Source organism: Lepisma saccharinum, chromosome 16 (genome assembly GCF_977018435.1).
Source record: "Lepisma saccharinum chromosome 16, izLepSacc3.1, whole genome shotgun sequence".
NCBI lineage: Eukaryota > Metazoa > Arthropoda > Insecta > Zygentoma > Lepismatidae > Lepisma > Lepisma saccharinum.
The window spans coordinates 60499953-60572041 of NC_139244.1; the positions used below are offsets into that span (position 1 = coordinate 60499953).

General features: G+C 39.2%; 1 protein-coding gene across 1 annotated transcript; it reads right to left on the reverse strand.

Annotated features, from left to right (window-relative positions):
* Window positions 1-15441: 15441 nt before the first annotated feature.
* On the reverse strand, window positions 15442-50110 carry LOC146000501 (cytochrome P450 9e2-like). Its single transcript, XM_083138232.1, has 5 exons — window positions 49993-50110; window positions 35729-36633; window positions 26563-26784; window positions 24178-24429; window positions 15442-18326 (listed from the first exon to the last, which is right to left on the reverse strand). The coding sequence occupies exons 2-5, from the start codon at window positions 36597-36599 to the stop codon at window positions 18142-18144; spliced, it is 1530 nt and encodes a 509-aa protein (XP_082994358.1). The 5' UTR covers window positions 36600-36633; window positions 49993-50110; the 3' UTR covers window positions 15442-18141.
* Window positions 50111-72089: the final 21979 nt, after the last annotated feature.

Below are 72089 nucleotides of genomic sequence, written 5' to 3' on the forward strand. Positions count from 1 at the left end.
TGAGATGCGTGGACGGAGGAAAATCACATGTTGCAAGTGGGTATTGTTGCGGAAATTGAATTGAATGGGGGTGTGGCCATCATGGCAGCCATCTTGGATTCCGCCATATTGGATATCACACAATATTTTCAAATAGAAAGGGATATGTATGACACATCAATTTAGGCTACAATCGTCCCGCAAACGACCTATCGTGGAAGAGATAGGGTGTGCTACGTTTGACTGCAAAAAATGAGATTTGTTTGAAAGAATTGTTCACTGTATTCCTGTGGGTAACTGTACACTGCAAATTACAGAGAGCATGAACAAGAAAACATGACATTGACTTACAGAATGCCTCAAAGCAAGTGCTCAAACTGCTTCCCGTCGACTGTCTGACAATACTATGCCAATCGATCGTAAAAACTGCTAAGTGCACGTTGTAGCATATCCCGAGAGAGTCCTCTTGTTTCGTCTTGATAGTTTGTTGAAAACAACATAATATCGAAAATTACAGAATTAAAGAATGCCAGTCTAAACAATCCTTCCTTACAGCAGAGTAGCATGCTCTTTTGTAGCTAACAATCCTATTCGACGAATTAAGAGCATCAGGTAGGTATTTGTTTTTCTTTCCCTTCCACGGACAGCAATAACAGTATTCGTCTGGATATGGACTCTACCTGTACACATCCCTTGTAGATTGTAGTCAACTTCCTCGAAGGTCAGTTGCATTTGTTATCGTCCTTGCGAACGTTCTGCATGTCGCTCATGTTGGTGAGTGTTGTGCCAAAGGAAGGAGATTTGTGTCACTGTCAGTGGTCAAAATGGAGCTCAGTGAACGAGAACGTATTACGTTATTAATGATGCGTGGCTATGGAGATAGCAAGCGATCGTATACCGAGGTGCGACAGTTATTTAATGCTACATTTCCTGAACGTAACCCAATTTCGAAGTCAACCGTTGAAAGAAGCAATCGACGTTTTGCAGCAAGTGGAAATGTTAAAGAACGTATGCGATCAGGAAGGCCGAAATCGTGTAGCAACGAGGCAGTTTCTTTGGATGTGTTACAATCTTTTGTGGAAAATCCGCATACATCGACAACCAGCATTGCCAACACGTTGGACATTTCCTAGAGTTCAGTGCATCGAATTTTATTGCGCAGTAAGTTTAAACCCTACAAAGTGGATTTAGTGCACGAACTCACGTATTGAATTTTGCTAAGTAATGATGCGAAATATCGATAACGATAGTATTCACCTCAATGACATTGTATTTTCTGATGAAGCGACATTTATGTTCAACGGGCAGGTAAACCGACATAACTGTCACTATTGGAGCGATGAAAACCCGCATCGGATGAGGAACATCATACCCAGTATCCATAGAAACTGAATGTTTGGGTAGGAATGATGGGAGGCATCATTCTTGACCATTTCTTCATTGACGGCAATCTGACAGGTGAGCAGTATTTGACAATGATTCGTGAACAGATTGTCCCTGCCATCCAAGTGTCCACACAGGACTTTAATAGTGTTTGGTTCCAACAGGATGGAGTGCCGCCACACTATGGATGGGATGTTCGACAATACTTACATGAAACCTCTCTACAACGATGGATTCGAAGACGAGGTATGATCGAATGGCCTGCAAGATCTCCCGACCTATCACCCTTGGATTACTTTCTATGGATACACATGAAGGACAAAGTGTATTGCACCAAACCACACTACCTGAATGATCTACGGAATCGCATTGTGGACGAAACAAGAGGACTCTCTCGGGATATGCTACAACGTGCACTTAGCAGTTTTTACGATCGATTGGCATAGTATTGTCAGACAGTCGACGGGAAGCAGTTTGGGCACTTGCTTTGAGGCATTCTGTAAGTCAATGTCATGTTTTCTTGTTCATGCTCTCTGTAATTTGCAGTGTACAGTTACCCACAGGAATACAGTGAACAATTCTTCCAAACAAATCTCATTTTTTGCAGTCAAACGTAGTACACCCTATCTCTTCCACGATAGGTCCAAAATGAGTTCGGATTGTCGTTTGCGGGACAATTGTAGCCTAAATTGATGTGTCATACATATCCCTTTCTATTTGAAAATATTGTGTGATATCCAATATGGCGGAATCCAAGATGGCTGCCATGATGGCCACACCCCCATTCAATGCAGTTTCCGCACCAATACCCACATGCAACATGTGATTTTCCTCCGTCCACGCATCTCGTTATTACTGGCCTGTCCCTATACTTTTGACTAACCCTGATATATATATATATATATATATATATATATATATATATATATATATATATATACAGGGTGACTGGTAATTAGATGTATTGCCTGAAAGGGGTTAAAGTAGAGACAATTTGCAATAAATGTGACCATATGATACCCCGTCCGAAAATTAGTAGTTTTCGAGATAATCGAATTTCAATTGTCTTTTTAAAAAATTACAATTTTCCACATAAAAAGATGAATTGAGAAAAAACTGATCATTGTATGGAACTTATTTCAGCGTTTTCGTTGAAAAAAAGTTTTTCCCAAATAACAATCACATGTAAGTACCGAGTGGGTCTAAACTTACAAGTGATGATAAAAAAATCCAATCTTAGTTTACTTGGCAACGTATTAATAACTAAAATGGTATGACACGAAGCGTACAAATTACTTAAATTACTTCCTTGTGACATCTGCTATCCAACAAGGTACAAATGTTGCTAACATACACATTTGTGTACAAGAAATAATACTTCATTCATCTTCATGTGAATGGAATCAATGAACAATACACGTCTTGTTCAAAATTGGCACCTCCGTTACGAATGCAGGCACGCAGGTTTTAACGGACATTTGGTCTCTTAACTCGTGATGTGATGGTGTCCTTGATGTGTTGACCAGCTGTTAAGATCCTCTCCCTGAGCTCTTCTTGCGAGTTTACCGGTGTCTTGTCATGTGGCTCCAAATGTAAAAGTCGCAAGGCGTCAAATCCATCGGGGGATCGAGCTGGGCAGTCAATGCTGATAAATCACGTCACGTCTTGTAGCTAGAGGCACATCCTCCAACAACATTGCCATCCCGTTCCTCAAAAAATGTTCATAAGTGATGCCATTTAAGATTTGGGGCAGGAAAAATGGCTCGATCAAATGATTGTTGATTACGCCCATCCATACTTCTGCCTGGGCGTGCGACAGTGGCTGGATGAAAATTACCCAAAGAAATGGATTTACCGAGGCGGCCCGATTTAATTAATTCGATTTTTCTTGCGTAACGCAACACAATGGTGGTGTTGGATTCTCGTTAGATTCCTTTGTGCGTAAAAATCTTGCATACTGGAAACTAGAGTACTACATTATGAAGCACGATTTATAAAGGACTTCCTTGATCAGTTCTGCAGAGAAGCCCAAAACTGTTGGTACATATTAATCGTCTATTAACCTTTTCGACCTGTAAATATAAAGTCGATACGGTCGCTATTTATGTTAAACTTTATCTTTGTATTCTGTGGTATTCCGAAGAGTCATATTTTTGTTCATTAGAGTTTAAAGATATCATCTCTTTCCTGTTACATATCACTTTTGGAGGAGGGGGACAAGTGCCCCTCTGTACCCTGCTATATCTGCCAATGCAACACAATATATTAAAAATTTGCCCCACCTAGGATTGAATTTGCCCCCCTAATAAGAATTCCTAGCTACGGGCCTGCTTGTAACACAAGTAACAGTTACTTTTAGAACAAATTGGACAAACGAGTAAAATTTCGAGGAATGAAGCAGGAGCGAATCATGTGTCATGTAATGTAACTATGTAAAGTTGTTTAATTTTCTGTAATTATTTTGTCAATAATAAGTAAATACATCAATTACACACATGTTAGAACATCACTAAGATTTCATGCTATTTTTTCGTACGGAAGGTTTGCTACACTGCCTTGCTACGTTACCACATCGTGCAGGTTTGAACTTTCAAATTTACAAGGGTGGGTGTTCTATTTTCGCTCAAGGCTGTACATTTAAAAAAGAAGGCTGTATTTTCGAACTTATGTGGATGAAGTTATGCAACATCGCGTACGGTACAAGATCACCAAATAATAATACATGCTGTACTAGACAAAAAAAATAGCGCTATTTGTAGACAAATTTTCTCATATCAATATACTTTAGGCTACTTTTCTTCCAGATTGTACATCTGTAGGTTTTGCGTTTTGTAATTCTGCTTACATTTGTACTTTCTTGCAGTAAATACAACTTGGTAAGCAGTTAGCCATGATTTTTCTTCTAGCAATTATCATTGTGATACTGAGCGTCATCTATACTTACTTAACTTGGAACTTCGACTACTAGAAGAAATCTGATGTGCCACACGAGAAACCAACGGTCCTAGTGGGCAATTTGACAGATGTGGTTCTGGTGAGGAAGCACGTGTACGCTCACCATATGCAGATTTACAAACAGTTCGAAGATGATCCGTTCTGCAGGATGTACCTGTTCAGGCAGCCAGCCCTGTTGGTCAAGGATCCGCAGTTGTTGAAGGCCGTCCTGGTGAAAGATTTCGACCATTTTGTTGACCGGAACTTCCATCCTGATGAAGAAACGGACCCGATCGCTGGAAACAGCCTGTTCAACATTAGAGGGAACTGAGAACGAAACTGACACCTACATTCACAAGATGAAGAGAATGTTCCAACCAGGGTTGGCATGTTTAAAACAAAAGTGTTTAAAACACTTTCTTTTAAACGTTTAAAACACACGGCTTTGTTTTTTTTTACAAATGTTTTAAACGTTTAAAACAATGTGTTTCAAACATGTTTTTCTTACAAGTGTTTAAAACACATTTTGGTGGTAGATATTTTATAGTCTGTGATAATTTTTTTGTTTGGCAACCCTGTTCTTTAATTGAATCTGTGTCAATTAATCCGTGCTTAACAGGTCTCACTTATCGCACAACACTTGTGCAACCTTATGTTCTGACGTCACGGGAGAAAGCTTTTTAATTTTAGGCTAAATGCCTATGTTGTTTGGTTAGGCAGGCTAGATATGTATGCACAAGGTAGCAAAATTGTTGTGCTACAAGAAATACCCGTGCTTTACTGTAGAAATCGAAACTTCTCAGTTAATTGCTTCGTATCGTCCTGTAAGTTTGAGACTGGTGGAAGCTGGAAATGGAAACTAAATACACAATGCGTGATTTTGATCATGACGTGATTTTTATTTCTCTTGCGATACGATTCATTGGTTTGTATAACTGAATGAAGCGCAGACGCTTACTTTTGGTAACATAATTTTTAGTGTTGCCCACGAGACGATACTTTGGCCTGTCTCGTCTCGTGGAGTCTCGTGGAAATGCTGTCTCGTCTCGAAAATATTCGTTTGTCTTATGGCACATGGTCAATCTCGTCTCGTCTCGAATTTTTAAAAGCCTGTCCCGTCTCGTCCCGTGGGCAACACTAATAATTTTGTACTTTGAAAGATAAATTGATCTGGAGAATCTATTATGACACTGCAGGTTGTTTTCTGCTATATAAACTGTTCAGGTAGCAGGAAATATTTCACCCGGATTTTTCCAGGACGAGGATAGTAATTCTATAATATTTAGTTTCTTGAAATTTAGATGAACATAAATCCTAACCTACTTCAGTAGTGGCGAAAAAGGGGGGGGGGGGGTTACCCACAACTTTTGTCCCTGCAGTAGAGGTGTGCGGGATCCCGAAAAGTCGGGACCGGGATCGGGAAAGAAAGTTTCCGTCCCGATCCCGACTTCCGGAAATCACTTCCGACTTTTCGGGATCCCAAGCAGTCTGGAAATTCCGAATGGTCATTTTAAAATGTCGTCAATTCTAGACGTTCTCTGCATTGTAAATATCTGGAACTTATCGGAAATTGTTAGGTTTTGTACCAGAAGTGCAAAAACAAGCACTTAAGATGGAAATTACGTGTAGAATTCGAGATTTCAAGAGCTTTGGGAAATTTCGAACACATCCCGTCCCGAAAATTTTCCGACTTTTTCGGGAAATTGAGAATTTTCCCCGTCCCGAATGTCGGGATTTAAGGAATTTTCCGTCCCGACCCAAAAATTTCTATCCCGCAGACCCCTACCCTGCAGTATGGTAAACCTTATCTCCAAAGGGAAATAAACTGTCCTTGTCGCCACTCTACTCATAAAAATGAGTATTTTTTTTTCTTTAACGACTTTAACTATAACTTACTGGGAAAAGATTGACTTTGTTTTGTTTAAAACATGTTTAAAACATGTCTTTTTAACTCATGTTTAAAACTATGTTTAAAACAAAAAAAAAACATGTTTTAAACAAAAAAAAACAGTTTGTTTTGTTCTTTTTTTTTTAAAAAAAAACACAAATTTTGCCAACCCTGATTCCAACTAGTCGCAGAGCGTGGTGATGAGCTTGGGAGTATAGTATAGTTGCAGACAGCGCCAAAGCTGGTATGCGGTGGAGGTGAAAGATTTGTGTGCCAGGTTCACAACTGATGTGATCTCTTCATGCGCTTTCGGATTAGTCTGCCACAGCTTACAGAATCCAGATGCCCAGTTTAGGCAGATGGAGGGAAGTTGATCGAGCTTAACTTGAGAAATATGTTATTAGGGACAGGACTGTTCTTTTTTCCTGAGCTCATATGGTCTCTACGGTTGACATAGCTTCCACAGTATCTTTTCGACTTTTTCCTTTTTTGCCACGTTCGACAGTGTGGAGTTTCGGGTCAGGAACAAGATAAATCGCTCATAAATCGCTCAGATGCTTCTTGACTTGAAGAACAAAGGCTCGGTGGAGGAAGATGAAGATGATGTCAAAGATGAGGAAAGAAGTGAGAACGGATTTCACAATACAAGTTCTGGTAAGCTCATATCATAATAGTGGTTAATTTGCTGACTTTCCCTTAAACATCTAAATGTCAACCTCTTTTCTACGTACCATTTCTATGAACCACTGGCGTAGCAGGGAGGAGTTGATGGGGCTACAGCCTCCTTTGAAATTGTGAGAAAGCAAGACTTTTCAAATGAAAGTAATAAATTGATTGATTTATTTTACTTTGCTTTTCTGCCACTTTTGGCTAATCCCGAAGATGAGGATGATAAGATTAAATTAATGAAAGACAATACTAACATATATGGACGACACAACACGAGCCCCACGGAGGAATATATTGGCCGTGGTTCCAGACGCCAGAGCCTCGCTAGTCTTCAAAATACAGTCCAGGGTGTACTACATGGCAGTGAAGTTGACATTTGGGTCTCCTCAGAAAGAGTCACACTTTACACTCCGAAGCAGTAAAGAGATAGGGAAAAGCTGAAGTTGTGAATGAAAATTCCCTTAAAATGACTCCTTATTGTCATTTTTGTATTTGAACAACTTTTAAAATGAAGGTTAAATATGGAAATTACTAAATATTTTACTATGAAACCCCCCTGAAAGTAGCTATGTAATATCCACCTTAACGATTCCAGTCCTCTCCAAAAAAAGAGCCTCTGACGTCTGTACTCAAAACCAGTATAATCCTCTGTGAGGCTTGTGTCCCTTCATCAATTTCATCTTATGGGAAATTGGCCTAAAATGACATACTTCTTGTAGAGCACCTAAATAATAGGACAAGAGTACAGGTTAGAAAGCTGATTTTATTGTAACCCATTGTTACATTCTTTAGCTACAATATAAAAATAATTAGAATGATGTATGCCCAAAGAATAACTAGCAATAATCGTTTGAAGTGCAAGATGCAATTTTTCAAGTACTGAAATAATACGCCTAAAATGACATAGTAAGTGATGGTGAAATGAAATTATGTGTAATTTTGATTGAATTGTTGTTTTAAGTTCACTTTATGCACAGAAAGGCTAATCGGGACTGGACCTACAGTTTAAAGAGGGATCCGAACCACTATCTGCCTTCACCGGGTATGGAACCCGGGACACCTTGATTTCAAGGCGACAACGGTAAGTATAAGATAAATGTTTCCACATTTTCACTATTAGGATAAAATGACATAATGTAATTTTAGACTGATCAGTAGTGTCGTTTTACCCAACATGAAAAGAAGTTATGAAGTGTGTTTCTCAGACGCAAATAGAACATTCCACGCGACAGTCACAACACGCCATTGAACACTATGCACAGAAATCCCTATTGTTAATCCGATAGTGTAAAGTTTAAGATGTGCAAATACATTTCCCGTTACTTGCAAGAGAAAACTTCACCACCTACTTTTTCACAAAATCACTTGCCAACAACAACACATTCGTCGTACACATTGACCATTTCACAGGTTCCAGTTTTTTTACACTGTGAATCGGAACTGAATTACCCTCGCCTGTAGACCTTCACATCCGAGAATCATGCATAATGTCATTTTACCTGAGTGTGTCATTATTGGCCACATTCCCCCATAACTTCTCATCCCTATCTTCGCGATTGGCCAAGAGTGGCACAAAAGTTAAAATAGCCGCATAAATAGGCAACACACATAATACCATACAGAGAAGCGAGTTCTCAGGATATACTGGGTGGTATGAATATCTTGTTACCCCCTGCAGTTACCAATCCAGAGGGTCAATATGACTACCACCATTTTCTTGACGCAAATAATTTCTCTGCATGTTCTGTGTGAGATTATTGTCTGTCTCAGTTGGGCCCCTTTTTTAAATCTTGCAGTGAATTCATATTGCACTTCACTTATTGTTTTACTGGTCTGTTTACGTTCTCAGGCCCATACCCAGGATTTTTTGAGGGAGGGGCCAGATCCGAATGTGTTATATACCGGGTGGCCAGAATTAAAGTTATCCAACTCGGAGCCCTCTGTAGCCTGTTTGAGTCATCGTAGAATTCTGAAATTTTATGAATCCACTATGCAGACCATGGGGAAGATAGAGGATGGCGATAAAAAAAATAGTTCAATTTTACACCACCAGGTTGTAGTAATAATTTAAAGAAAAGGAATAATTAAAATTGTTCCGTCTTGTCTTGGATTGTCAGGTTGACGTAACCTGCTCCAATTGGTTATGGATTTGCCTTTACCTTGCAATAAATGAGCTATTATCAAGGATTACCTATTACAGGATGGGACACTGAGCATATTCTCTATTGACATGTGCGAACACTTTTCTAAGGCCTTATAAACCACAGACTATACATACCCAGTACACGCAGAACCATCTGGCGGGGGAAGACGACGAACTCGAACAGTGAGGAACTATCCATTAATACGCATATCGATGTTTGAGCTCGATAGCAAAAGCAAATCGACTTTTTTCATTGCAATGTAGTAATAATTTAAAGAAAAGGAATAATTAAAATTGTTCCGTCTTGTCCTGGATTGTGCAAAGGAAATACCTGGAAAATATTCTATTTTATTATATATTTACTAAATATATATGATACTGGCTCATTTTTTGGTTTTCGTAAAATTCAAGACAAGAAACATTTCAATTCTAACACTAAAAATCTTACTTAATACTTCATTATTGTGAAAAACTCAATATGCTGACCAAGGCAGAAAATTTATTTTATTTTGAAACATAAACTAAACGTAACGTTTCAACTTTCTAGCAAGATCTTCTTCAGACTCTGTACCACAGAAATCACTCCCCTCCAGACACAAGATTATTAGAAAATTGTTTTCTCTAGAATATTCCAGCAGGTGGCCTTCCCTTGTCAACTGTACTACCACGCTCCGCTCCGGAGCGAGGAGTGGAGTAGAAGCGACGCTTGGGAGTCGCTCCGGAGCGCTTCTTTAGTTCGCTCCGCACTCCGCTCCGAAACCCTGATGAGAACACTGCAACTTTCTTTGTAAAGCATGGATCAGAAAGTTTCAGGCATGGATTTTGAAAATACATTTACACGTGTACTTTGCCCCCTTTTAAAAATAGCGCATTTTCAATTATGTTACTAATCATTGAAAGGATGCCTCAATACCATCTCAGAGAATGACAATTCATATTCCTCCCCCCCCCCCCACCCTCAAAGTAAAGAAATACTCTTGCTCTCTGAATGTCCCATATAAATGCTACGGGGTGTCTGCTTCAGCCCAGCTGTGTCTCTGCGTCACGCGTTCGTGAAAGATCGGCAATCTTCGGATGGCACTATCTTTCCTTTATATTCCTTGTGCATGAGCTATCCGTGAATCCAGACATCCAGAAATGAGCTAGCAAAGAAATCGTATCTATCCTGGATAAGAATGACAACAAGTTATCCTACTATGCTCTTAGGGAAATGCAGTATCTGGATCTGGTTGTGTCAGGTATTCGATTCTATTCTCAGGCTTTTTATAGAGGGTGATTCACATAAAATTAACGCAATTCATTATCAATGTATGTGAACAAATAAAGCTAGCAATAAGTACGTGTGTTGTGTGTTGCGTTGATTCACACATGAAAACATAATGACAAAGACACACGCTTAGGATACTTATATTCTACCTGTTGTAAACTATACTGAAAACTAACTGAAAACAAATGCTCAAGAGTACATTAGACGGCGATTGTCCTTTGTATTGTCCAGCTGCACAAAAAGCACAGTGATTAGCGCCACGTTTATCATTCACATTAACGGTTCTCGCTGCTTGGCGCCTACGCAATCAGATGATTATTTTGACCAGGAACGCCATCTCTTGATAACAAAAATAGTTAACCCATATCATCAAAACCAAATACTATGTAATAAATGAAACACATTCCTATACAGCGTGAAATGTAGCGTACATATGGGAGTTTAATAAAAATTTACATTACATGCTGCATATGTCCTCCCTCCCCCTTCTCAAGGCACAGCTGGGAGATACGGGTGGAAGGCCATTTGATCACTCTGGAATAAGGTACCATTTTTTACTTATTGCTCCCTTCCTTATTTTGTTTGTATCCCTTTTCCATTCCTTGTTTTCGTTGTCTTGTATCTTGCTAGATTTTAGCCTTCATTCCTTCGGTGCTTGGATATACGCGTATTTCTCCTTGCTTACTTTCTTTGGTGTTATTTTCTTCAGTATTCCCTACCATCCTTTCTGTTTTCTCTTTTACCATTTCTCTTTCTCTCACACACCATTCCTCCCTCGCTTCTTTGTTTCTTCCACTGTTTTTCTTGATTATTTTATTTTTCTTTGTTTCTCACTATCTCTATCTCTCCCTCCTTCTCTCTATGTCGATTCTTCATTTCTTTCACTGTCTCTAATTTTTTTATTTACCTTTATTTACCTCTCTCTCTTTCTCTCCCCTCACCCCCTCGCTTCTTTATTTCTCTCACTGTCTTTCTTGTTTTTAATTTCCCTTCGTTTACCACTATCTCTATCTCGCTCTTCTCCTCTCTGTGTCGATTCCTTATTTCTTTCACTGTCTCTGTTGATTATTTCTCTTTGTTTTCTCATCTTCCTCTTTCTGTCTTTTCTCTCCCCCCTCTCTCTCTCTTGATACATTTCTATCTTAAGACGACTTGTAAACATTTCATGACGTCATAGTTAGCAGTTACCCCTCTCAGAAAATTCTCGATGAGCACTCACAAACCTTATCATGAGGGAACGGATTTATATGTAAATACATATTTATGTATGAAGCTGAAATCAGTTGTATTTTGTGTTATCTTTGCGCATCATCGCATCTAGACTCGAGAACTTCAGTTTTTATTTTCCCTATTTGTACATATTTGAATTTTTTGCTCATATTTTACATATTTTAGTTATTTTTACACATTATTTCCATATTTCACAACATTTCTCAACATATACTCCATATCGCGCAGTAATTACATGTTAGCTTTTGCTTTTGTAAAACACTTGAAATTCCTGTTTATTTCAAACGTTGTCAACAATAGAAAATGAGGGCACAAGTGTAGGCTCCTGGATGTTACAAACGTTATTTTGGCAACTTTGGAAGAGAGTCCCAAGTCGAGCAGCCCGTTGCTAACCCCACCCTCGCTACTAGAACGGGATTCGCTTCTGATTTCTCTTCAAGACAGTCACGGTAAAAGTTACAATGTCGAAACTGTATTTTATGTAGGTCGTGTAGTGTCTTATATTATTAAAAAGGTAACTTTTTACAATTTCAAGTCCATATTTAAATCAATATTTTGGTGAAAATAACTAAATATGTATTTACATATTTAGCACTTTTTTACTACATATAAATCCATTCCCTGCTTATCATATCTCTTCATGAGTCCCCTCTGACGGCCTTGTAGCCTTGTAATCAAAGGATCCCGGATTCGATTCCCGGTGGAGCCAGATATCATATTTGGTATCATACTTATAAACTGTTGATCCAGTCCCGATTAAGTTGCTTGAACCTAAAGTAGACATACAACAAACTTTCTCTCTCCACCGTTTGAAAGATCATTTAATTAAAACTTCTTTTTTTCTTTTTGTGGCTTTCTTTCAGAGACTCTACGCAAATACCTTCCACTTCCAATTCTGGACAGGGTGTGTTCGAAGCACTACAGGATACCCGGAAGTCACGTGGTTCATTCCATAGATTTACTACGACCCGAAATATTATCCTCGCCCAGATAAGTTCGATCCCGAGAGGTTTACGGAAGACAAAAAGAAAACGAGGCCCAACTATACGTATTTTCCTTTCGGTGAAGGGCCCCAAAACTGCATAGCGGCAGAGAAGGGCAGGAAATTGAGTGGGCAGAGCGAAGGCCGGTCACTGCAGTTGCTTCCACCCCTCCATGCAATCCCGTTCCCTCTTACGTGTTCATTGGATGAGACGTCTTGCGTCACTACTTGCGCAGAGACTTGTTTTCGTTCGTTTGCTTCAGAGATAAACGGGACAGAGTATAGTTGCGCTTGCGCTTATGTTTCTAAAGCAAGCTGTCTTTCATACGAACCATTTGTGTCTTCAAGGTGAGTCAGTGGGTCCACTTGCTTCCCCCCCTCCCCCCCGTCACTGGCTGGGTTAAGAATGAATGGACTAATCATTCTTATTTTCTTTTATTATTTTTCCTGTTTTATGTAACAGTATTTAAAATGTTTTTTTTTAGTAGCCTTACTTACACCTTTGAGAAATTCTGATTGCACCTATGCTTTTAGACATGATTGAAAATAATGCTTTAATTAATTAAGAAGTTTAAATTGTTGTCATTACGTTAGTTACTAACGGACGTTAACGTTTAGGTTAATAAATTCTTAACTGTGGTTCTTGCCGCATGCTTAAATACTATATAGTTTCAGCAATGCATAGTTTTTACAGATTTACAAATGCATTCTGTTTTACGTTAAACATGTTTAGGAAACCGTATTCCCATTGCTTTTACACTCCGATTCAGACGAAGAACGGTTAAACGTGTGCAACAATTGGCACACCACGCTTGAGTGCGGAGATGACAACCATGACAGACCTTTCAAGGTATGTAACACGCAAGTTCGTTCTGTGACTCGGGTTGCTTGATTTGAAGGGGCTGACTTCAAAATTCAATCCACTTCTTCTCCTGAGTGTACAAGTTCTGTTCTTCTGCGCATGCGCTATATTGTGTGCATGTTTCTCAGACATTTGTATAAAGTAACATTGACCCTGGTATTGTTTCTCTATTCTAGGTAGTCACTTCGGGCTTATACAGACGAAAGTAGGACTAGCCAGCATAGTGTCTATAGGTGTGAAATTAGTATCTGCGAAAAAACACCTAATTCCTTACTCCTGGACAAGAGATCAATGCTATTGTCTCCTAAAGGTGGCTTGTATCTTCAACTCAAGCCTTTAAACAATTCAGAAGAAACTACAGATGATGAGTTGCATCTTTGCGGGTGAACCTTGATCAAACCAGGCTGCGCAGTAACTAGGGTGCCTTAGCCAATGCCCGTTATTCTCCTCGTACTCTGTAAGAACTGTCGACCAAACAAACGGCGAGTTGGTGGCAACTGCTCTCTCTGTGCTGAGTTACACAAGGTCACCCGCAAAGATACAACTCGTGAACTCTAGTTGACGCCAGTGGCGGCGATTAAAGGAACGAGGGGGGCAGTTGCCCCCTAGTTCTCGCTACTTTTGCTCCCGCACTATGCTAAATCTTATCTACGAAGGGAAATGTACTGTCTTTGCCCCCCCAGTTTTGACACCTTGCCCCCCCCGGTTTTGGAACCCAATCGCCGCCACTGGTTGCTGCATTAGAAGATATATTATTGTGTACAGAGCATATTAAATTTTATTTTTACAACAGTCTCTTTACATGTATTAGTAGCTGCTGTGAGGCTTAGCAGCCACCTCGGTGCCCAAACGTTTTGAGTGTTCGAATCACATTTCTATAAACTTCTCTTTTACAACAATGTGATGAACATCAAAAGAGAAATTTGAGGCTTTTTTTTGCCAAATAGTTGACCAGGTGCTAGGGGTGTGAAAAAAAACTGCAAATGCTATTGATTTTATAATTTTTATTCCTACCAAAGTGAGGAGAAATGATGTTTATGTCTTTCGCAAATTGTGTTCTTTTCCTTTTAATTCATGTATAATTTGCGAAACTATGTTTTCAGTTAAGCGACCGCGCTTTTAACTTTGGAGACTAGGTTTAATGGATCAGGAGCTAAATGGCGCTTACGTGGGAACTTCTGGTTTAGAACACTAAGATAAATCCTTCATATCCTGTACACTATTGTAAAACTTGTCCGTGTTTTAACGCAACTCCCTGTATATTGTTGGAAGTAGATTAAAAGAGATTCTGCATAAAGAATGCAGGTAATCTAATACAGTTTATTGAATTTGTTTGCATTAAGTCCACTTTATGCACAGATGCCTACAGTTTAATGTACGATCCGAACCCTCACGTATACCGGGTATCGAACCCGAGACTCACTGATTACCAGGCGAGGACGTTGCCACTACGCATCGGGGATGTCCAATACAGTTTATTAAACGGGCATTATTCCATTGTCACGGGCGGGACGCACAGATCACATTTTTTATATTAATGAAACTATTCTACTAACAGTTAAGCAACATATTGCTTATACTATCTGTGCAATGAATTATGAAACTAAACACTGTTTATTAAACCCTTAAAATGCTATCTCAGATTTATAGCTATAAGCGAAAATTTTTGTGTCACGGGCGCGACGGATAAAAAACTGCCTCTTTACTCAATAAGAAATATATTTAAATTTCTGTGAATTTTCAAAAGATCAAATAAATTATTTAAGACGTAGAGAGAAGGTAATTGACCGTTGAATATTGTAGTGTGGTTGAAGGGGAAATGTAACAATTAAAGGAGAAATTACTTGTTTTTTTTTTTATTTCACGGGTGGGACACAATACAAAGTATATCAAAACGTTAAAATAAGGGGGCAATAAGTGAAATACCTTCTACCTCCTACCTTAATTATGTATAAAACTTGACTTATTAGACAAATGACAATTTTAGATTGTTAACTGGCAAGATAGGATAAAGGTACAGCATTGCAATTAATTTTAAAAATTGAGGTTCATTCAGAGGCACTTTCACATGGAATGCTTTTAAATAAATAACTAATATGTCATAAAAAATGATGTAACGGTTTTATTAGAAGCATTAAGATATACAGAAGGTTGTTTCACGTTGATGGTAATGATTTCGATCACCAGGGAGCAACACGTAGGCACAGCACAGAGCAGCCAGAGCCAGTAGGACGAAAGTACTGTGTGTTGACTTGCAAAGACGATGGTTGGTGCGTGAGTGAGTGTTTATATGGCACCAAAAATTCCAGGGTACATCTGTGCCCTTTCCGACGTTGGTTATAGTTATATCCAGATAATTAAACAGTGCCACATGAAAGCATTCCATGTGTCAAAGAAGGGCATCAATGCAGTGTTGAATCGCCATAAAGCTTGCACTGTACCTGTTGCTGGAGCCAGTCAAAGTGGGCCTCGAACATATCGGAAGCCCAAGCGTTCCTCCGATGTTGTGCGGAAAGTGAGATCCTTGGTGCGATGTGAAAACCCTGCAACGCAAAGAGTGATTGCACAGGCAGTGTAATGTTTCCCTGCAACTGTAAATCGCATCATAGCCCAAGATGAACAACTTGTGCGGAAGCACAAGGCTCAGTTTCATAAGTTGCGTGCCTCACATGTCCAGGAGAGGAAGACCAACAGTCGGAAGCTCTACGAACGCCATCTGGCAGGGGACCGCTGGAAGTATGTGGTGTCCCTGGATGAAGCATGTGTGTATCTGTCGGGTTGTGGTAAAAAAAAAAAGGTCCATCTACTATCGTCCAAGTGATGCAAGGGGTCGATCTGAGTGGGTACGTGAATGTGCTGAAAGTTTTCCACGCGGGTTCATGGTTGTTGGTGGTTACTGCCATAATGGCAAACTTCCACTGCGCAGAGTGGAAAAAAAGGCTAAATTAAATGCAGCCTATTACCAGACGAATATTTCGGAGCCACTTTACAGGCATGATATTCCTTCTCTCTATGGCAGCGACACATCTCGTGTTGTCATCCACCAGGACAAGGCATCCAGTCATACGGCAAAGTCCACGCAGGCATACATGGATCGGATGGCACGTGAAACGGGCATTCATGCAATCCCCTTTACAGACATCCCTGTGAAATCCCCTGATGCCTCTTCCATGGATTTTTGTGGGTTTCCGTTGTTGAAACGAGCCTTGGGAAGCAGACGGCCCCGCACAATTGAGAGTCTTTGGAAAGCTTGTCAGGAGGAATATGATCGTTTGGACCAATGTGTTCTTCAACGCAGTCTCCTCCAATGGAAACTCCGCTGCAGGGCCATTGCTGCAAGACAGGGGTATCACGTGGAGCACCACCGCTCGTGGCATCACAGTCTTCTTAAGGTGAGGTGGGTTCTAACTTTGTTACCATGGACGTGAAACGACCTTCTGTACGTCTCAGTCAGCGGCGGCGTCAGGATTAATCATCTAGGGGTGCTGAGGGGATGCGATGCTGAAAATAAGGAAACCATGAAACACGCATGCAAACATTCATAACTGGGGGAGCAAGGTGCCAAAACTGGGGAGGGGGGCAAGGACAATTTATTTTTCCTTTAGAAAATAACGTTTAGCATAGTGCGAAGGCACACTAATCGCCGCCACTGACTAACATAAATTACTAACTGAAATGAAATTATATGTTTGAAATATATAACTGTTGATTGACATTCATTTTCCAGGGAGGCTGTGTCCCCCCCACCTTGGCCTCCCCCTGGACGTCCATGATGATATGTATTAAGTCTTATACTCCAAGAAAGTGGTCATACAGTGTAAACATTCAAATACACGTTGAAGTCTTACTGAACTATGTAGAATTATGTAGTGAAATACAAAATAAAACACAATTTTTGAACCTTTTCAATGTAACTAATGGAGGTACAAAATTCAGTTGTTAATCAAATCTTAAATACGTTTTACAGGTGACAATAACTCTCTTGTGTTCAATTTTTGTGCGTTGGGTAAAATAAGATATCGCTATGCAACCTGCTATTTGAAAAAGAAAATAACACAATAAAAACAAAATCATGTAGTCACTTATGCGTTCATTTTACATAATACATAGACAGTTCATATCTTCTGTCTGCCACCCAGATGCTGAGGTGTCAGAACAAAACGCGAAGTCCAACTTCGTCTTAGTTAAAATCCTCTCTGCCGCAATATCCCCAACAACGAACTGTAAAATTTATTCGCGAACATTGAGTCTCTTCCTAACACTTTTTGAAAAAGCCTGATATGGTACGTTTACTAAACATGTTACGTGGAACAAATACATAGAACTTATTAACAAGTAAACTACCCTTCACGTTACAACTAGCTTTAAATAATTTCCCAAGCAAGACCTGGTGATACCTTGAAAGCAGCTGAAATTTTTGCTCCAGTGCGAGGAAGAACAAGTAAGGTGGAAAATAAACTGCTTATCAACAATGCAAAAAGAAAAAAAAGCAACTCACACTAAGCTACAGATAATTATCGAAAGCCACAAACAGACCACTTGAAGAAACAAAAGAGGAAAAACATTCTTAACAACATTGCTGACGAAAGATAAAACAGCCGCTGATCTATGTGGAGGTGTCGCCAGTAGAGGAAAGTATGTACGTATAGCGGTAACTCTTTCAGTGCTTGCCTGTTGTATACAATAATAACGGTCTTAAGTACCTAACTTCCGGCGCTCATGACATGACATAATATGACACTTTAAGGGTTAGTGTTTTCAGTTTCAGTTTCGTTTCAGTCATTGTTCTGTTGTTGAGTTCTTTTTAGCAGATATTGTGATACACCTCTCTCTTCCTGAGTTTGATCTTCAGATGTTCTCTTGGCTCCAGAAAAATCACATATGGATTAAGTCGTGGACGTATAGGGGTTTCATCACATGCGTACAGCTCGTACTTGTTGATAACATTAACCATGATGACTTTAAGGACCATTAAAGCGTACTTGGTAGCTGTAACGAAAGGAAATGTTGAGGCGTGCGTTAATATTCAGTGAATGATAGTGGGTGATATTAGTATGACGTCACTGAGCACGATTGAGTCTTTGACCTATTCTGTAGCATTAGTTTCTCCATCGCAAGATGTAGCCTCAATAACTGTGACAGTAGTTATGAAACAGAAACATCAATGCAAAGTTGAGATTTCCGAGAATACGTCTATGTATTACACATACCTTGTAGATGATGAGTAGGGAACGGATTTTAAGGTGTAAACTTATGGTTGTGAAAGGGTGTGGGGGGGAGGGGGGAAGGTTCTGAAAATGTTTACAAAAAGGTTCAAAAAAATGTGCTGATAAAATGCCTTTATTCCGGTCTAAACCAGTTACATTAACGTTTTTATTCAATACTCTAGCAAATAACATAATTAGCAGTGGCGAACCTAAGGCGTAAATACTGGGTAGGCTGAAAAATATGCTATATTTTTTAAACAGCAGGTCCATGCGTCGATTCTTGTTGGTCGGAAAAGTATTAATTACTCTTTCCTTGAAGCCTTGATCAATGGAAAGTTCTTTAAGCAGTTTTTTTTTCAATGGCTATTGTACTGAAAGAACTTAATCTTTCATTTTTCATTGAATTACGGAGATAATTTTTTACTCTCTTTAGGGTGCTCATACTTCTTTCGGAGGAAGCTGTTGTAACAGGGAATGTCAAGACCAACTTGATAAGTTGTGTTACTTCTTTGTAGATTGTTTGAAGATCATTGCTAACTATGAATTTTAGAGGGTCTGCAGGAGGTAAATGCTTTTCCTCATCAGTATAGATATTCTTTAAATCATTTTATAATCGTTCTTTGTTGAAAAAAATGTTATTTAATTTAATCACAGGAAAATGTAGTTTATATCCACCAAAGCTATTTTGGTCTACCAATTAAACAAATTTTATCTTTTCAAGATCTCCAAAACGTATTTCCAGTTGTACAGTCAGTGTGTCCAAGATTTCGTAGGTTAAGCATCTGAGAGCCACGAAGTCTTGTTCACTTACATTTATTTTACTGCAAATCATCTTAGAGTTTTCAACACATAATTTCACAGTATTATATTTTTATAACATAAATACACTATGTGACACACACATAAACACACGCACGCATGCACTTGAAGTAAATTAACATTCAACAATGCACCGCGCGAACGACGCACTTTGCACAAGAAGACTAGAAGTACAGCGCCTTGAAAAACGTAGTGTGGAAAACTACCCAAGAAACTGGTTCCCCGAGACGATGACAAGTAGATGGCAGTGCGATCGACCCAGGTGCTAATTTTGTTATGAAAGTAATGCGGCTTAGTTAGTTTTTGGAATATATTGTGCAGATTTGTTTCTCTAGAAAGGCGGTAAGTGAATTGATGGAAACAGTTATATTTGTGGAGTGATTTGCAGTCACGAAATGGCATTAATTTGGAAACATAAGTAAAATAAAATTAATAAATAAATAGCATGCGTAACACAAGAAGAAACATCGCAATGTGATTCCGGACGTCAATTCTTGGACTGTGTATTAGAGTTTATTTTTCTATGTTATTAGAATATAAATAGTATCCTGAGAGATATTTCATACCGAGGCGACAAACCACAAATGTCGCTTGAAAGCGATAAGTCTGAAATCAATGCAGCCTTTCGAACCGTAGGGACAAAAGCTCTGACTGCACCGTTTCCTCATGGAGATTTTACACCAAAGCGACACGTGACAAACGATACGAGGATTTCACACCAAAGCGACACGGGTCATTCGGTCCAAGGCAACTTTCATACCGAAGTGACACATGTTGCTTGGAAACGAGCCAATCAACAGCAACATTTCAAATCGTAGCGGCATGACGGGAAGCACAGGCCAGCGTTCGGTTGGTGAAATCGTCAAGCGATAAGTGTCGCGTGCCGCTTGTCGCTTTGGTGCGCAATCTCACTAAAGCAAGACACTCATTGTATCGCGTATGCGCGAACAACAAACCACGGCAACATGTTGCAAGCTATTGAGGAAATGGCCCAGTTTGAGCGACTCAGAAGCGACAAAGCGACACGTGTGGCTTATCGTGTCGTCTAGATCTGTTGTTGTAATGTGCGGTTTATCGTGTCGCCTATCTGTTGTTCGCAAGCAACGCTTGCTAATAGACTGAAGGCACCATGTCGCTTGTCACTTAGTTGGGAACTCCACCTATGTAGCGCGTCGCTTCGGTCTCAGCACCCTTCCTTTAAGGAGCTTTCCGACCGAAGTAACAAGTAGCACGCGAATACGCCATATGAACGTGTCGTTTGCTGTTTGGACCCTCATGTGCAGTGAATGCTATTTTACAGTCTGGAAGTGTGTGTCACTAGTGTGAAAGTGTGAACATCCCGTGTCGATTGTCCCATTGGTTTGAAAGTTTCCTTACACCCATGTCGATGGCACTAAGAAAGTTTTGTGGGGTTCCCCTTGTCGTTTCATGCAATCATCATTATCATCATCGCCGCGATTAGTTTAAAGCGGAAGAAAAGAGACAGTAAATATCAAAAATACAAATGCTTCAGTGTGTATATCTTTAAAAGAAATGATGATGATGATAATAATAATGAACCTAATTCATACACAAAAATTTAGTTGCCAAGAACATTCCACGCGTATTTTTTCTCCCGTATTATTAACGAAAGTATGACGATAACAGGACGTGGTCGACTGTCTAGAATGTTCGTTAATATCTTCGCGACCACTGTACCAAATATCATAGCAATTATCACATTCATAGAAATGCTTCACGTAAAAGAATCAGACGTTGCAGCGAAAACTCCATTTACTTCCATTATAAGCAGTCGAACACCAAGCACCGGGGTCAACACCAGCGCCTCTAGCGGATCATTTTCGAGTGGAACCAGCCAGAGAGCGGAGAACCATGCCGTTTTCCACACTACGTTATTCTAGGCGCTGTACTAGAAGCACAACAGGTTGGTTCTTAGGCTAGCCGCTTTCACCTAGCGCAGCGTTGCCAGGTCAGATTTTTAAAAATCGGGAGACCTGCTTAAAAAATCAGAAGAACTAATAATAGCGGATTATCAACGTTCTGGGGGGAGGTACATCTACACATTGCAAAAAGCAGTGACATTACTGGAAAAAATCCGACCTCGATTTTCTGTTCATCTCACAAATATTCTAAAATAAATGGTTGTGATTGTGCGTTGATTTATGTACTTGGGGTTTATAAAAGTTTATGAAAACATTTCGTGATTTTTGTGTTAACTAAGACTAGAGCTTCAGCCATTACGCATTCGAGGATATATTTTTAAATACTCTACCTGATAACACCTTAGATTGCTTTTATTTAAAACTAGCCAAAGTTACAGCATGGAATAGTTACAGGGTGTAAGAAAGCCCACACCTTTTTTTTTAACAACACGTTCAAAGCATACTCGCATTAATGGTAATGGAGAAGGGCTATCATGCCTAAACCCCCGAAATATCCTTGAATTAAAACTTTTCTTGCATTCACGGAAGGTAACCAACCAGTATTAGACAGATTGATTGATTGATTGATTTGGTTTATTTTACTTCGCATCTGCCATATTTGTCTGCCATCAATTTCATCATATCATCACTCATCCTCGTCTTCGCGATTAGCCAAAGTGGCAGAAATGCGAAGTAAAATAAACCAAATCAATCAATCGACAGTTTACTAAGAGCTTTTGTAACCATAACCTTTGGCTGCATTCGTAATGTGGACTCCCTTTTGTTTATCAGAGTTAAAAACCTGAACCTGTATCTAGTACTTGCAATAAACATTACCATAAAACTGAATACTTGTTCGTATGTGTGGGTGGCAACATTTGTATAACCAGTTTCCAGTTGCTTCCCCTTTGACAAAAACCTCACCCAGATGGGAAAAGTTAGGACACCCGCCTTGGTGTTCCCAATGCACAATGGAATGGGCTCAAGAAGCCGCGCGTCTTTCCCAGTGTCATCAAGCCTGGTATGACCCTCCTCTCCCACCTCTCTCTCTCTCTCTCTCTCTGCGGAATATTCATGGGTCTTTGCATTCCATCAGCTGAATATGTAAATTTTAAATCAACTTTCTATTTTTTTAAATAATTGTTTATTATAAATATTTTAGGAAGCAAAAAATCAGGAGATTCCCACATTTTCCTGAAACTTGTCAGGAGATCAGTAGATCGTGCTGAAAATCAGGAAATCTCCTGCGAAATCAGTAGACCTGGCAACACTGACCCAGCGAATCGGCAGTCCCCTCCCCTTACACTCCCCTTCCAAGCCTCACAGTTCTGCGCGAACGCGCTCTCTCTTTCTGGCCTGACTGACGAGATATCTGGAAGGATCGGCGGAATCAAACGTTCGGATTACATAGTTTAATTCGTTTTAACGAACTTCGATTGTTACAGGGTACAAGAATATTTTAATTTCAACATTTTTTGGGTAGCCTAAGCCTCAAAAGCCTCATAGGAGCTTCGCCACTGATAATTAGTAATAATAACTGAAGTATCCAGTATTTAGGAAGTAAACGTGACATTTACTGGGTTTCAAACAACTTCTTATACTGATTACGATGTTTTCGAATGTAAATCGCTGACGCATTGAATTGAGCTCAGCGATTTACATTATCTTGGGAACTATTGGGGCTGCAATGATTATATTATACAAAATGAGACTGTAGGATTTCATGTAGCTGATCAAGAACAGTAAAAGTAAAAATCATTATTTTTCTGTCCAATTTAACAAAACGTGAAAGAAAATGAAGGAAAAAGGTGCTGAAGCATCAAAGAGGGGGTAAAAATGGGATAAATGTGCTAATTTCACGAAAAGGTACAACAAAGTGTGTTTTCATTTTACATGATTTCATGTCCTAAAATACATATCTCAAACGATCGGTATGAAAGCAGCTATATTTTTGGAAAGGTGCTCCACCTTAAAATCCGTTCGCTAATGATAAGGTAAAGAATATCTTGAATAAGAAATTGAATATAGCTAATGCTCCTATATCCGGCGTCCGATCCGAAACTGCAGCCAATAGGCGGCTCCGCTGCAGTCACGTGACAGTTCTGACTCACATCATCCCTATCGGCAGAGTCACTCTCATTGGCTACGAGTTGAGCTCGATTGAGCTTCGGCTGTGTTCGGAACTTCTGAAGCAGAATGTCTGGATTTTCTTTAAAATTGCATGATTTCCTTATTCCAGTTATTCTTTACCTTTTGCTCTGTAAGGTATGCGTAATATATGGACGAATTCTCCGAAATCTCATCTTTGCGTTGATGTACTATACACATCACAATTTTGTTTCATAACTGCTGTCACAATCCTTAAAGTTACCCCTTACGAAGAAAAATCCAATGCTACAGAATAGGTCAAAACCACGTGTTATCCTTGTTTGGACTCAATCGTGCTCAGTTGTTTGCATTTGACGTCATCACTAATACGATTCATAGCTAAATGATGAAACAGGTTCTTCTTAAAGTTTGGCAGTTTTAGCCCACAAATTCTAACAACAATGCTAAATTTGATATAGTGCTAGGGCTGTTCTGCTATTCTCTACACGTACAGAGGGTTATATTAACTGTAGGTCGAGACGCCAGAGACTCGTTTGCCTGCAGTAGATGTGAGATTTACTTTTGGGTTCGAGTCCCGACTTTTCATCAATGTCATCAACTCGACCACATCGTCACGATTAGCTAAAGGTGGAAGAAAAGCTACACTAAATAACAAATAAAAATTAATATACAGGGTTACTACAGATTATTCACACGATTTTTAAAAATTACTGCGTGCTTTGTATTCAACGTACGATCGCAGTCGGAGATAAGGTCTCGGTGAGCGTAGTTGACAGTACGTACCTGCACACATCCTGGGTCCTCCACCGAAAGGTATATACGTGAAACTAGGGCGAGTGTTCTTGTTTTCTTCCGAAAATCTCTCTGGGTCGAACACGTACGGATCTGGATAGTACTCCGGGTCATAGTGAAGTCCATACATAGAGAAATAGATATGCATCCCCTTCTCAATGATGAACTTCGTTCCAGGAACGCAGAACGTCTTGTTGCATTCGCGGTTCGTGATCGGGAAAGCTGGATGGAGCCTTAAGCTTTCTGGAACGAAAATATAAAGTAATCAGGATTGGGTTCGATTTATGCAAGGCTCGAAATGGACCGGAGCGGACCGAAATGGCGTTCCAGTTCGTGAATATCTAGAACCTTCCCGTTCCGTCACAAATGAAAACTGTTCCGGTTCTTTTTATATATATATTAGAAATTTCATTACATTTTCCTTTTCAGTATGGGCTAACTTGATAATTCTCTTTAATAACACATGGGCCTCCCCGATGGTGTAGTGGAAACGTCGTCGCCTTGTAATCAAGGTGTCTCGGGTTCGATACCCGGTGGAGGCACATGTGGTTCGGATCCCACTTTAAACTGTATGTTCAATCCCGATTAGCCCATCTGTGCATAAATTAGACTAAAACCAACAACTCAATCAATCTTTAATAGTACACATTATGATATTCATATAAGCTTCCTCTTTAAGTGAAGAAGCGTTGTCACAGCTTTTTGTGCATTGTGTTTCTCTTTTTCACTTTTTATTTGTTAATTATTGTTATTTACCGTGTCTTGTTGATTCAATTGTTCTGACAGATTAGCCAAACAATAAAATTTCAATTCAACAATAACCCCAATCCCTGATACTATGGAAAACAACACGTAAATATCTTTGACGTGCACAAATTTATTTGTAAATAATATTATTAAGGTAAGGTATTGAGGATATGCACATTTACAGTAATCCAAAAAGTTTTCTCGCGTACGAAAGCTAACTACCATCCACAATTTGCGTCTGCTTAACTTTTAGAAAGTAAAGAAAATTCCAGAAGACTCGTGTCGCTATAGTAACCAGAGACAACAAAATACCACGATAACGAAAGTACAGTAGAGCGTCGATTATCCGAACGTCGGTCAACCGAACGACCGCTTAACCGAACTGTGTACTCGCTCACTTTCAGATATCTGTAATGAAAAAATACGTGACTTAGCTGCTCGTAAGCGTGTAGGCTTGCTTAGACAGACCAAAATAAAGGATTTTTTTAAACGTTAATTTTGTGTACTGTGTGTATTGTTCATGCAAAATGCGTATGTAATATGTACATATTTTTGTTTAATAAACTGTACCACATACTATATATTCCTACTAAAGTTGCCTTTGTACGTTACTTTGTAATACATACTTAAAGAGATGCCTGTTTTTATGAATAAATTTACTGTACAGTACTTCTTTTTGGCAAATAAACATGTACAGTTCGATTATCCGAACAAACCAGTTTTCCGAACACCCATGTCCCCCAATTACTTCGGATAATCGACGCTCTACTGTAATTCGGTCCATTTATGAAAATTTTAGCCCTGTATTTATAGATACATCATGTTTTCTCTATCGATTGTTATGTTTATTTTTTTAAGAAAAAGCAAGTTAGATACTTAAATAATAATACCAACTTATACTTGACCTATGTGTGGTTCTTATGCCCCTTCCCCTGTATGTATGTATACGATTGTAGTACTAATATGTTTCTTTTAAGGATTACGGTACATTAGCAAACCCAGGTAGAATCGACAGTGGCATTACCCACCACGGAGAAGCTCAACTATGGAAGTTTTTAAAACAATAATTTCACCCTTACTTATGTAGTGGTTATTAACTTTATGTAGCCAACTTATTGCAGATCAGATAAGCTAATGCACTAAGTTACTAAGTTTAAATACTTGTGTAGATTTTTTCTATAGAGGTGTATGTAGCTACGCTACGCAAGGCCAAGTGACTGAGCTAGTTTCTTTGCCCGGATACAAGGCCCCCAATTTTTACGTAGCAAGAAATAAGATCATATGATTTAAGTGTTGCCAGGTGCATGGTCAAGTTGTTTACCGTAACATAACATACAACTATGTAACGGCAACAATATACATCTTATATATGTTATAAGCGAGTAGATTTAAGGTTGCACGACTTTTGAAACGCCCTGAATTGGTGTAATTTTTTTCAAGGGAAATTATTACTACCCAACAATATCTGAGTTCAGTATCATGTGTTATGCACCAGTCCCTTTTATCAATTGAAATAATAAATCATTACTATTGTACAGGTTGCTTCAAAAGTATTTCGCTGCAATTAAGACAATTTTACTCAGGACAATTACTACCCTTACAGTTTAATGAACCTAGAAATTCTCATACCTGACGCAACTTTATCTAAGTACTCCATCTTTTGTAGAGCTTCGTAAGTGAGTTTTCCTTCAGTCTCTTTCAAGGTGTTATAAATTTCGTCGTTCAACTTTTCCTGGATTTCGGGATTCAGCGCCATCTCGTATAATGCGAACGCAGCGCCCCTGGCGTTCGTTTCGGTACTAGCGATTAGGAACGTTATTATCATGCAGATTCCTTCGTCACTTAAGAGACCTATAAATTTAAAAGACCTAGTTAATATACAATAATATGTAGTAATATTATAAATATCGAATGTAGAACTACATTTAATAGCCTACATTATGGTTTGCCTCCAAAAAAATGTTATTTTTCACAATGAAACTTTTGGAATCTTGTTGTGCATAGGTGGCAACTCTGGGGGTCATAACAGTGTACAGTGATGTGATGATTCACATAAATTAACACATCAAGTGAAAATCATATAAATATTTCTATTTTTTTCATTAAAATATGTTTCTGAACACCAATGCCAACAGATCTAAGTTCATATTATTTTATGGCAATTGGCTGACTAAATTACACATCTAAGTTCTTCTAAACTTTTCGGGATAATGTGTCCGTTCTGTTCATCACTTATTTCTGGTAAGACTTAAGACACCAGATAATAAAAACAATGATTATAATGCATGTGGTATGTATTTCATGTACAGTCACGGTATTAACAAACTCATTAACTCTCAATGCCATCGTAACAAGCCTAAAGTGTATGTATATGTGTATGTATGATGAGATCATTTTATGAGAAATCTTCAAGTAATGTGCCAGCGTGACGTCATCACAGAAAGAGAGTCAGAACGTGAAGTACTCACCTTAATTTTACCACCCTGGAAAAATGAATAAGTAAATTTCATAATCGTTGAATCAAGAAGTGTATGCTAACATGTATTGGGCAAAAACAGGCAAATATAATTTCAATAAAGATATAAGTAGATGATTTCATAATTGTTTTGTTTCATATTATAGATTTCTGTTAGCACTGAAATGTATATGATCATGATTCAAGTATTTTGTAAGTCTCTTCTGTTATTTTTTAATGTGTTATTGCAAAATTATGTGAAATTATTCAGATCGAAAATATACTAAGATACAATAAAATAAATAGCGGCATATCTGAACCAGTATAATCAGTAAAATCTCGTTTTGTTAAAAACAGTCTAGATGGGTTCATAAGCAGTTCATTTTAGCGGAAACATGCTCTGAAAGATGAAACTTTGGTAACACTTTACTATACCTGAGACAGATTCCTTCAAATTTACAGGAGAAAGTACTTACGGAATTCATTTTCTGGACTGTTGTTGATGTTCCGGAATGTAGTTTTGGTCCATTTTAATGCGAATCCATGTGGTTTTATACGAAAATCTTTCTCTAACGTGCTATTTCTGCTCCCGCCATTTGCTTTTTACACGAGAGCACTATACTGCGTGGCCATTTACTTTGTGGACGAGAGTACAATGCGTGGTACGCGTAAACCCCGTAGCACGGCCCCGTAGTCAGTGTTTCAAGCCACGCGGTGTTATCTCCAGAAGATGACGTGTCGAGGATGCGCCGTGAAGTTGTTGCCAGGTGTGGAAGATGCAGTTGAATTTTTAAGAGAGCACTATACGCGCTATTGCTGCGCGGCCATTTGCTTTGTGGACGAGAGTACAATGCGTGGTGCGCGTAAACCCGGATTTCTTCAAATTTACAGGAGAAAGTACTTACGCAAATAATTTTCTGTAGCGTTGTTGATGTTCTGGAATGTAGTTTTGATCCATTTTAATGCGAATGCATGTGGTTTTCTACGAAAATCTATTTCCGACGCGCTATTGCTGCTGCTGCCATTTGCTTTCTGCACGAGAGCACAATACGCGATATTGCTGCTGCTACAAGCCGATGTTGTCCGTATATGCTAAATTGAACGAAAGGAGTGATAATGGAACCTAACCTAACAGGCCCAACCTAACCTAGTAGGCATACCTCGTCCCCGTAAGTAAGTGAAAAAGTCAATTTAAAATTCCTAAAGTGTTTTTAATTTTTTTTTTAACTATGCTTGCCTTACCTAACCTAACATAATGTCAATGGTTTGTTCCTGAGGTGTTTTTTTTTTAAATTTTGTATTTTTTTTTATTTGAGCATACTTTGAAATCCGGCCCGAAAGTAGGTATTTTTCGGTGAAGGAGCTTGCAACACTGCATGCACACTCCAAATCGACAAAACACTGGCACAACGAACGATCAACGGTAAGCTATCGCCATGTTGTGTGTGGAAATAAACAAGAACAGTAAGTACTCATAAATGTAAGAAATATACATTATTTTCGTTACAAATTCTATTATTTCACCTAAATAAGTGTTCCGGAATGCAGAATAGTACGTTAGCAATGTAAAAAAGTGCGAAAGAAATCATTCCCAGGTGTCTCAGGTATAGTAAAGTAGTACCGATAGTAGCCCAGTCAATAAAGGTTTCATGTCGGGAATAATTCCGCAATAGCTGAATTTTGGTCAGTTGTTAGAACACTACTAGTAGTGCAAAATCTCAAAAGTCTCTGCTCCTCCTCGCGGTACTTCTCTTCCCCTCACCCACCGCCCCCCAAACCAATTTCGCAGACTCTCAGTTATTGACCTATATCTCAGTAGCCAATCGTCGTAGACAAATAATCTTCATTCAGTCTTGATCTTCATTAGATAGAATAATTAATTTTTCTATAATTTCGGTGGTTTTGCGGTAATTTAAAAAATAATCTTTAGAAAGTGATTTTTTTCTAGTACTTTCTAAAGATTTTGCGTTGTGACTTTTGAACACATTTAATTACAAGAAATTGTTTCGAATAAAAGTTGTAGCCTAATTTATAAGCTTTAAAACGATATAAGTTTTAATGTATTTCAATGAAAGATACACCATAAAATGTGTCTGAAAATGAAGGACAGCACGAGAAAAGTGTGTCTTTATCACAGTCCGGAGGTTAAGTCCGGAATCATTGACTTTTCGATAAAACCAAGAGACTTGGTAGAATTAATTGTTGTACCACTTAAGAGATGTTTGGTCGAGTAGCCAATAGCCATCTGCGTGTTGACGGCCGCCATCTTGGATAATTTTGATTTGATATAAAATATCTCGGGAAGGAACGGTGACACCTGTCAACTTCCGTTCTTTTCAGAATGCTCCAAATAGTGTAAACTTTCATAATATATAAATAAATCTAATTTTCAAGAATGAAAATAGTAGTTTGTAGAAAAATTCACTATTTATAATATTTTATGTGAATAACTGCTAGTTGAAAGTCTTAATAATTCTCGAACCAAACAATGGTATTTTATATTTTCTAAGGTTACCAAATGTTTGTTACAAGACTTTAGACGAACTGAACCCTTAAAATACTATTTTTATGCTTATGACTTTACCTTATAAAACATTTTTAAGATAAATACAATTTATGTACAACCTAATTTGATTTCTGAAAGTATGGGTTAATGTTTACAAATAGTGTAGACTTTCATAATATATAAATAAAGCTATTTTTGAAGAATAAAAATAGTAGTTTTGTAGAAAAATTCACTATTTATAATATTTTATGTGAATAACTGCTAATTGAAAGTAATAATAATTCTCGAACCTAACAATAGTATTTTATATTTTCTAAGGTTACCAAATGTTTGTTACAAGACTTTAGACGAACTGAACCCTTAAAATACTATTTTTATGTGTATTAATTTATCTTAAATAACATTTTAAGGGGAATACAATTGATGTACAACCCAATTTGATTCCCGAAAATAGGATTGAAAGAAAAACACATATTCATTGTAACTGATGGTACGAAAATAATAAAAAATATTTAGAAAATATTTTGTTATGAATTTTCATAAGATCGTTTCCCTTCTTTGATCAGGTCTCAAAATCGTATCCTTCACATTCGCATAATGTAGTGGAGGAAGGAATTTCCATCCAACACTTGGAACGTCCAGTGTACTGTTTACTTGTCGCGCATTTTATGATTTTTATCTAGTTATCAGCAGCAAGTACACAGTATTGTCAGCCATTAAGATATCAAAGGACCACTGTCGCTCTGTACTCCTCCATCAGAAATCAGCAAAGCTGGGCTGGCAACAAGGACACTTACAACAAAGATAACAACCTTATGGCTATAAGTGCTGGAGGTTATTTCATCATACAGAAATTTTATTATTCTAACATCCTCATGTTGACAAAAGTGGATAAAAAATAACCCATTCTACCATGTCAAAACGAGTAAAAACGATTGGGATATTTCCCAATAATTACACATTTCAAGATGGCCTTAAGCTCACAACACTTTTCATAAATTTTTATCCTCTCATATAATATCTAAGAAACTACTAAAAGCTAAAATTAACTAAACAGTAATTCCACCTGTAGTATTACATGGATGTGAAATTTGGTCCATTACATTAAAAGAGAAACATAAATAAAGATTTTTTGAAAATAAAATCCTTAGGAAAATACACCTAAAAGAAATTAGGAGACAGGTGAATGAAGAACGTTACGTAATGTAGAACTGCTCAATTTGTATTTCTGTTCAGATATTATTAGAATAATTAAATCAGGAAGACTTAGGTGGGCAAGCAACGTGGCACGAATCGGTGACGAAAGGAGAGTTCACAGGATTCTTGTTGGGAAACCTGATGGTAAGAGACCAGTATGAAGGCTAAGATGAAGATGGAGGGATAACGTTGAGATGAATCTAAAGGAAATCGGTTAAGCATGGAAAAGATTGGATTGATCTTGCCCAGGATAGGGACAGATGGAAGTCCTGTGTAGCTGCAGCTATAAAGCTTCGGGTTTAAGAATGCTAGAGAGTGAGTGATCAGAACCTTTCAGCCTTTAAGATCGGATGAGTTAAGGACTTGCAAGTAAAGAAACCGCTTGGTGTTGACATGTTATGAACTGCATTAACTCAGATGAGTTGATAACAATCACGCTGTGCAACATAGTTTGGATACCACTTCAAACACTGTGCAACATAGTTTGGATACCACTTCAAACGCTGTGCAACATAGTTTGGATACAACTTCAAACTTCGACTCATTCACGTGATGTAACAGCACTGCTGCTTATGTTTCTTAATGACTAAATAAGTCGCAATGATGCGACATGGGTTTGAAGTCACTCAAAGAACCATACATCTTTTGAAACCTCGACAGTTCCAATTATTGCATGCGACCAACCAATATTCAATTTATCGAACTGCATTTGGTGGTTCTGGGCTTGTCACAACTGTGTGGAGACGATAAGAGAGTCATCATGTTGGGAGGCTCCACGTTGATATGACCGTCTCAAAATGAATGGTGGTGTTTGTTCTTGCCGGAAGAAGCTATACATAATCTCTGGAGCAAACCAAAATTCCTTCTTATTTGGTACATACAAAGGATTCATTTCGTAAAGCTTGACATTTGGGGAAAACAGGACGTACCCACCAAACTACAACGTGTGTATTCTACAAATTGCATAAGGATGTATACCTTGTCGATTGTAACACAGAAGCTGACTCAAGTTATCTCAATTTTGAAGACTAGTGCAGGTAAGGAACTAAGAAAGCCAGAAACTCTCAGCGTGACAATCTAATGAGACAGAACATCACATTGCTCATCTGGGAAAGAGCCTTCATGAAATAAACCGCTCCTTATGCATGAAATCTCTGTACAATCTGCAGTGGTTTTTTCACGCTCAAGACCATTACAACCAAGCACGAGGTACTATACTCTGTCCCGGGAGTATATGGAGCAAGAGAACGAAAGTAAGAAGGGCTCGAACAAGGAAAACTTGCGAGGAAACGGGATTGCATGGAGGTGAAAGGGACTGCAGTTACCACCTGTTTGCATCAGTGTGAACTGCTTTGCTCCCCTCACTCTCTTTCTCCCCTTCTTTACCGTTAAGCGCGGCCTTGCTCGAAATACTCCCGGGATAGAGTATAGGTGTTTGGTGTTGAATGGAATATCTTGCCTATGCTTCATTATCCAAGAGTAGGATTTGAATTGAACATCTGATCAAAAAAGGAACCGTTATACTGACAAATTTATAACAAAATATTTTGTAAAACAAATTTGGGTATTTTTGTATTTCATTTACAATGAATACATGTTTTTCTTTAAAACAATAAAACAATTAAATACTGCATAAATTTCAATAACTCCTACTTTCAGAAATCAAATTTGGTTGTACATAAATTGTATTTCCCTTAAAAATGTTTTTTAAGGTAAATTTATAAGCATAAAAAATAGCATTTTAAGGGTTCAGTTCAGTTCGTCTAAAGTCTTCTAACAAACATTTCGTAACCTTACAAAATATAAAATACCATTGTTTGGTTCGAGAATTATTGAGACTTTCAACTAGCAGTTAATCACATAAAATATTATAAATAGTGAATTTTTCTACAAACTATTATTTTCATTCTTGAAAATTAGATTTATTTTATATCAAATCAAAATTATCCAAGATGGCGGCCGTCAACACGCAGATGGCTATTGGCACCTCGACTGAACATCTCTTAAGTGGTACAACAATTAATTCTACCAAGTCTCTTGGTTTTATCGAAAAGTCAATGATTCCGAGCTTAACCTCCGGACTGTGATAAAGACACACTTTTCTCGTGCTGTCCTTCATTTTCAGACACATTTTATGGCGTATCTTTCATTGAAATACATTAAAACTTATATCGTTTTAAAGCTTATAAATTAGGCTACAACTTTTATTCGAAACAATTTCTTGTAATTAAATGTGTTCAAAAGTCACAACGTAAAATCTTTAGAAAGTACTAGAAAAAAATCACTTTTTAAAGATTATTTTTTTAAATGACCGCAAAACCACCGAAATTATAGAAAAATTAAACAGATACTTCTTTATAGCCTATCTAATGAGGATTAAGACTGAATGAAGATTATTTGTCTACGACGATTGGCTACGGAGATATAGGTCAATAACTGAGAGTCTGCGAAATTGATGTTTTTTGGGGGGGGAGGGAGAAGCACCACGAGGAGGGGTGGGGACTTTTGGGATTTTGCACTACTAGTAGTGTTCTAACAACTGACCAAAATGCAGCTTTTACGGAATTATTCCCGACATTGGGCTTTTTTGTTCTTTATTGACTGGGCTATAGGTCTCAGACAGAAGTAGAAAAGTGCTTACGTCACTGTGAATATAACATAACCTCCATTTTATTAGCCACGTCTGTCCACGTATCTAATAAAGGCCAATTAGAAAATGTAAATTGTTCCCTAGCGGAGAATCGAACCGAATATACTTTTGTTAACCTTTACTCGGCCAATGGGTCACATGTGACCCATAGAAAATATAGGCGTAGTCACTGGTGACCCATCGTGCTGATTAAAAAGTTCTTGTGCTTTTAGCACCTTTATACTTGTATGTGAGGTTGTAAACGCTGACAGATGTTCAGATAAAACTTTGAAATGTCATGTTGAAGAGAACCCACCCCCCCAGAACCCCCTCCCTCCCCGACTCCAAAGTTACGTATGGAAGTTGGCGCGATTTTTAAATTTGTACACTTATTTGACATAAAATGTTATAACTCGTAGACTATTTGACCAATCTACTTCGGGTAACTTTTGTGTTTCAGCTAAAACATCAGGGCATGCAACCGTGCAGGAATCAAAACTCCAAAGGCAATAAGAGGGGTTGAGTGGGCCGCGGCCCCCAACTTTCAATGAAAAATCATAAAAATGGGAAGTTTGCTCCCTCTTACCCCGCTATTTTTGGAAGGGGACGCAAACTTTAGCCTTCTTTTCAAAGAATTGTCCTTTCTCAACCGAATAAAAGCAATTGCATGTTCTTGGGTGCATTACATTATCGAATATGTGAATAAACTCCCCATTTTTATGATTTTTCATTGAAAGTTGGGGGCCGCGGTCCATCCAACCCCTCTTATTGGCTTTGGCGTTTTGAGTTCTGCACGGTTGCATGCACTGATGTTCTAGCTGCAAAACAAAAGTTACCCGAAGTAGATTGGTCAAATAGTCTACGAGTTATAACATTTTTCTTGTCAAACAAGTGTACGAATTTAAAATTCGCTCCAAAAGGCCTCGACGAAACTGACAAAAATATTATAAACTCCCCATTTTTATGATTTTTCATTGAAAGTTGGGGGCCGCGGTCCATCCAACCCCTCTTATTGGCTTTGGCGTTTTGATTTCTGCACGGTTACATGCCCTGACGTTCTAGCTGCAAAACAAAAGTTACCCGAAGTAGATTGTTCAAATAGTCCCCGAGATATAACGTTTTTCTGAAATAAGTGTAAAATTTAAAAATCACGCGCAAAGGCGGCGGCCAGGGAGAGGTTACTTTCGAAAATCCGCTCGGCGGTACCAGTTTGAGTACCACAGCAAAGCTACAGTTCTTTTTTAAAAAATGTAACGTCTCATGAATGATGGTGTGATCTGCGGATAAGTAAAAACCGCTGAAACCTAATTTGTGCATCGTTCGTGCTATACGACAAACTAGAACTGTTTCTTATATACGAGGCGTGTTCAAAAGATTACCGAAATTTTCGAATAGCGCGCCAACCCGCACAGAGAGCGCGATGCGGCTACTGAGCGCACCTGGTGGCAAGTTTTTGACAACAAACTGCCGTTTACCAAGAGCGGCTAGCGACAGCTTTAGCAGCTTGAGAAATATAAACTGCCAGAAGTGATGTTATGACTTCACTTCCTTAGCATGCTACGCAAACAGCACTATACTTACCTACCTAACCTACTTACATGTTTATATCTGCTATTAGATGCATACGTGAGTACAGTGGAGGCGATTGGGATCCAAAACTGGGGAAGGGGGGCAAGGACAGTTTACTTTCCCTTGGTAGATAAGGTTTAGCATAGTGTTGAGGCAAAAGTGGCAAAAAGTGGGCGGCTGCCCCCTCGCCCCCCCCCCCCCAATCGCCGCCACTGTGTGAGTAGGTTACGCAGACCAGGTTTAGTGCTGTTAGCATGTATCTCCAAGTTGCTGTAGCTGCAAGCAGTGCTGCAAGTCCGTTGACCCCTGCTGTTAACATTGGTTAGTCGAGGGTCATCCGCTGATCTGAGCATGTGCTCAAGCTGTGTGTCCGATTAGTGACATTGAAATTATGCAGGGTAATCTGAGGTTAAACTAACCGAGAGTTACGGAAGCTTACCTGTTTTAGGGTCTATCAAGCCCTCCTCGGTAACTCCTGGTTGGCTGAGCTTTTCATTAAGGAGAAAGTCAGCGAAGTCATTCCTGACTATCCCTTTGGCCTCTCTTTCATTGTATATGTCCGTCATTGTCTTCCTAACGAACATGGTTGCCTCATTTGGTACCATTGTTATCCCAAGGAAACGCCCAAGGCGGGGAGACAACGAAACAATAATGAACCGCACAAGTCTCTTGAGGGAAGGTTCCACAAGTATCCTTACCGTCTTCAGCAACACATTGTCCTTATCTTTGAAGCTATTGAACTCAGCACCTGAAACCACGTACAGAGTATTGTCGACACAGAACCGATCGACATTATCCAAAATGTCCACGGTTTGGGAACTCTTCGCGTAGTCGTCCAAGGCGTTGATCAAAGTGTGAACCTTCCCATGGACATCACAGAACATCTTCTTGACCTGACCAATGGAGAACGCTGGACGAATTCTTGGCGCCATTTCCTTGTAAGCTTTGTCCTTGAGGAAGAAAAACAGGTTTGCTGTTATCGGATCACTGATTGGGTCCGGCTGGAAAGCCCTGTTGGTGAAATGTTCCATGTCCGTGAACACCATCTTGACGAAAGATGGGTCGCAAGCGACCATCACGGGTTTGTTTCCTATGAACCATCCTCCGAATGGATGTCCTTTGAATTGGTTGTAGATCCTACCCAGAAATTCCACAACGTTCTCTCTCTTCAACACTATTTCCTTCATGCTACCAAAGAGTGGTATGGGTTCGTTGTATGGAATCCCTCTCTTCCTGAAGTAATCATTGTTCCAAGTTACAAGCTTGTAGATAACGGCAAGAGTTACAATAAGTACAACCAGTAAGTACATGCTTGTTACTGTCACTGCGTTCACTCTTCAATATCTGAAAGTAAGACATAGGTGTGTTCAAACTTTTACAGATGAATATTCCATTATCAGTGTGTCTACCAGGGAAGAAAGTAAAAAAAGTCAAGAAATTATGCTTCTGGTCAAGAATTTTTGAGATTTTTGCAGTATAGTGAATTTACATTGTTTATATACTTGTACTGTTATTTTATAAAATTGAATATTTGGAAATCTAAAATTGTATTAAGTTGTGGTTAAGATTTGTTAACTTTGTTTCTAAAGAATTACTTTCTTGTATGCGTGAAGTTTTGTAAAAATATTATATAATAAAGTAATGTGGCCATTCCCCAACCAGGATGAAGTCTGAAGCATTAATTTTTACATTCATTAATAATTAAATCAATTCTCTTGTTGCTAAAGTACAGCTTCAGTTTTCATCTTAACCGGCCTTGAGGTAGCGGTAATTCATCAAATAAAAATATATATTTTCTTAATTTCCAACTATACCTAAGTAAGGGGCGATTAAATAAATGTTAAGAAAAAGGACAGAAACGTCAAGAAAAGTCATGAGAAAGTCAAGAATTTTGGATTTGTCATTTTGGTAGACACTCTGATAATACACTTCCGTACATAAATCTGACATTTCTAAATCTTTAACACTGTTACAATTATGTGTAGTAGATGAAGTACATTTCTAAGATGTTTGGAGGAAAAAGCGCTTAAGTCAAAAAAGGCAAATTTACAGCAGACAGTTCTTTATATTTAATATTATAATAACAAACATTGCAGGCATAATATACATGTTGAACAGGCCCGTACCCAGGGTAGGGGCCCCTCGAATTATGAAATATTATAATGTGAACTTATAAAATCCTACAAAAACAACATTGACCACTTCTCGTATTTTACAAAAAAATCGATTTCGTCCTTGCATGAATGAACGGGTTGTTCTTGGAAGAGGCAGGCTCCAGAAGTCTGCAGTCTGCAATATTGAGTAATTTTTGTTTCATAATCATTGGAAGGCTACCAGATGTGCAGATTTAGTCAGGACAGTCCATTTTTTAAATCCCTCTCCTGATATTTTTCAAACTGTTGTTACGTTGAAGAAATTTCTTGGTTTTTTGGTTAACTCACATGTATACGTTCTTTTTTTAATAACAAAAGCTAAGAAGTATAATTTAATTTAAAAGTATATTGGAGGGGGTTTCTAAACATAGAATTACCATGATTGTTCAATGGTGCTGTTGAATTAAAATTAAAGCAAATTTGAAAACATTGTTAATTTGCAGAACACAGTAATATTCGAATAATTCCGAGAACTGAATGTAAAGAAAAAGCACCAAGGTGCACGCCATGAGACAACCTTTGTCTGTAAGCGACTGTGTTGCTGATTATAGAGTAAGGGTGGGGATCTATCGGCGTGTTGAATTCATTCCGTTACTTTGGACCATAATATTTCAACTCTACTGTTGTATAGCGTCTCTCAAAAGTCTTAGGACAACAACATTTTAAGCTAGGAAACTCAACTTACACAAGGGATTGGTGGGTTGCGTGTAGAGTTAGGCTCAATTTCAGTGTTACCACATGCACAATAGATATATATGAAATACGCAAAATAAATAAAACCAAGTATTATTATTATTATTATATAAAAATATCGGGATTAAATTTGTCTTAAATGTGAAATAATTTCTGAAAGAAAGAAAATCGGTTTTCTAGTATTTCATCGCTGATGAGTCTACACAAAGGAAAAGAGGAGAGGGGAAACGAAAGAGGACAAAGGAGAGGAGAACAGAAAAAGCGAAAGGGGAAGAGGAAATGTAAAGGAGGGAAGAACATACAGGACAGAAGTGGATAGGAGAAGTAATGATGAGAAAGAAAAAGATGCGAGAGAGATGAGGAAAATGGTGCAAAGATGAGAAGAGAGGAGGAAATCGAGATGATATGAGAGTAGAAGAGGAGTTTGAGAGGAGAGGAGGAGACGAGAAGAGGGTAGTGGAGAATAGAGTACATAAGAAAGAGAGAAAAAGAGAAGAGGAGAAGAGTGCCCTGGAATCGGAAATCTAAGACAGGAGAGAAGATAAGAGGAGTGGTTTGGATTGGTTTGATTTGGTGTTTTAAGTCCACTTAATGCACAGTAAGGCTGATCGGGACTGGACCTGCAGTTTAAAGTGGGATCCGAACCACTATGTGCCTTCACCGGGTATCGAACCAGGAACCCCTAATAGAGGAGTGGAAAATAGTGGGATGGAGACAAGAGGCGAGAACAGGAGGGGAGGCGATATGAGATAGAAGCAGAGGAGAAGGAGGGGAGGGAAGAAGGAGAAGAAAAGAACAGGAAGGACTGGAGACGAGAGGAGAGAAGAGGTAGTTGCAGAAAATATCGTCTCAGGGTCAAGAATTGATGCATTCATCAAATTATCGACATGAAACATTCAATAACATTTTAAAATGTATTGGAGAATGTATTAGATCGGTGCGAAATGCCTTTTTGCTGAGTTCAGAGCAAGGTAAAATCTCAAACATAAGATCTTTAATTTTACCTGCGATTATACCACTAAAAACATGAATGTAATTTTCATATTTATAAGAATTATTCCTCTTCTCAGTTTGTTGAAATGGAGATTTTGTTATTTAATATTTTCACTCCCCCTATCGTTAATTCCAAACAGAATCATCCCAAGGAACACAATGGGATACATATAGAACTTACGAAAATTTTCTGCCACCCGAGGGGTTTGAACCTACGACCATCAGGTTGACAACCTTAACGGTAACCACTACCCTACATGTAATATGCAAAGAATACTTGTTTTTAACAAAGAAAACGTAGGTAGTACGAATCAAAGCATTCATTTAATGGAGAATTGCGCATGATGAAAACTTTTCATTCGATATTTGCGGAGGTATTCTTGCATTGAACTCGAGTGGGAAAAGGGGTAAAATTAGTATGTCTTCAATTGCCACAAATATAAATACTTATTTCATTAATATTTTTGTCAATGTCTTTGAAGCAGTACACAATTATCGGCACGGTATCGTAATTCACGATCTTAATCGTGAAAATATCACTTTGAACTTGTGTCAGTTCTTATATTTGTTTATTTTTCTTAGTAAATTTCTTATGCAGAAAAATGTAGACACTTTACACTGCAATTACTAATAATGTTATAATGCTGTTGTTTAATAAAAGGAGAAATATTTATAAGGCAGTAATAAGAGGAGGATTAAATACACCAATGCAAGACAAAGATATTCTACATAATAGTTATAAAATTCACATTTTACTTCTCATTAATGCAACCACAGATCAATATTTACATAAACGTATATTTTAAGTAGGTTCTAATTTATGTTTGACCATTTATCATTCTTTATAATTATTATTCTAATTAATCATAAACATTATATGCCAGTTGATTTTTAATTTCACGAAAACGAAAAAAACAGGCACATCCACACATGCTATGCAGGTAGTTTGAGGACTCGGCAGGTTGTAAAAAACTTACATTAATTGTAAACATTCAAATACAGTAGAGCGTCGATTATCCGAACATCGGTCAACCGAACGACCGCTTAACCGAACTGTGTACTCACTCACTTTCAGATATCTGTAATGAAAAAAGTACGTGACTTAGCTGCTCGTAAGCGTGTAGGCTTGCTTAGACAGACCAAAATAAAGGATTTTTTTAAACGTTAATTTTGTGTACTGTGTGTATTGTTCATGCAAAATGCGTATGTAATATGTACATATTTTTGTTTAATAAACTGTACCACATACTATATATTCCTACTAAAGTTGCCTTTGTACGTTACTTTGTAATACATACTTAAAGAGATGCCTGTTTTTATGAATAAATTTACTGTACAGTACTTCTTTTTGGCAAATAAACATGTACAGTTCGATTATCCGAACAAACCAGTTTTCCGAACACCCATGTCCCCCAATTACTTCGGATAATCGACGCTCTACTGTACTTCGAAACGTCCCCGATGCGCAGTGGGCCAGAATTCTTAAAATGGTGACAAAAATCGAAAATCCTACATGAAAGCAGAACCTTTAAACCAATAGTTCCTCGTAGAACAGTGACGGGGCTACCTCATTACGCAAATAGTTCCATCCAGATGTTAACGTAAATGAGGATTTAAGGTGGTCAAAACCCATACATTTGCCAAATGCCATTTCACAGACGTTTGGCACAGCATTTCACCCATTGAAACTGGTCTTGAATTCTCAGATCCCTATCTGTATGTACAGAATTGCATATATTCTACATATCGTCAATGTATGTACCTCCTGTGGGTACAGTATGAAATGATTTACTGAATTGTGGACATTGTTAAACAAGCATGTTCATACGCTGCCATTTTCAGCTGAGTTGCAATGATATGTGTTTCTTTCATTTGGCTTTCAAAATTTGTGGGACGAGGCAGGATGAAGATGTTTGTGCCGAATGATGGAATGGGTCTTATAAAAACAACCAAGAGAAAACTGGCTGCCAACTCGTGCCTATTCTCAGTTACAAAATTTAAAAAGAATTTCAGTTGCTTATGATTTCAAACTGGCAAATAAGCCTCCAATGAAATAGAATTGCATTAGAAAGTAGCATTTAATCTAACCCGAGCAGATTCTGAATATAATGGGGACCACATACAGCATCTCAGTCCTACATGCCTCTCATCTGGTATTCGGGAAGATCTGACAGTTTTTTTCACACCTTAGTTTGCAACAAAGCGAGCGGTACATCATCTGTACAGGTGGGTTACATTTAGCCGACAGAAATGGAAACAAATTTGACAAGATCACTTAAAGAGCGGCAAATACTCAGTTCTGACTGTCAATCCTACGTGCATGGATTTGATTCTTGACTTTTTCCTTGACATGTCGTATCGAATCGAATTGAAGAGGGGCAGGCTCGTGGATTAGACAGAGCAAAAACGAAAGGTCTAAAAACAGAACGTCCAGGAGAAATTCAAATGTTTCATGGGCATTTTCGTTGACAAGCCTCAACAACATAGTATTGGCACCTCTAGTGATGGCAAGACAACACACCGATTCTCTCAGGATCCTAAAAAAGTCAGTGAAAATCACAGGCATCAACAAGGTGTTAATCAAACGATGCAACTATTTTGTAAAGACAATAGTCAAGTCAGCATACTAACGTTCACAGTTTTCATGAATATGCTCTGGTAACTGTGAAATTTCTTGTAGCAGAATATTTCTGGTATTATATGTCCGATTCCGTACGCACGATCTTGGTCCACTGTTCTGATTCCATAGCAGCAGCTGTTCTTTTAGTCGGCAGCTCTCTGGAAAATCTATCCACTACTAACAATGAAAGTGAAGGTTAAAGTTTATCTCAGTCGGTATATGAACACAGTGCAATTTAGTAAAATATATTCCGTAGTGTAAGGTAGGTTGAAATCATCGTGCCCACTGCATCAGGCCATGATGAAGGAATGTGGAGGCTCCACATATTCACGATCTCGGTCATTTGTGGAGGCAAAGCGATCAGCACCATCCTGACCAGCCTCCCCCCTCTCCCTCCCCGGTTGCCTCTGGGTACAGATTTATTACATGCTGTATAAACTCGAGCTGCTTTTATGCAGGAACTAGGTCAGAAAAAAATCCAACCGTAGATCACCCACCCCGAGAATCGAACCCGAGTCCCCGCTTGGCAGTCAGACACACTACCGACTGGACTACCGTGGCTCCATTTGGCAGTGTTTCCATGTCAACAAGCACAATATTTAACTGACCTTATGTGATGTTCCAAATTGTTATTTGTTTATTTTTTCAGTACATGAACACAGGCCTTTCCTTGTACACAAAAATGTTACTTTATTATTTTGCACTGCTATCATGTGAATAACTACAGAATTTGAATAAATTTATGTTATTATATTATTTTATTAGAAATACTGACAGCCTAAAGTATCTCGATTCACCAATTCAGACTTTTGTCCCCATTTTCAGAATTCTGGCGCACTGTGCGATGGCGTAGCTATAAGGTCGGCGCCTTGTAATCAAGGATCCCAGGGTTCGATACCTGGTGGAGGCACAATGTGACCACTTCAAACTGTAGGTCGAGTTCCGATTAGCCTTACTCTGCATAAAACCTAATTAAAACCAAAATAAAGCTAAAATGTACGGCACTTCGACTATATCAGAATGGATAATTTTTCGACATTGTGTATCTACTCGAACACGGCCCTCTTAATTGTTCTTTCTACCACAGCTAATAAATAACATGCATAGTTGTATAAAGTAACATCTTTTAAATTTGTTATGTGCGTCTCTAGGGCCTACTCCCTCATTGCGTGGTTCCCAGTCCACTGAGTTTTCGTATCGGGATTGTCGGAAAAAGATGCATAGATACTTGAGAAAATTATTCGTTCTGGGCCTCATGTTGCAACCAATAGCCACGCAACAATTGTCGCCTTTTCTGTAAGATATTACCCTTACAGCTTTAAGATCCATGTTACTTTTTCAAAACCGGAAGTAACGTCCCCGCTCGCGCCGAACAGGAACGAAAATGTAAACATCCGCTGAATAGCCACTGTAACGGTTCAGGGTTCAATGTGCTGACCCCACGTCACCCCATCTGTTTGAAGATCTTCACACCTCTAGGTATGTTTGTGGGAGGGAAACTGGCAGTCGGGCGGTAGGTCAAGGCTCTTCGAGGACTATGGAGCCATGGGTTGTTGTTGTTGTTGTTATTATTATTATTATTATTATTATTATTATTAAAATAAGAAGGAAACAAGGGAATGAAGAAAAATATTAAAAAAATATATTTATCTATAATAACGCAACCATTCAATTTTAATTTGTTTTTCATGAATCTGTTGCCACTACTGTGCTGTAATCCCAATAACTATCTTACATGTTACACCATAAAATACGTATTACTATCTGAACACGTAGTCAATAAGCTTTTTTGTCTGTCAGGACTTATCACTTGAACTATTGCATGTTTAGCTAGTGTCCACTTCGCGACCTCTGATGAAATCTATAATTCTTTAGATTATCTTAAAATTCGGTTCTGGCCACTTGTAACTTGCTGGGTGCAGGCTGGCCGTGTTATCAACGCACAGTGTTTTGCGATAAGAAGCGGCCTTGAATAGCGTAACTCATGTTTTGAATTTGAATTTGAATTTAAAAGTGTGGGTGCGCCAGCACTAAGGCTATTTTGCGCCCGTCACATTATACGGGGTCCAGCCCCTTATCGTTACAAATTACAACTCTATCGTTGCAGAATTAAAATCATAAAATATTAAAATGTTCTGACTTTCGTTAAAAACTGAGGCTGTAAAGGGGCACTCAGCACACACACACAAGGACAAAAAACAGGACAATACAAACAAAATTATACTGGCCATGGGGCCAGTCGCCAGAGCCTCGTTAGTCTTCAGTCCAGGGTGTACTAACGTGGAAGTGAGGTTGGCATTTGGGTGTACTACGTGGAAGGTCACCCCTTACACCCCTGACTCATGTTTGAACACGAGCAAGCTACGCTACCAAGCTTGTCTGTCTGCCTTTGAAAACCAAGTCATTTATTTCACCGTTTCCGAACGCGATTGCTATTGTGGAAGTATATATTCTTTCAAAAGAGAAAGAAGAGAAATTCGGCCAATGTTCTCCCATAGTTTAAAACCAAATATTATCCATTAAACGAAAAGTTTGCAATTGTCAATAACCTATCTGAGCATAAGGTGGATGTAAATTACCAAATTTAATAGAAGGAATATCCAAACTTTCAGGAACTTTCCCACGCTTCCCTCCACTGTCTACGTCAATGACAGAAAAGCAAGCTATAAAAAAAAAGTAAAGTGTTCCCCTGTGCTTAGCAATATTTTTATTTATTTTTTAACTCAATTAAAATAATGTATAAGAATTTAAAGGAAATAAGAAAGACCGGAACGAATGTTGTTCTACCTTAAAAATTGTGGTTCTTCGGGGAAGAAAAATAAGAAGGATTTAATCCAGCACTAACACAGTGTTTCACAAGTCTCTCTTGACTAACACTATCAATTTTTTTTTTTTTTGATTTAGTTTATTTTACTTCGCGTTTTGTGCCTCTTGGCTAATTTGCGAAGATGGGGATGAGTGATGAAATGATGAAATTGATGAATGGACATTCACAAACAACCAAGCCCGACCGGGATTCGAACCCGGGACCCTTGGCGTCGCAGCGCGATGTGCTAACCACTCGGCCACAGGGTCGGGCCACTATCAAATGGAATGTGATTTTATGAATAGAATTTTCCGCCTGTTTACGTATAACGTTCCGCACATTCGCTACATCTCGAAGATAGTTGCTATACTACAAGAAAGCAATTCACAATTAAAGCAAAAGTTCAACTACATGTATATCCAAGAACATTTACAATATTGGAGTGACAGAATACTTAAAAATGGTTGTTTCAACGGAAGGTAAGGGCGTGGTGTAGTAGCTAGATCTCTTGACTGGGCTGCTAAAGGTCCCAGGTTCGAATCTCCTTACGATTTGTTCTTTTCTTTCTTTTGAATTCTCCTTTTATTAAACAACAGCATTCTAACATTATTTGTAATTGCAGTGTAAAGTGTCTACAGTTTCCGGCATTAGAAATTTACTAAGAAAAAAAATATATAAAAATTGACACAAGTTCAAAGGGATATTTTCACTTATAAGATCGTGAATTACGATACCGTGCCGATAATTGTGTACTGCTTCAAAGACATTGACAAATTTTAATGAAATAAGTATTTATATTTGTGGCAATTCAAGACATACTAATTTTACCCCTTTTCCCACTCTAGTTCAATGCAAGAATACCTCCGCAAATATCGAATGAAAAGTTTTCATCATGCGCAATTCTCCATTAAATGAATGCGCTGATTCGTACTACCACTTTTTCTTTGTTAGAATCAAGTATTCTTTGCACATTACATGTAGGGTTGTCAACCTGATGGTCGTAGGTTCAAACCCCTCCGGTGGAAGAAAATTTTCGTAAGTTTTAGATGTATCCCATTGTGTTCATTGGGATGATTATGTTTGGAATTAACGATAGGGGGAGGGGATGTATTAAATAACAAAATCTCCATTTCAACGAACTGAGAAGAGGAGAAAAATTGTATAATTCTTATAAATATGAAAAATACTTTCATGTTTTTAGTGGTATAATCGCAGGTAAAATCAAAGATCTTACGTTTAAAATTTTACCTTGCTCTGAACTCAGCAAAAATGCATTTCGCACCGATCTAATACATTCTCCAATACATTTTAAAATGTTATTGAACGTTTCATGTCGATAATTTGATCAATGCATCAATTCTTGACGATGAGACGATATTTTCTGCAACTACATCTTCTCTCCTCTCGTCTCCACTCTCTTCTCTTCTTCTCTTCTCCTTCTTCTCTCCCCTCATTCTCCTCTGCTTCTATCTCATATCGCCTGCCCTCCTGTTCTCGCCTCTTGTCCCCATCCCACTATTTTACACTAAACTTATCACCTATCTTATTTGTTCTTCTCTTTTTAACGTACTCTACTCTCCACTCCCGTCTTCTCGTCTTCTCCTCTCCTCTCATATCATCTCGTTTTCCTCCTCTCTTCTCCTCTTTGCACCATTTTCCTCATCTCTCCCCGCATCTTTTTCCTTTCTCATCATTACTTCTCCTATCCACTTCTGTCCTGTGTGTTCTTCCCTCCTTTACATTTCCTCTTCCCCTTTCGCTTTGTCTGTTCTCCTTCCTTTGTCCCCTTTCGTTCCCCCTCTCCTGTTTTCCTTTGTGTAGACTCATCAGCGATGAAATACTAGAAAATCGATTTTGTTTCTTTCAGAAAGTATTTCACATTTAAGACAAATTTAATCCCGATATTTTATATAATAATAATAATACTTGGTTTTATTTATTTTGCGTTTTTCATAAATATCTATTGTGCATGTGGTAACACTGAAATTGAGCCTAACTCTACACGCAACCCACCAATGCCTTGTGTAAGTTGGGTTGCCTAGCTTAAAATGTTGTCCTAAGACTTTTGAGAGACGCTGTACGTTTAGCTCTAGCAGGAATACTACTATAGTACTGCTGGCCACATCTAATACTTCAACAGCATTTCGCCGACCACAGTGACGGAGTGGTTAGCACAGGATACTACGACGCTATAGCTCCCGGGTTCGAATCCCAGCCTTGGCATGGTTGTTCTTTATGAGTGTTTCTTCATCAATTTCATGATACCATCACTCATCCTCATGGACGTCCGCAGGATTTTTTCCAGGGAGGGGCAAGGAAGGTATTTTTTTGCAGGAGGCCAAACAAGGCACATTTTCTCCAAAAATAGTGTTATTACCTAAAAAAACATTGCTTAAATTTGAATTTTTGTTGTTCATGCAATAATTAACACATATTATTGTGGCTAAAATGAAATTATATGTGTGAAATACATAATTTGTGGTTGACTTTCATTTTCCAGGGGGTGGTCACGGCCCCCTTGCCCCCCTTCCGGACACCCATGCTCATCCTTATCGTTGATGTTAGCCAACAGTGGGAAAAAAGTAACGTAAAATAACCAAATTCAATGAATGCAAAAGCATTTTGGATCTTCTCTTTGTTCCACTTTTCGGATCTGGCCCATCCCTAAAAAAAAATCCTGGGTACGGTCTGATGTTGGATCATCACTGTTTAGAATCTTTACGCATGCCCCACATGAAATTATGCTCATAATATTTTCTTTAGTTGATTCAGTGTGACAGATGAAAGGAACAGAAAATTGCAGTTTGTGACTTTCGTGGCTTTTCCTGAACATCCTAGAAACATAAACAAGGTATTTTAAATGCAACTCCAAAATGAGACAGGGGCATTCCAGCGTTACGTGTGTGACATTTTTAGACACAAAAATTAGGGTTCTAGACATGAGATTGGATTCAGATATTCATAATGAACTGATTTCAAAGAATTTTCAAGTATTTTGTGATCAGGCACCTATTTGGAAATATGTTTCGGGGGGGGGGGGGGGTGGTCCGAACCGTCAAGGAGGATATAAATACATCACCAATAACTCCCAAAGCTAATATTCTGATTAAACTACCCCTTAATATTAAAATTCAATTGATATTAATTACTTTTTTTACTAGTAGTACTAATAATATTACAAATAAAACATCCACTATCTATAGGAATTATACTAATCATACAAACTAGTATTGCCTGTCTGACAATATCAACATTTTTAAAATCCGCATGACTTTCCTACGTACTATTCCTATTATTATTACTATATTTTAATTTAAATAATTGCATTAAATCAAATTAATACTAATTACAACATATAATTTAATATTGTATTATTATTACATGAATAGGTAAAGGGACGGTATAAAGATATAACAGCGCATTTTCATTGTGTAGCTTACCTGTAGTTAAGATCGGAATGATTTACATAAAAACAAGTGCTCTGGCAATGAAATTAATGCCAAATACATGAAGAACTGAATATTTATTGATAACAAAAACCATGTTAGATGCAGTTGGAGAAAAGTAAAGTTTCTGATTAATATTTTATGTACATTATTATGAGTAGTAGTGTGTAAAAATCTTTGTAACGTCATTCAAAGCTGAATGATCCCAATATAGTCCTTGACTTTCAATACGTTCAGAGGAAATTAATAACCACTACAACAAATGCTAAACGACCATATTTTCATTATTTAATTTTAGTACTTGATAATTCTTTCCGGGGGGGTCCGGACCCCCCCCCCCCCGGACCCCCTTAAATACGTCCTTGTTTATGATGTATGCTAACAAATGAAGAAAAACTTGAGCATGATGATATAGGCGGAATGCATGAAAAGCATTGACAAAAGTGTGTTACGTGTGTGACACTTTAAAAATGTAGCAAATTTTTGACTGTGAAGCATATAGGCTGCAGATGCTAGTAACTTTTATTGGTGAAATGTGCAAATTAAAGTATATGCATTCAAAAACATCCATCTAAACCTTAATGCAATTAGAAACAATAATAATTTCCATATTAATTAATTTTGTTATTTACATGGAGTAGGACCACTTCTCGTGGAATGCCCCGACAGTGGTTTTACGAATATTTTAACATAGTCGAGGATATTAAATCACAGACATTGCAGTCCAGAACGGTTAATGAAAATTGGAAGTATGTAGTGAGGTAAGTGAAAAAACAAAATGTTCTTCATTGTAGGCTAGAAGATATACTTACGTTGTCAGTGTTTTTTCAAAATCAATTTCAGTTTCAGAAATACCTTCATTTGTGCATTTTAATATAGGAATACCCATATTTTATGAGGGGGGAAAAATTAAAATTTCAATTTTGCAACTTGCTAGAATCCTTGGCCCGTTATATATTTCCTCTCTGAAATGCTAATGAGCTCAGAACAATATTATTTCTGGAAATTATAGCTATACACCCTTATTAAATCGGATGTTTCTGAAGTTACCTTTATATAAACATATATAATGCAAAGTTTAAGATAAATGGAATTGACATTTCTAATGGGCGAATAACCAATGACTTTACTGTAATCTATAGAACTTTAATTGACGAAAAATTAAAATCTTGACTTAATTCTATTATAAAAGAGTATATTTCTTGTACTTTCTTATAATATAGTAGTATTAAGATTTAATACTGTAGGAAGTCCAAAACGAAAGATTGGACTTCCTACAGATTGAGGAATAACGGTGAGATGGACCAAAAGGAAATCTGTCAGGATGGAAAAGATTGGATTGATCTTGCCCAGGATAGGGACAGATGGAAGGAAGGCTTGTGTTGCTGCAGCCATAAACCTTCGGGTTTAAGAAGGCTAGAGAGTTATTTCGTACTGGATGTTGGCTTATGCTGTAATCAGCACTAATATAAATAAAAAATCTGAGAACAGAGAGGAATGAGGAATGAGAATTCAGAGGTCACTTTGTCGTCTCGCACCTTGGCGGAGTGGTTAACACAACATGATGCCAGGAGTTCCGGGTTCGAATATCAGCTTCCATCTCTCTCTCTCTCTCTCTCGGGAGGAAAGGAGAAGGCGAAAGTCAGAAAGAGAGAGAAAGGAGAACAGAGGGAGTATCGGAGAGAGAGGGAGAGAGTTAGGTCTCTTCCCATTTATCTCCCACTCTCTCTTGCTAACTCTTTCACTCTCTTGAGAGAGAGAGAGAGAGAGAGAGAGAGAGAGAGACTCTTCCCTTTCTTTCTATGTCTTTCTTCGCTCCCTTTCTTTCTATTTCCCTATCTGTTCTCTCTCTCCATCTCTCTTTCTCTCTCTCTCTCTCTCTCTCTCTCTCTCTCTCTCTCTCTCTCTCTCTCTTTCTCCAATAAAACATTGATAGGTAAAGCTATCGAAAATTGAACAATGTAATGCAAATAATTATGATTAAAACATTACCTTTACAGCGTGTTATTTGACCGGAGTTGTCGTGTTCTTTGAAGATGAGATTTAAGGTTTGAAATCGTTAAAAGTAGCATCACCAGTGGCCATCTGACATGAACATGCGCGATTTGCCAGCAAACAAAAAAGTTATCATGAGGGTCATCATAAAATAAGAAAAAGTAAGATATAAGTAAATTGTTTTTTATTGGATAGCGTCCAGCCCGAAGTTCGTTTTTGCAATGACACGATGTTGAACGCTGATTTCTTTCTTTTTCTTTTTTGAAAGAAGAATGGGTCTTTGCCTACATATACCCTTAACATAAATCTTGAAATAGAAGTAACATTTCGAATTGTTCAAATTCAATTCAGATTTTGGGCAAGAGCTCAGAACAAATCAGAAGTCTCGAGATATTGTTGTTGTGTGTACTTAATGCCTTTGAGTAGTGCAGGTGTTCGGGTTCTGAAACTGGAAATGAGGCTCCCGCCTTACAATGAAAACCACGTAAGGCGGGAAATGGGGCTTGTCAGTGTTGCTAACCTACCATACAAAAATTTCACCATATGATATTTCACAGGCGAAGTTAACCTACAAATTGGAGTTGGCAACACTGACTATGATCTAATACTTATTAACGAAACCTAACAGGCAACAGTGGGGCAGTGTTGATGCCCCTACCCTTTTTTTCTCTTCTCTTTGACACCTATGCAATGCGCAGCTGACATGCTGTTGCCTAATATAATATTTCAATAGCGATTACCAATATTGACCACGATCTATCGCATGTTAACCAAACCTTAAGCAATATTGGGGTAGGCTGGGCATCTTCTTCCTTTTTTTTTTACTCCTGTGCGATGTGTTTAATTTTGTAACTAATTACATACGCTATGGATGGAAACATGCATACATTTCTCACACACACACACACACACACACAGAGAGCTGTACATAATGAAAATGCAATTTTTAATTTGTAAAAGGGAAGGGGGGCCAACTAACCCTACAGCTAGCAATGCTTCTATCAACATATTTTCTGCTTCATGCAAAAGTAGTGTATTACGCCATACATGTAGGTATCCCTTTTTTCTATGGATTTAGCCTCAGTTGTATCATATTATGACGATTTTTTATGGATTATGGCGTTCGACGACGTTCCAGTACAATTTCCACTGCAACTCAGTTTCCTCTACCTCATACTTGTAGGTATGCTACGATCTTACGTGATATAACTTAAACTATTCATTTTTTTACGACCTTTCACGAGGATATTCGCGTATATATATATATATTTACAATCTTTTACGGACTTATCTAACCTACATGGCAAAGTTGACCTATACGTATGCATGTTTTTTCTAATTCTCAAAAACAGATTTTGACCCAGTTTAACCGTTTGAGATCCGGTCGCCATTTTGAATTTCTTCCAGTCAGGGAGGACACCGAGACGATCATCTGTTCGGAAGTTACGAGCAATGAATATAAAATTTGTAGTAGTATATAAAGATGGTTTCAAAGTCACCATTTGTACGAATCTCACCATAAGTTCGAAGGGACCTCAGAGTAATCTTCTACGATGTATTTTTTGATTTTTCACGATCTGGAAGGGCCCTCAGAGTAATATTCTATGATGTATTTTTTTTCACGATGAGCCCTCACGAGTTATTCTAACCTAAACACAGGGGCAACATTTTTTATGCGTGCAAACAAAATTATTTCTATCTAAAGACACTGGCAACATTTTTATGCATGCACGGGGTAATGATAAAGGCAAACAACGTGTATTAGTCTAATTATTTTTTTCAGAAAATCCCTGGAAAATCCCCAAAGAAAATTATCCCTGTTTTTTAATTTTTTTGTATTATTCTAAACCTTTTTCTTGCCCGTTTTTTTTTCTTCTTAAAACTGCCTGAAAGTAGATCCTCATCTCGTCTGAGAGTTGTTGTTGAAGAGTGTAGTTTGAAAAAAAATGATAGATTGTTCCCTTTCAGGTTACATGTACGTATATAACGGTTTATTATTTCCTTTTTGTATCACATGTCCTTGCTAATTCCCAAAAACAGATTTTGACCAACTGTAACACTTTGAGATCCGGTCGCCATTTTGAATTTCGGAAATCAGGGAGGACAGACGATTCTAACGCAAAGACCCGATGTTTCTACAATCATCGTTTCGAAAGATACAAGCGATCGAAAAAAAATAATTTCAGCAATTGGGCCACCCCTTGACCTCAGAACCACCAAATTTTGCACGACAAGGGGATCAACGGGCGAGATTTTTCGAGTTATTTTCGCGATATCTCTTACAGTTTTCGAGATCCGGTTGCCATTTTTTGAATTTCGAGGAATTTTTGATAGGCCACGACAGAGCAAAACTCAGATGTTGGAATATTTTCTGACAACTTTTTTCAGTACGTCGACATTTTTTTTCTTTTCTTAGTGAATGGGTTAGGTGACTCGCAACGACGAGGGCCTTCTAGCAACAAGAACTGCGTATTTCACTAAAATATGTCTTTAACTATTGTCATTTAGGAACCGCCATCTCCTTGTGGTAAATTTGGTTATGGCCAATTTGAAAATTGAGTCAAAAATAACAATGGAGATGGCGATTAAAAGTTCGGAAATAACAATAGTTAGAGGTTTCCCCAATCTAGTTAGATAGGGTGGTTGAAATTTCTAAGGCGTATTTTGCATTTTTTTAAAAAAAAATATAAGCACGTTAGAAATGAATTGTCTCGACCAGACGAGTTGTCCCCGAGAAATTCTATATAATTAACATACCTGAAAATTCTATAATATGTGCAACCATAGTCCTTTAACTTGTTATAAAGCTATATTCGACAAATTATTTCAAGTTTAAAGAGTCTTTTTAGAAGGTTTTTCGGGTGTTTCCTAGTTTTTTCGACCACATTGAATTTTTTACATGATTGGATTTTACTTGTTGTCCCCGAGTAATTCCTTATAAATAACATACCTGAAACTTCTATCATATTTGCGACCATAGTCCTTTAACTTGTTTTAAAGCTATATTCGAACAATTATTTCAAGTTTAAAGGTGTTTCATATTGATTTTGGTCAGATTGAATTTTGACTTCATCGGGTGTTACGTGTTGTCCCTGAGCAATTCTATATAAATAACATACCTGAAAAGTGTTATCGTTTTTTACTTGACTTTTTTATTCTCTTTGATTTGTGTGCTTGAACTATACTACAATGTTATGAAACCCCTCTATGACGATCGTCTCTCTCTGCTCTACATGGACACCGACAGATTTATTTACAGCATTCAAACACCAAACCTATACGAAGACATAAAAAAATCAAGCTGTGCTTAATTATTTCGATACGTCTTCATATCCTCAGCCAAACAGGTTCGACATTCCGTCCCGTAACCAAAAGGTGCCAGGAAAATTAAAAGATGAGGAAAATGGTGGCATCATCCTCGAGTTTGCCGGGTTGCGATCCAAAATGTACGCGATTCGAGCAGAGGATGGTATTACCAAGAAGGCCAAGGGTGTCTGCAGGATCATAGTGGAGAACAAACTAACCTTCCAAGACCATGTCGAGTGTCTTAACACATGGTCACCGATACTGAGAGCAGAAAAAAGAATCCAAAGCGTGGATCAAGTACTCATCACAAACAAAGTTAGAAAAGTTGCACTAGATGCTCGTGATGGTGACTATCCATACATTGCTTTGGGGTCATTACCGTTTGAAAGATGGAAAGAATTGCACTCAATGCACGTAAAAAAATCACACATTCTTCTTCGCACCACCACACACTTCACATTATACATATAAAATAACCAGCATGCCTATGAACTTGTTTTTTTCAGAAAGCAAGTATCCATGGTGTCAGCTGTACAGTCTAAATCATCCATACCAGGTAATGAATTTTTATCTTCCATGTTATCTAAACTCAACGGTCTGTTAATTATTCACCTGAACAGCATTTGGACAAAATAAGATGACGAAGTTGGCAAAACTTTTTACGTCTTCAACAATAATCTCAATTTCTACAAGATTCGGATCAAGAAGAAACTTCAAATAATCGTGAATCCGGAGAATGTGGGCGAAATCAAAATTTATTCATGGAGTAACATTTATCGAATCAAGCACGATAGGATGGACTCCGCTACCACTTACGACGTTTCCGCCGACGATTGTCTGTACGTCGAGCTTCTGGGAGATTACGACAAACTCATTCCTCTCTTTATAGAATTGAGAATCACTTATCCGGTAATAAAAAAAATAACCATAGTAATAAAAAGGCCTAACGATATTTTTGGGCACACGAAGCACGTGGATCATGCTACCGAGATACTTATGGTGGATGCCAGGGTTAAAAAGTTAAGAAGCGGTCTGATAGCTTTGTAAAATACACTCAAAACCAGTCTACAGTCGGAAATAGCAAGTCTTCAGTCTCAATGCTTGGATCCCATTCTCAATATACGTAGATTCTGAACTGAAATCTTCGTTAAAAAATTATGTTGACGTACCGTCGGTTGACAACGTGCAAGATATACAGTTAACCGTTGGTTTGCTTCAGAACGACTTGGTCAAATTGCAGCAGCTTCAAACGAGAGATATAGAAAAATTGAAACTTTAACTTGAAGAGCGAACTTCCAATATATAAAAAAAATTGTCCAAACTTCAAAACTTGATAGGCGACATTAAAGATGATTTCGATGTTGAACAGTTACATAACGCCATCTCTAACTTACGTTATGAATTTTCCACGATCGAAAGTGAAACACTTATCAAAGAGAAGATTCAAACATAAGAAATTCATAACACTCTAGAAAATTAAGAGTATATTACAGATTTTGGAAGACACCATTACAAATTTACCTTCCTCCGACGAATTGCAAGTTATCGGTAAGAGCGTAGCGAATATTAAGTTTCAGTTAGAGGCGTACCAAGATTTTGAACACATTCAAACTACGATTGCTACACTCCAGGCGTTTTGGAGTTGATTAATGACGAAATTAAAAATATCCATGCTGTCATAGAGAGCTTCCAAAATCAGACGATCAGTATTCAAGACAAGTTAACTACGGTTCAGCAGAAGATTGATTACTTAGAAAATTTGAACGTTGAATCTAATCTTAACCATTTTCATCATGTCTTGGACAACATACAGCATGATCTCGAAACTTTTTCAGACGAGTGTTCCATCGAATGAAGATTTACTGAAGTTGAAAACAGCGTGTCAACATTGTTCGAATCTAGTGATGTGGAAAGTATCAAAAATTTTCTGACTGCACTCGAAAACACCGTAGGTGGTCTTCCCACCTTGCAAGAACTTCATGCCGTTAAAAGAAATATTGTACGCATCCTGAAACAGATAGAAACGGAAGTGACAAATACGGAACAGATTCGGGATGAAATTTTTTCGCTTCGTGACATGGTGTCCATGTTACCAACATTGCAGAGTCTGACCGATCTCCATACGCAGTTTACCGAGATGAGAAACATAATAAACGATCTTATTGTGTAAAGTTCCAAATTGCAACTATTAGAAAATCTTCAGCAAATTGTCGTCAGTGTCAGAGAAAAGGTTGGTGTTCTCGAAACCAATGCTGCCTCGCAGGAATCGACGCTAGTCGCTTTCGGATATAAGTTATAAGAACTGATAGAAAACTACAAACAATTGAATGCTGAATTAAAAATCAAACCATAATTTTCGTCTATAACGGATTATATCGTCGAGCAATTGTTACCCATAGAAAATAAACTGGGACATGTTCACAGTAATCTTGTTACTGTCGATATTAAAATTGCCAAATTGTTTTCCTTGCAAGCTATCGAAATCAATAGTATACCGAACCAGCAAAGAACTTCCACGTTCGTTAAGGACAACAAGTTTTACGTATTAAGGCCACATAAACCATATTACAGATTTTTAATCGACGGTACTTTACAAATACACGAATTTTCATACTGGGCTCATGGAAAACATATAGATCACCATTCCTACAATGACATTAATAAGCAAGCGCAGAGTCCAGAAGGCAGGAAATATCCCTTTAGCATACTGGGATGAAACTCATTCTGTATATGAAATACATAAGGATGAAGATCTTACAGTTTTTGATGTGGTCGCTGGAGATAAACTTTTTATTTAAAATACCAGTGAAGTGCCGCCTTCAAAACTTCCAATCACCTTAGTCATTCTATTCAAACGTAATCTCGCACTCAATGTCTAGAAAGGCTATAGTGAACGATTTGCACAAACCAGCGCCTCGCAATTACAAACGTTTATCGGTGGTGACAAAAGTCATCGACGATTTGTGGCAATGTGACCTCGTGGAAATGAGCAGTGGTAATTTGAAAAATTTACATAAAATCAACAAGGGCAACAAGTATCTCCTCATCGTCATAGATACATTTTCAAAATTTGCATGGGCTTTACCCCGCAAGGTCAAAACGGGAACATGTGTAGTGGAATCATTCAAAACAATTTTCGATGAAAGTGGCAGACGACCCCGATTCCTTCAAACAGATAACGGAAAAGAATTCTACAACTCCGTATTCCAGCAATGCATTCGAAAACACAACATTCAGCACTATTCGACCATCAGTCACATAAAGCCAGCATAGTGGAACGTTTCAACCGAACCTTGAAAACGCACATGTGGAAACGGTTTACTCTTCAGGGAGATTACAAATGGGTCGACATGCTGCAGGAACTCGTAAACGATTACAATCACACAGTTCACAGCACGATACGCATGAAACCCGTCGACGTTACTAAACCTGACGAGCGACGTTTAATTTCTACGGTTTATTGTTCAAAGTACAGTCCCACGACCAAAAAACCTAAATACAAAGTAGGAGAACAGGTGGGGATGAGCAAATTCAAACGTACATTCGAGAAGGGCTTCACTAGAAATTGGAGTACGGAACTTTTTACTGTAGTTCGAGTTCTACCTGGAAACCGTCACACGTATATAATAAAGGATAGTCGCGATGAAATTTTGAAATTTAGGTTTTACGAGGAGGAGCTCTCTAAAAGTAAATACCCCGACACGTATCTCATCGAAAAAGTATTGCGTAGAAAAGATAACAAACTGTTGGTCAAATGGCTGGGACTTCCGGAAAAGAGTTGGACCAATGCAAACGAAGTGATTCTATGAGTACGTGGAATGCGGTGAAGCACCTACACTGATTCGGAATATCAAACTAAAAAAAGAACGGAGAGTTGCTACCCGATAAAATTCGTTGTCTAGGACCTTTCGGTTGTGGAAAAACTACATTGCAAGATGACAATTTTCTGCTCGTACCTAATTGGTTAGATTGGAAGAACAGACACCTGTTGCAACGTCCACCCACGCAGTGCTCAGCACCACGGCGCAGGAGTACTGGTACTGGCTGCGTTCAACACGCTAAACACTGCAGTTGGGTGGTCGGCAAAAGTTTACCCATATGTGCTAACTGATTCAGTCGTAGTACAAAGACTCAGAAATATCTCAGGGCTTGCTGGGTGTAAAGAAAGACTAAACCAGATTTATATATATATATAGATGTAACAGTTTATTATAATCGTATCACAAGGATGTTCGTTAGCACACTTACACACGTGTCTTTACCTTTACCCTTACCACTCACGTGCATTTACCTGTACCACCTTTAGACTCGAAGAGATAAGGGGGGGAGCAGGGAACATCCAATTCATTCCTCACAGTGAGGAGCCAATGGGGAGTATGGGGACCTAATTTTATTTAGGGCCTGGTCGCCGTAGGTTGTCTGGAAACCCAACGCCTCACTACCCTGGCGGGGTGCCGCAGGTTGATAGGGGAAGGAAACCTCTCGCAGCAAGCGGAGCGGGTCCTCTCACTCTAAAGTGGAGTTGTTCTCTCTCGCCAATAAGCGGAGTGGGGTATCTCTCACTCGAAAGTGGAGTGGGTTCTCTTGCCAAAGGCAGAGTTCAACCTCTCTCGCTGGAAGGCGGAGTGCGGCTTCTCTCGCCCGCAGGCGGAGGACAACTTCTCTTGGGTGCTTGGTCTCTCGCAAGAGCGGAGTGCAACTTCCTTCCTTCCTTCCTTAGGATGCTTGGACTCTCGCAAGAGCGGAGTTATCCTTCTTCCAGGTCCGTTGGTAAGAGAGATCTTATCGGGAGCCGACCTGAAAGCCAACTGAACTGCGGGCCTCGCTGCGCTGGCTTTATACTCGCGGTGGCGCATGGGTGGTGAAAATAGTAACTACAAGTACGCGTTGCTAACTCATTTTTTTACATATTGCAACCTTCGTACTGAGAAACATCCAAGAAGTGACATTAAGAAAACACTAGTGGGAAAATTACTAGTTGCACGTGTCAATATAAACTAAAACTGTGTGCATTTAGACAATACAATTAATAATGAGCCTCGCAGGACTCTGCAATCCTAAACATAGAGTTGAACAGTGTAAATGACGATAAATTATAACATTTACCAAATACAACGACCACGCAAGGTCTAATAATGAGCGAAGTTAATAAACGTAGAGGTGGACCCGTTAACATTTACAAAATACAGCGACCACGCAGGGTCAAATAATAATAAGCGAAACTAATAAACGTAGAGGTGGACCCGTTAACACATTTAAACATTTAGCATGCATTCTTCATCCATACCTTCTTAACAAAATATAATATTGCGACCACGCAGGGTCGTTAAATGTGGCGACCACACAGGGTCGTTACATACGCCCCTTCCTCGGGCAAAAATTTTGGTAGAAATTTAAAACTTACAATTTCTGGAAAAATTTTACTGGAAATATTAAAGATCAAACTGGTAAGAGTCTCTGTCTCTTCTACACTTCAGTCACTTGGTCCTCTTCTTCCCCTACTACTTCTCTTCTTCGCTCCGGAGAACATCTGTAAAGGCGAAGGTTGTCGAAGTTGACTCTGTCGACTGGGTTCTTGGTCGTCGGGTTCAACAGCAGGGCAGTGTTGCTTCGAACATCCGTGGCGACATAGGGGCCAATAAACACCTCAAATAGTTTGGCGATTGTCTTATTCTTTTTGGAACTCAGCTTATGGTTCCTCACAAGAACCAAGTCACCTTCTTGCAACAGGAATGCATTTCCTTTTACTTTAAACTTCCTTTTCTCACTTTTGGAGCGTTCTCTAGCTCTTGCCATGAATAACTTTTGATCCCAGTTGTCTATTTGGGAATCGGCTTCGTCGATGGGCCAGTTGAAGTGGTCCAAAACTTCATTAGGCACAGGCCTGTTAAAGAATAACTCTGAAGGTGCGTATCCTGTAATGTCTGAAACAGAGTTGTTTAGGAGCCATGAAATTTCGGTTAGATACTTTGACCAAGACTGGTGCTCACGATGACAGAACAATCTGAGTAACCGCACTATTTCTTGGTTCATTCGTTCGATGGTATTACTACTGGGGTGATAAGCAGTGGTGAAGTAATACTTAATCCCTTTCTTATCTAAATACTCCTTCCACAATCCAGAAGTAAACTGTGTTCCTCTATCAGATAGAATTGCTCTCACCTTTGGAAAATGGGAGAAATATCCTCTCTCCATCACATTAAGGATTTCCCTGGCCGTTCCTCGTCTCAGAGGGTAAGTGGAGACAAATTTGGTCCCTACATCTACCATGGTCAAAATATACTGGTACCCATGAGACATAGGTAACTTTCCAATTAGGTCGACTGATAAAAGTTCATGAGGATTTTTCTGGTTAATGTGTAGCTTATCCTTCAAAATGCCTAATTTGTCCATTTTCGTTTTAGCGCAGGTGAGACAATCCCTAACATGTTTGGCTATATCCATCTTCAATTTAGGCCAAAAATATCTACTCTTAATTCTTTTAAGGGTTTTAGCCATGTCTAAGTGACCCAGTTCGTCGTGGTTCTCCTTTAGGACCCTCTTTTTCAGATTCTCGGGGACACACAATTTCCAGGAGACTTCATCTCCAGATGTTTTCCTAAATAAGAGGTTTCCATACACTTGATACAATCTTTTCATCCTGGATTCAACTGGGGAGTCGTTAACTTCCTCTTGCCTCAGGACCTTTAAGATCGGCTTGCAGAAATTATCCTCTTCTTGGGCCTGGATCCAATTTTCTACATCCTCCACTTCTCCCCTTTCTTGCCAAACGTAGTTCACATGGAAAAATTTGGTGTCCTCATCTTTCACGCTCTCTTCGGCTGGATAACGGCTGAGTATATCGGGAACCGTGTTTTCTTTCCCTTGTATATAAATAATTTCAAAAGAGTAAGATTGTAGTTTCAGGGACCATCTGGTGAGTCGACAGTTCCAGTTCCTGGAATTTTGGAGCCAAACTAACCCTCTGTGATCAGTGTAGATTTTGAAATGTCTCCCGCGAAGATAAATCTCAAACTTGCTTACTCCAAAAAGTATGGCCAGGCATTCCAGTTCATGAATGGAGTAGTGTACTTCATTGTTCTTTAGCTTCCTGCTAGCATACTGGATTACAGCTTTCTCTCCGTTCTGCTCCTGAAATAAGACACATCCTAAGCCTGTGGTCGAAGCGTCACATTGTATGCAGAACTCCTGGTCTAAATCAGGTTGAGCCAGGGCAGGAGCGGTTACCAGTTCTTGTTTAAGCTGGTCGAAGGCGGATTGTTGCATTGAACCCCAGTTCCATCTAGCGGTCTTAGAGAGTAACTTAAGCAATGGTTCTGTCTTAATTGAAAAATCTTTTATGAACTTCCGTCTCCAATTTGCGAGCCCCAAAAATTTTCCTGACATCTTTCTTAGTTTTAAGTAGTGGAAACTTCAGGATGGCTTCGTTCTTTTTCGGGTCTATTTTAATCTTATCTCCCGAAATTAAATGGCCTAAATAAACCAATTCACCTTTAGCAAAGTTACATTTGCGAAGTTTCACCTTAAGTCCAACCTCTCCTAATCTATGGAGCACCTCTTCTATATGTTGGATATGGCTGTCGAAATCCACATCAAAAATCAGAAGATCGTCTATGTACACTGTCAGATAACTTTGAGTTTCAGGTCCAAAAACTGTATGCATAACTGACACAAAGGTAGACACAGCATTAGATAAGCCGTAAGGCATCTTCAAGAATTCGTACTGGCGACCTTTGTACGAAAAAACAGTGTATTTTCGGCATTCTGGTTTCAAAGGAATCTGTAAATAGCCTGAAGCTAGATCTAAACTCGAAAAATACTGGGCTTGTTTAAATCTCTGCAATGACTCATCAATAGGTGGCACTGAGCTTTTAGGAACAATCATAATAGCATTTAATAGTCGAAAATCCAGGCAAGGTCTTACACTACCATCGGGCTTATCCACCACTAGTAATGGATTTAGATAGGGTGATACCGATGGTTGAATAATGTTCCAGCTTTTCCACAAGCTGAGTTCTTTTTCTAGAGCGGCCCTTTTCGAGAGCGGCACTGGATATGGCGGGCGATGAACTGGTTCGGTACTTTTTAACAGGATCTCACATTCGGCACTTTCCATGGTACCAGGCTTCTCTGAGAACACAGCTATATATCGATTCAGCACTTGCAGCAACTCCTGTTTCTGGGAATCATTCAGAATGTCTATAGTTTCGACCTTCTCTTTGAGGTCTGCCGGTTTATACATCCACACTTCGTCTCTTTCTTGGACCTTTTGGATGTACCGCACAATCTCAACATCCAGTGGATTCCCTACATCTTGATCCGGAGTTTTTCCAAAATACAATTTCACCGAGTTTCTTCTGAAATTTATCTCGGCTTCGTGCTGCTTCAAGAATGGCATGCCCAAAAGAAGATCTGTACCAAAACCTCTCAATATAAAAATTTCAGTACTGAATACCATACCTTCAATCTCCAGTTCCACACGTCTGCTGCCAAAGACACGCTTCCTATTGCTCCCAGAAAAATCCACCAATCTTATCTCTGGAACCTTCTGCACTTGAATACCTGGAATTTGTTCCTTTAATTTAGCCCAAATTTCATAACTTAAAATAGAGCATTCGCTCCCAGTATCTATTATACAAGTCACTGGTATATCTATTAACTTTGCAGCCACTGCTGGTGATTTATATCTAATCCTTGATTCCCTTGCGGATTTCAGTTCACTCTGTAATTTTACTTCTTCTGTTCCAGTTAGTTGAAAGTTAACCTTTAGTTCTTGGATAGTTGTATCAGGTCGCTCCTCTGAGGCCCCTTGCCTAAATGGGAACGAAGCACCTAGACAAGGATCTAGTTTGTTTGGCAGGATTGAGACCTTTGATTATGCAGGAAGTCCCGGGTTGTTTCTAGGGCTTCCTCCTGCTCAGAGGTCAAAACTTCTCTGGAGGGTGACTGTCTTCCACTTGGTCCCGAGTCTCTAGGTGAGGGTCGCCTAGGAGAATTAAGACTACCGCGTCCCTGATTGTTCCTCCTCCAATCGGGAAATCTGCGATCTGGCCCTTGATTTGGTCGATAAGGTTCCCATCGACCATTCTGGTTACGGCTCAGTCCTCTGTTACCTCCGCCTCTATTAAAATTCCGAGTTCTCCAAAAGTTTTCTGGTTTAGTATCACTCTTGGTCTCAATGCTTCGCACTTTGAAATTCTTATTGGGAAGTTCTTTACCTTTGAAGTCCTCTTTATTTCTCCAGAAGTCGGGATCATCGTATATTTCAAAGTCCTTGAGGAAACTGGTCAATTCTTCGACTGTTCTGGGAGAGTGCGCAAGGCAGAGATTTCGAGTTCTATAAGGTAGCTGACCTATGATTAAATTCAGCACCTCGCTCTCGCTGAAGTTGTCACTTAGATTCCTATAGGCGGCGTAAATGCTCCAAGCGAAGCTCTCCATATTTTCATGTACGGGACGGGAATATCTTCTATTTCTTACTGCTGTTAATTGTCTCTGCTTAGCCTTCTCGGAGGGAAACTCTTCTTTAAACTTTATGCAGAAATCAGCATAGCTAACAAAACTGTCTATGTTACCTGCCAGCCAATGTTCAGCTTTACCTGTGAATACCCTAGGTAGCAATTCGAGTCTGTAATTGTCAGGCACTTGCATGAGCTCGAAGCTTACATTGAGCTCACGAAGATATTTCTCAGCTGACTGAGCTTCGATATCACCCTTGAACTTGGGGATGTGTGCGATGTCAGCCATTCTAGGCATCTTAAATTCGGTTCTTCGCCGAGGAGAAGTCCGGTCGGAACTATCTGCTTCTCTAGGCCGCTTACGCTTATCCGATTGAATGGTTCCCAGATAGAAAGGATTCTGCACCACTCTAGGAGGTTCATAAGTGGCTGCTTCAGGATTCAGAGTTCTATCCCGTTCAATGGAATTTGGGAGAACATCAGAAGGCACTCCCGGTTGTAGCTGCAACCGTTCAATTTTATCTTGCAGTTCGTCTACTCTTCTGACTATAGACCCAGTCTGCTCATGTATTTCTTGCCGAAGAGATACCTGCAATTTCTGTGTCTCTCCGCGAAGAGAGTTCACCTTTTCGCCGGTTGCTTTGGCCATCGTTTCTGCAGCTACTTTCTGTTCTTGAACCGCCTTCTCCATAACTATGGCCTGCTCACTCAGAGTCTTTACTGCTGAACTTATGGTTTCTACAGATGCTTCTATCTGCTTCACTCTCTCTGGTTCTTCACTTCCGCTTTCCGTCGTAGACTGGGCTACCAATTGTAGACAGGTATCTAAATTTTTCTCCATTTCACCACGCCAGGCAGCTAAAGGTTCTAATTGTTCTTCCACTACTTTCACTACTTCCAGCTGACAAGAGATTCTAATTTTCTCTAATTCCTCCCTAAGACTTTCTAACTGGTCTGTCTTATGTTGGGAGAAAAGAGTCTGTAATTCTGCTCTGCTTCTTTCAGCGTCTTGCTGTCTCCTCTCTTCTTGACTTTGAACAAAGGCATGGAGAATTTCTAATTCTCTTTCTCTTTTCTCTTCTGCTTCTCGTTTTTCAATTTCTCTTTTCTTTTCAAGAGACTCTATTAGACTCTGTGTGTCTAGCTTCCGTTTAGCTTCTTCTTCTGCTTTTTCATGAAGCCTTCTCTCCTCCATGGACTCCACTACTTGTCTTAGCTCCATTACCTCTTTCTTTCTAGCTCTCTCTAATTGAGCCATATCTTTCTTTCTCTGTTTCTCTTCCATAAGTCTACGCTCTTCTTCCTCTTTCTTTCTCTCTTCTTTATCTCTCATCAGCCATTCTAATAACCAATGGTCTGATGGGGTCGTCCTAGGAGCACTTGGTTCTTGCCCGGAAGCCATCAAGGGTACTGATGAGCAAGTCTTGCATCTGGACTCTGCAGTGGAGACTGAGGTCTCTTCTTGCCCCTCACATTTCCAATGGAACTTCTGTAGACATTGGCAACACTGGAAATACTCCATCTCTCCTCTGGTATCTTCACAGCATCCGAACCCAGTCTCTTCATCTACGGTTTTCCTAACGCTGCTTCTTAAGTTCATACTTGACGCGTCCCTTTCCATTTTTGGCACACCGTCTATGGTTTCTTCCACAACACAACACTATATCTTCTCCTTCGTGAATTCTTTGGACGAACACTAACACTGACACTTATGAGCCCTTTCTAGTCCTTGTAGATAATAGGCCCCTACTGGCTTGCTGGCTTCAGTCTTTAAAATCGGGCCCCACGTTAAGAGCGCCAAAAACTTTATGCAACGTCCACCCACGCAGTGCTCAGCACCACGGCGCAGGAGTACTGGTACTGGCTGCGTTCAACACGCTAAACACTGCAGTTGGGTGGTCGGCAAAAGTTTACCCATATGTGCTAACTGATTCAGTCGTAGTACAAAGACTCAGAAATATCTCAGGGCTTGCTGGGTGTAAAGAAAGACTAAACCAGATTTATATATATATATAGATGTAACAGTTTATTATAATCGTATCACAAGGATGTTCGTTAGCACACTTACACACGTGTCTTTACCTTTACCCTTACCACTCACGTGCATTTACCTGTACCACCTTTAGACTCGAAGAGATAAGGGGGGGAGCAGGGAACATCCAATTCATTCCTCACAGTGAGGAGCCAATGGGGAGTATGGGGACCTAATTTTATTTAGGGCCTGGTCGCCGTAGGTTGTCTGGAAACCCAACGCCTCACTACCCTGGCGGGGTGCCGCAGGTTGATAGGGGAAGGAAACCTCTCGCAGCAAGCGGAGCGGGTCCTCTCACTCTAAAGTGGAGTTGTTCTCTCTCGCCAATAAGCGGAGTGGGGTATCTCTCACTCGAAAGTGGAGTGGGTTCTCTTGCCAAAGGCAGAGTTCAACCTCTCTCGCTGGAAGGCGGAGTGCGGCTTCTCTCGCCCGCAGGCGGAGGACAACTTCTCTTGGGTGCTTGGTCTCTCGCAAGAGCGGAGTGCAACTTCCTTCCTTCCTTCCTTAGGATGCTTGGACTCTCGCAAGAGCGGAGTTATCCTTCTTCCAGGTCCGTTGGTAAGAGAGATCTTATCGGGAGCCGACCTGAAAGCCAACTGAACTGCGGGCCTCGCTGCGCTGGCTTTATACTCGCGGTGGCGCATGGGTGGTGAAAATAGTAACTACAAGTACGCGTTGCTAACTCATTTTTTTACATATTGCAACCTTCGTACTGAGAAACATCCAAGAAGTGACATTAAGAAAACACTAGTGGGAAAATTACTAGTTGCACGTGTCAATATAAACTAAAACTGTGTGCATTTAGACAATACAATTAATAATGAGCCTCGCAGGACTCTGCAATCCTAAACATAGAGTTGAACAGTGTAAATGACGATAAATTATAACATTTACCAAATACAACGACCACGCAAGGTCTAATAATGAGCGAAGTTAATAAACGTAGAGGTGGACCCGTTAACATTTACAAAATACAGCGACCACGCAGGGTCAAATAATAATAAGCGAAACTAATAAACGTAGAGGTGGACCCGTTAACACATTTAAACATTTAGCATGCATTCTTCATCCATACCTTCTTAACAAAATATAATATTGCGACCACGCAGGGTCGTTAAATGTGGCGACCACGCAGGGTCGTTACACTGTACGTGTTCTCCAGAATTTGGAGCAATCGAATTATCAGCAACTTACGAAACTGTACGAGGGGCTGGGCATAGCAACTTTCGCATCCGAAATAAAACCACTCGACCGTTGTCACGAAAATTCTGTAGTGGTTTTCGATGACGTAATTTTAGAAAACCAGAATGACATTCGCAACTTTTTCACTCAAGGTCATCACAGGAGAATGGATTGATTTTTTTACCTAGCTCAAACTTTTTCCAAAATTCCAAAACAGTTACTACGCGACAATGTTAATTTTATGTTAGTTTCGTCAAGATCACACCAAACTTAAACATGTCTATGATGACTACGTATGAGGAGATTTAAACTACAATCAATTTTCGAAATTCTGCTCTTCTTGACGGAACAGTGACGATTTCGGATTTGCTACAATCGACATGACTCGAAAACCGAACGCCGGAAGTACAGAAAGAATATCAACGACTTTGCAAATGTTTCAAGGTCACACGACGTTTAAAATAACCACATATAAAAAAATGACAAAACGAAAAATCGAAGACAACTTGAAATCGCGCGATTACCTTGCGAAACGTTTCAAAGGTTGGAAATCCGAGAATCGTGGATTTTACGAAGAGAACAAGCGCGAAGGTCAACATATCATTAACGCAATCAGCGGTCTCGGTAAAGAGATTAAAAATGGCACACAACAGAATAAGGATCTCATCACGGAGCACGTACCTCTTGCCGCTCGAAATTATGAAGGTTATCCTCCAACGCCTCTCTCTAGCATTCACACTCCGCTCAAACTTAGACAATCGCCGTGACGTCAAGCTATAGGCAGCACTTACTTTATCCTCTTCGGAGAAAATTGAGTTGCGTCCATTGGCAAGAGATTATTTAAGCACCGCGAAATTCGACAAGGACGAGGTGTTTGGATTGTATCCGAGCATGGAAACTAACGAAGGGGTGATTTGGAAAATTGGAAAATCGAAAGTCACATTCGAAGGGGACGACGTAAACATTAATTTAGGTGAAAAATATAGTTGGTCCAGATATCCCGGTACGGTAGGATTGTGGGAACTCATCACCAAAAAATATCAGAAAGATTACACGGACGAAGATTATCAAAGTTACACGGACATTTTCATATAGTCAGATGCTCTGTACCAAAACAACGACGCCACTCAGAATCGTGTCAAATTAAGCAGCGGAGAGAAATACAGGAATCTCATCAAACCTATTTGGAACTATATAAAAAGTAGAAGCGGCGTCAAACGTTACAACACATTGCCGAAGGAATTCGTATCCGTGGACGATGTTAGGAAACTTGTGGATCGTTTACTTGTCTTAGCAGGCGAAAAAAATGCAGGTAATCGTAATGTTTACAACGAGAAGTTAGGCATCGTGGACATGATCAGCGCCAAACTCTCCAACTTCATCGTGAACGACAGTAAAGGAATAGGATACCTGATCAAAATAATCAACACTCTTCCACCGAAATTTTGGAACGTGGCCAAAAGCAAGGGTCTCGTGAACGACATCATAAACAAATTACCGTTCGAAATGCATATCCCAGGTTACCAGTACTGCGGATCGGGCACCAAACTCGAACAACGCTTGGAAAAAAGGAGACAGGGGAGTGAATCCGTTGGACACTGCATGCAAAGATCACGACATCGCTTACAATACTCACACAAATCTAGATGCACATCACGAAGCAGATAGAAAATCGTTACATGCAGCATTCGGGAGACTCATCAGCAGGGACGCTTCTCTGGAGGAACGGGTTGCAGCTTTGGGCACGACCATCGCAATGAACACAAAACGAAAATTCGGATGTGGTCAATAAATAAAACCACATAAAAAAATGACACAACTTCAAATAACACATCCCAAACTGTTGCAGAACACATTTACGTTCACTTTCCATGAAGGTGACGGGAATGTCGATTTGGTCGAAGTAACATCAGAATTTCGACCACCATGCAAGATGGTTCTCATGGTCTCGACGCCTCTTATCGCGCTGCAGGGAAAGAATTTGGAAGACAGGTTAAACGAGCTTCACAAAGCAAGACAAGGAATAAGACTATACACCGACGATTGGTACAGGTCCAACATGGAAACATGTACCATCATCGCACACCTCATTGCGTTGTCCGAAGCACGAACTTTCTTCTTCGACTCCCACAATATATAAATAACCGATTGTCAAAAATAACAAACTTATAACGTGAATTATTCACAAAACTCATAGACCTAGCGAGATCACATCGACCACAGAGACTAATAATATTATCGATCACATCATCGCGCTGAGTGAGACAAAAAAAAGTTGTTTTTCTTTTTTCCCAGAATATATATATAAATAAAATAGCATCATCATCATGAAGCCCAAGGGTGTCGTGTACCAAGTACCGTACTCGAATCTGAAAACTGTTGGTGCCCTTGATGGGTTACTCACCAAGAAACAACGTGAAAAGAAACATTGTTGCTTGTCCAAAGGTCACGGAATAAAATTGTTGCTCAGCACTCCTCAATTGAAAAGATTGCAGCGTTCGAGAAAAAAATCTCACACGGGAGGTTTCATATTCAGCATTCCAGCAATTCTAGCGGCTTTGGGAGCCGTGGGAAGTTTGGCAGGTGGTAGCGCCGCCATAGCAAAAACCTTAATCGACGGGAAAAAGAACAAAGCAAAATTTGAAAACAGAAACGTCACAATCTGGAAATGGAGAAAAAAGGTAAAGGCGTCAAGAAAAACGCTTTGAGCAAGTTAAAAAAAAAAGAAGAACCACTCAGTAACCACGACATTGAATCTCTGATCGAATCGTTGGGAATCAAACACTTCAGAGGAGTTTTCATGTCAGATTCTTTACCCTCCGCCATAAGAAACGAAGAGTTTGCAGTCGTCAACTTGGACAATTACGAAAATCCAGGCACACATTTAATATGTTATCTCAAAAATTCAAATAACGCTTTCGTTTTCGATTCTCTCGGAGGTGTTCCACCGTCGGGTTCCGTAAAATATCTCAAAGCTTCCAACCTCTACTACAACGACGAGAGAATCCAAGGTTTAGAGGAAGTGAACTGCGGTCATCTTAGCGTTTCCATGCTCGCCATTTTGTCTCAAATAAATAACCCATCAATTCAAGATTTCCAGAAAGAATTGTTTAACCTGAAACATCATCATGGGAGTGTTCCATCTCACAAGCGAAACTTCGGTCTCGAAACTCACGTTGCACGACGATATCATCTATCCTAAATCCATCGCCCTTCGTGCATTCTACAGCATGTATCTGATTCCAAATGTGACCGAACACAACAACACCATCAAGGTCGGAAACGAAAAAATCATCATCATGCCGGGACCGTACAATTTGTCCACTTTGCAAGCAGAATTACCAAAAGGAGTATCTCTCTCTCAAAATTCCGTGACCCACAGAGTTGAGTTGTATCACCAACAGAAACCATTGACTGGGGTACGATCGGAGAGTTTTTGGGTTTCGAGAACAACACCAAACTCGAACCTGGCATCAAACACTTCGGCACCAACATTCCTAAATTTCTGATCATCGAGACTTTGAACGTGCACTGCAACGTAGCGGAAGGCATGATCACAAAAGCAGACAATATCAGCAGTCACAAACAAACGGGAATCATCGCGACTTTCAAACTAAATATACTTTACGCCGATATACTTTCCGGTGTGCCGCAACAGAATCGATCATATAGAATTGGTGGTGACCAGCTAAAATGGTGAAGTTGTGGATGTCGCAGGAGCCACATCAACGGCCATCGTTGAGATCAACATAAAATCGAAAGTTGCGAATTGCAATCTTTCCCTCCCAACGGTCGCACGTCGCCAATCTCAACGAACTGAACCGTGAGATAGAGGTGGACAGCGACGTTGGAGACGGATTCGTTTATCCTCACAGAGCAGAACTTTACGTTAAATTCGACGTGGTGAAAAATGAAAGTGGTGAAGCATTTCCGACCAACGTAAATTTGAAACTCGTAGACAACTTCGTGCCTCACCGGTTCTTGCAAGTTGAAGTCAGAAAACACTGAACGATCATCGGTAGAGTTGATCATCCAGACATCACTTCCACGGTAGTGGGAACATTGAAACTATCGAAAACAGATGCCACTTGCTACCAAGCAGGAGGATTTGAAGCAGGAACAAAAATCTTGACGAGAAGTCACACGGTACTGTTTCCCATGCGTCTACTTCCGGGTTTCTTCTCAGACTACAAGGAGATAATGTGGAAAGGAGGTTTGAGAATCACTTTTCGCAGATCCTCGAACGTCAACAATGTTTTGATGCGAAACAGTAACTTGAACGCCGACGGCACGCCACTGCCGAACACCCTGCCTGAAGCAGCCAAATGGTTCATTCAGAGCGCATGGAGTTGAGAATTCCAGTGGTAGAATACGAAACCAACTATGCCCATAAGTACAAAGCGGAAATCTTGAAAAATCCACAAGTACCCATTCAGTTTTACAGTTACCAGTGCGTGCAGAAACCCGCTTCGGGCAACCATTACAAATTCGACGCCACGACGCAATTCAACAACATACAGTTCGACATGCCAGATTTCGTGATTGTGCGTTTTCAGACCGGACGCGACAACAACCAGGAAAAAGATTCCAGCATGTTCGACAACTGTAAAATTAAGAACGCCTACCTCAAGAACGGAAGAAACGAAGTTTTCCCACGTGACAATTACAACTTCGACATTACCGCCAACGATTACCTCAAGCTTTACGAAGCGTACACCGCATACAAAAGAGTAACCATGGGTAACCACGGGTAACGTGAACAAGCGAATTCAAAGCACAGAAACCCATGTTCGTAATCAACACGTCAAAAAGAAAGCAAGTTGTGGTCAACGATCGCACCAACTTCAAAATAGTGTGTGAATTTCACGACGCCCTCCCTGCCGCCATCGTTTGCAGCGTCATTCATCCAAGATGTAAAAAATGAAGGGTCACAGAACAGTTTTAACGTCAAGAAGTTTCAAAATTAAGAACAAGTATCACCATTTTAGAAATTCACACAAAATTGTCAAAATCCAAAAATACTAAAAAAAAATATTGACGTACTGAAAATAGTTGACAGAAAATTCCAAACATCTTAGTTTTGCTCTGTCGTCGCCTTTCAAAATTCTGCGGCCCTTCCGAAAACATTTCCGAAATTCAAAAATGGCGACCGGAATTGGACGTATCTCGGAAACGGTAAGAGATAGCGCAAAAATAGCTCGAAAAATCCCCCCGTTGACCAATCTGTCGATTTCGACGATGTAGAGTACGCGTACAAAATTTGGGTGCCCTGAGGTTAAGGGGTGGGCCAATTGCCAAAATTGTTTTTCGATCACTCGTAACTTTCGAAAGAATGATCGTAGAGACATGGGGTTTTTGCGTTAGCATCGTCTCGATGTCCTCTGTCCTCCCTCACTGAAATTGGTATAGGTCGTCATGGAACCAAATTTACCCCTTCTGAAAATTTTCCAAGTCCAGTGTTAAAAATCCTAAAATTGCGAATATCTCGAAAACAATGAGTGATAGGGCAAAAATAAATCGAAAAATCTCCCCATAGGGTACCAAGTACCCTTTGTCGATTTTGGTGATGCAGAGTACGTATACCAAGTTTGGTGGTCCTAAGTTCAAGGGGGAGGGGGGTTTGTTCTAAACACGAATTGCCAATTTTTTCCATTGCTCATAACTTTCGAAAGGATGATCGTAGAGATATGTTTTTTTTGCGTTAGCATCCTCTGTCCTCCCTGACTGAAAGAAATGCAAATTGGCGACCGGAAGTGAAAACAGTTCCACTTGGTCAAAATTTGATTTTGTGAATTAGAAAAGACATGCATACGTACAGGTCAACTGTTTCCCATGTAGGTTAGATTAGTCCGTAAAAGATCGTAAATATATATCCTATATATCCTCGTGAAAGGCCGTAAAAATATAAAAGTGAATATGTTAAGTTATATCACGTAGGATCATAAAAGGTCCTAAGGAAAAAAGGATGTAACCAGAAAATAATAAACAACCCTTGTAGGTTAACTTAGCCCGTAAAAGGTCGTAAAAAAATGAATAGGTTAAGTTATATCACGTAAGATCGTAGCATACCTACAAAGTATGAGGTGGAGAAACCGAGTTGCGGTGAAAATTGTACT

What these genes read in the sequence shown, in the direction of transcription:
- LOC146000501 (XM_083138232.1), bottom strand. Translation starts at nt 36,599, where the DNA reads ATGTACTTACTGGTTGTACTTATTGTAACTCTTGCCGTTATCTACAAG. An exon ending in CTTGATAGACCCTAAAACAG is followed by an intron (nt 26,785 to 35,728) that starts GTAAGCTTCCGT and finishes TTAAATTTATAG; the next exon opens with GTCTCTTAAGTGACGAAGGA. An exon ending in AGGACCCAGGATGTGTGCAG is followed by an intron (nt 18,327 to 24,177) that starts GTACGTACTGTC and finishes CTTTCGTTACAG; the next exon opens with CTACCAAGTACGCTTTAATG.